The sequence below is a fragment of the Triticum urartu genome, chromosome 6A (assembly GCF_056163025.1).
Source record: "Triticum urartu cultivar PI428250 chromosome 6A, HENAU_Tu73, whole genome shotgun sequence".
Taxonomy (NCBI): Eukaryota; Viridiplantae; Streptophyta; class Magnoliopsida; order Poales; family Poaceae; genus Triticum; species Triticum urartu.
The window spans coordinates 249,588,037-249,660,125 of NC_141878.1; the positions used below are offsets into that span (position 1 = coordinate 249,588,037).

Genomic DNA, 72,089 nt, shown 5'->3' on the forward strand with positions numbered 1-72,089 from the left:
GATGAGCAGAAATAGATTTCACTGTAGAAGAATCAACACCTGAAGTTCTTTTCATAGTGTTGAGTGAAATTCGGAGTGGACAGGGACCAGATAGTTTTGCAAGAGACATTGAAGCTTTATCAGGCACTAGGGACTGATGGGGATGTTCATCAGTAGACGGTTGAGGTGCAGACGGAGGAACCGATTCATTTTGTTCGACACGAGCTGGAGATGCTTTATGCTCAGATTGAGGAATTTCACCTTCTTTTCATACATTTAGTTGAGAAGGATTTGCTTCATGAACAGGGGGGCCACATGCACTGGTTCAGTTCGCCTTGGCGTAGTAGGAGCATCTGTGACTTGATCATTCACTAGCAAGGGAACGGCTTGCTCCGGAGAGTTTTCCTTCTATGGATTAACTTTAGGAGATTTTTCTTTCGTTGGAGGAGGAGGAGCATTCTTCTTTGCAATTTTCTTCTTCCTTTGCTTCGGTTGAGCAGATTAATCAATATGCCCTTTGACAAGATCATTGTAGCCAGTTGCTTGGTCATGATGATCGAGGCCGATCTTGCGAATAATTTGGTCTAGGTCAGAATGAAATATCAATCTCTTCTTCCAAAGGATAGTCAAGGCTTGATTGACATCGACGTATGATTCTTTAGGTTGCTTGATGACAAACTTGGATTTTGCAGCTTTCATACGGTTGTCAAGATCATTAAGCTAGGTAGTGAGGTTATTGATCTCAACAGAGTATTCTCTCATTTCTTGAACTAGAGCAGAAGCTTGAGTAATGACTTCAGTAGGGATCGGTAAAGATGCTACTTCTCCATCGAATAAGTTTTCCACAAATTTGTCAAGCTGCTCCATAATGAACACTTGATTGAAATAATGAGGGGAACTAGAGTGGTCATCAGTCTGTGCAAATTTAGCTCGGTTGGAGGCATAGAAGCCAATGGCTGAGTCAAGGTAGGAGCAAGTTTAGCAGCCTTTTCTTTCAGAACATCAGCTCGGGGAGCACTTTGTTCTGTGGAAGGAGCTTTGATTCACTTCACTTTGTCTTTGGAATTTTCTCTCCTGGCTGAGCTATGCTTACTGGGGCATCAACAACCAAGTCTTGCGTGTCAATTGCCTCAGGATGAGGGGTTGTATCCACATGATCCACCATAGTGACAGTGGTAAGGGGTGTTTTTCTCTTCAAAGTGATCTTCTTCGGAGGTGCTATTGGGACTGCACGAGCTCGAAGATCAGGCAGTACGGTGGAAGTAGTGATGTTCACTTGTTCGGAGAGAGTTGCGTCAACTTCTTCCCTTGTGAGTGGAGGATCATATTGATCGGAGGATTCGCTTTCACCATTTCTATCAAATGGAGTAGTCGATCTCTTCTTTGGCGCGCTCTTTTTCTTCAAAGTAGCAGAGCTGGGATCATGTTTGCGCTTCAAACGCCATTCTAATTTTCCTTCAGCCTTTTTCTTTTCGACGTTAGATTTGATAAGACGACTATTTTCTTCTTCTCGAGCTCTATCCTTTTCTGCCTTTTTAGCTCTCTTCTCAGCATTCTTCTTGCATTCATCCAACTCATCAGGATAGGATGCTAGAGTCTTGAGAGATGACTCATCAGCACGTAGGAGTCCAATTTCACGACAATCACCCCAAGGAGGATGGAAGGCAACGTTCTTTGCAAATCAAGGATGAATCATTTTATAGTTGAACCACTTGCATACCCAGTGACGTCGAATCTTCTTCAGACGCCTTCTTTTTTATGTAGTTGTTTCTCCTAGAATAGTGTTGTAGTTCGCACAAGAAATATACTAAGATGAATTTGTGAAGGGTTGCCTGCCACCCTTCTTTTTCTTCGGAGCATCTTCTTCTTTCTCATTTTCATTTGGTTCGGATCTCTTTCTTTTGCTGGTTGACGGGCCTACCGTTGGGCCCTTGGCATTTGGAGCTTTTGATTCATCAGATGTACCCATGAATATCTCTTCTTCACCGGCCATACTTAACGGTCTAGCATAATCCTTAACTGGCTGCATATACCAGTGAATAAGAATACATTCGAGGGAAAATGGGGACAGGGTTATAAATGCTCACAATGAATATTTTCCAAACAAAAAGCATTTTGAAGAAGAATTAGATACAGACTTTGAGAAATGTTTCGAATGAAGGAAACGTATAGAACGAGCTAGTAGGTCTGAAGAATATACTAGTCAGCGTGCTAGGCATTCCATTTGAACAAAACATAACACAAACCCTAAATCTGAACTGGTTCGGATGCGAGGGACAACTACAAACCACAACCGCACTGGTAAAGTTAAAAACCTAGATCTAAGATATGCGCTAAAATTGGAGGAAAATAACCGTGGACGGAACTCGAATCATGAAGGACGGAGGCCCGCATTTGAACTACACGTACACTAGCTCGGTGGCGTGCAGCACCTACGGCAGCACGGGGAAGAAGATGGCCCACGGCAGCGAAGAAAGACCCCGGTGACCTCTTTCCGGCAGTTAAGCGGTGAAGGGGTTGTCGGCGTCAAGCTCAAGGAGGAGCGCTTTAGTGAGGGTTTCAGAGGAGATGGTGGCAAGGATAAAAGGTAGTGAGCGTGGAAGAGGGGGGTTGGTGTGGTTTTTATATGCGAATGGAAATAACCGCACACTGTGAATCTGATTGAACGACCTTAATACAGAGACCATTGCGATCCAACGGACAAGATTGGATGGTAGTTGATGGATAGCACATGGCAACCATCATAAAAATCATGGTCCAAGAAATCCCAAATTTTGTACAGCTTTTGCCAAAACAGATTAATGTTTTGATTGAATCTTAATCGTGGTCAAGGACACGAGATAATGTTTCGCTCCAGATAAAATTGAGCATTCGTAACGGAACAACATAGACTGGAAGAGAAAGAATAGAGGGAAAACATGGTCCGAGGCATTTCACATAGTCAGAGAAACACAAACACCCGAACAAATGGCTATGAGAGAAATGCATTCGGACTAACACAAAAACTTTCGATCGAAAATAAATTGAATGAAAGAGAATTGTTGTGGCATGACCCACTATATAAGAACTGTATGACCCCGAGCGTCGCACAATTATCGTGGCACCCGGTTAGTCTAGTTCTTCGTTAATGTATTCATTCTTAGAAAGAAAATTTCACTTTGTAGAAAATTTTAAAACTCTTTGAGTGTTATGCACCCATACCTTCTAAGATGTGGAGTGTTAGCATGGGTGCTGAGTCCAGCTTACTGCATGTTTGTGAAGTCCAGGATATTTATCTCACACCACAATGCATGGGATTTTTTCTCATCGAGAGGCTTGGTGAAAATATCAGCAAGATTGTATTCGTTCTTAACATGATTGATGGTAATATCCTCTCGAGCAACATGATTGCGAATGAAATGATGTCTGATGGTAATATGCTCCATGCGAGAATGTTGCATAGGATTATGTGCAATTTTGATAGCACTCTCATTGTCACAATATAGAGGGATATGCTTGATCTTGACGCCATAATCTTTCAAAGTCTGCTTCATCCAAAATAACTGAGTGCAACAAGCACCAACAATAATATATTCAGCCTTAGCCATATAAAGAGATACACAAGTCTGCTTCCTTGATGACCAACACACCAATGATCTACTGAGGAAATGACATGTCCTCGAAGTAGATTTCCTGTCAACCAAGCCACCAACCCAATCTGAGTATTAATTTCCAACGAGATCAAACTATGCTCCCTTAGGATACCATAAACCTAAGGTGGGGGTGTGAGCCAAATATCTCAGAATGCACTTGACCACTTAGTCATGTGATTATTTTGGTACAACTTTGATAGAGGCAAAGGTGTCCCGCCTTTCAATGAGATGGTGATTATCGTTTCAGAGGAGTAGACTTTGACGATCCGACTATGAACGTGTGAGGACGTTGCACCTTAGCAATCGCTAAACCAACTCCGGGAGGTTATTGACCACACCGGAGCACGGTCAACCTGACAACAAAGGTCTGTTTCCTGCAAGTAAACAAAGAACAAGCAAGAAACTAAGATTGCAATCTGGATATTGCGAATATAACATCAAAGCTTTATTGATCAAGGTGGGGTTCTGTGACGACGTGGTCTGGTCGTTGAACACAAACGAAGTACAAGAAGTTGCAACTATGGAAAACTTTTAATCTAAACAAAACTCAAAGTCTAAACGGTGTCCTAAGGGATGTATATATGGAGGAAAAGGGGGGAATTTCGTGGCCCTTGGAGGATGGGTCCGAAACCAACCCTATCTCTTGTTTCCACACACATACGGACTCAAAAAACAACCTATACTCAAGTATTTCGAAATTACATGGTCCTGGCCCAATAATAAGGCAACGCAGCACCTATAATAGCCTCTGGGCGAAATTTAGGAAGTGGCATCTCGTATATTTGGCCAATCCTTCAAGCACTCATTATGGTGGCTTCAAAGTCCTGAAATCATCACTTGAAACTTCATTCTTGTTCCCCTTGCGCATGCCATCATCTCCAAGCTTGAACTTGCTCCAAGGTTCATATTTCTTGTCCAAGCTAGGCCCTTCATTTGTAAGCAAAACAAATGTATCCAATTTAGGTAGCAACGTATTCTCTTGAACATTAGAATCTTTACCAAGAAACGAAAGTATCTGAGAATTCAATTGGCGTGCGCGAGCTCTAGTAACCGGTCCGGTATGTATAGCAGCAGGGGCTGTGGGTGTAACAATGGTATTGATGTCCTCATGATCCTCCCCTTTTTGAAATGAAGTGTTCCTTGATGGAAGCTCATCTTCCTCACCCTAATAAGGCTTCAAATCTGCAATGTTAAAAGTGGGACTAACCGCAAAATCTGCAGGCAACTCAAGTTTATATGCATTATCATTTATTTTCTCTAACACCTTAAAAGGACCATCAACACGTGGCATTAGCTTTTATTTGCGCAAATTAGGTAACCTATCCTTACGCAAATGTAACGAAACAAGCTCTCCAGGTTCCAACACAATAGGTCTTCTACCTTTATCGCTAGCAAGTTTATGTTTAGCATACATACGCTCAGTGTTTTCCTTAGTTAACTCATGCATTTTTAAGATCAATTCAGCATGTTTTTTAGCATCAAAATTAACCGTCTCCGAAGATGGAAGAGGCAACAAATCAATAGGTGCCCGAGGTAGGAAACCATACACAATTTCAAAAGGGCACATCCTAGTAGTAGAATGCAACGAACAATTATAAGCAAATTCAATATGAGGCAATCATTCTTCCCACATTTTCTTATTATTCTTCAAAACAACCCTATTCATAGTAGACAATGTCCTATTGACTACTTCAGTTTGTCCATCAGTTTGGGCATGACAAGTAGTACTAAAAAGCAGTTTAGTCCTAATCCAATTCCACTAGCATCACATTCAATCTCAAAGGTCTTATTAAAATTAGGAAGTTGGAGTAAAGGAGCATGTGTCAACTTATCTTTCAATATTGTGAAGGCTTCTTCCTGTGTGGTACCCCAAACAAATGGCGCATCCTTCTTTGTAAGCTCGTTGAGAGGTGTAGCAATGGTGCTGAAATCTGTCACTAAACGCCTATAGAATCCACCGAGGCCAAGAAAACTCCTCACTTATGTAACCATTTTGGGCTGCGGCCAACTCTCAATAGCTTCAATCTTGGATTTATCAACTTCAATTCCCTGTGGAGTAACAACATATCCAAGAAAAGATACTCGGTCGGTGCAAAAGGTGCACTTCCCAAGGTTACCAAACAAACGTGCATCACGTAGAGCATAAAAACAGCACATAAATGTTCCAAATGTTGCTCCAAAGATCTTCTATAAATCAGTATATCATGAAAATGGACTACCACAAATCATCCAATGAAAGCACGTAAAACTTTGCTCATTAGTCTCATAAAAGTACTAGGTGCATTAGTTAACCCAAAAGGCATGACTAACCACTCATATAATCCAAACTTAGTTTTAAATGTTGTTTTCCAGTCACCTCCCAATTTCATACGAATTTGATGGTATCCACCACGCAAATCAGCTTTGGAGAATATTGTAGAGCCACTCATTTCATCAGGCATATCATCTAGCCTAGGAATAGGACGATGATAATGAATAGTAATATTATTAATGCTTCTACAATCAACACACATATGCGATGTACCATTCTTTTTTGGCACTAGTATAATAGGAACAACACAAGGTCTAAGAGATTCGCATATATAACCTTCGTTGAGCAGCTCCTGTACTTGACTCATAATATCCTTTGTCTCCTCTGGATTGGTATAGTATGGTGGACGGTTGGGTAGTGATAATCCCGGTGGCACGTGTGATGCTCAATCCCTCAAATAGGTGGTAATCCCGATGGCACGTCTTGTGGAAAGACGCCAGCAAACTCCTGCAATATGTTAGTGACAACAGGAGTCAAAGAGGCACGTCCTCGAATGAAAATAATGCCTCTTTGCACACAAAAGCATAACAAACAGATTTGCTGCAATCTTTATCATCAATATCATATTTAATTGGTGCCAAGTAAGCATCCACTTTTCAATTTAATTTCAGAAGCAACACTAGATGGTTTATTATTAGGTTTCATTTGTTCCTCAGACTGCTCACAGTGGGGAGTAACATAGAGTAGTAACTTGCCGATGTTACTACTCTATGTTACTACCTCCATAGTGGGTAGTAACATATGAGTGGTATCATGAAAGAGATCATTTATTAGGCTATAGACTCATTATGCCTTGAAATGTCTGATGTTACAGTAACTACCTAAGTTACCACAAACCCCTCTCTCCTCATTAATTAGCTGCCACATAAGCAATATTGTATTGAAATGTGTGATGTTACTAGTTAAGTTACTCCCATTGTGACTAGTCTCAAATTCTTTTGCCACTATCTGATTTTCACTCTTATTTTGCTCCTGTTTTGCTTTACTAGCTTGATTAATACGATCTTTCAAAATGGAATCAGGAGACATAGGAAGAAAAGTAGTACGTTTATCCTTATGAACAAGAGTATACTGATTGTTTCTACCTCAGTGTATAGAATTTTTATCAAATTGCGATGGTCTACTAAGGAATAAGGAACATGCTTGCATGGGTAACACATCACAATCACCGTAATCAGCATATTTAGAGATACTAAAATGCACACAAACAGTACATGTTACCTTCACCTTGTCGCTATTGTTGAACCATTGGATGTAGTAAGGATGGGGATGTGGGTCTTGTGGTGAGAGATAGCTTCTCCACCATCTCCATGCTAGCCTAGTTGTTGCAACTCCCTCCATCAATGATGACGTGGACAGAACATTCGTTCACAACTCCCTTTGTATGGAACAAATTATGCCTCTGATTTTTCTCATCTTGTGTTACCAGCACACTCCAAACTCGTTGAGCAACTAAACTCTCATACTGTCATCATCCTCAGCAGCCATGTATTGCTTCTCATGTTCAGAATCATCTTCGCCATGTTCTTCACTTGCAATAAGAGCCAAACTCGCTAGCAGACTCATACCCACCATCCTCAGTAACAATCATCACACGCGGAGATGGACATTTGCTCGCATAGTGACCTCCACACCTGCTACAATGGCATATAACCTCATGTGTTTGCCCTGTTGATGCCATGGATGAAGAAGAGCTCTGTGCGGGACCGGAAGGTGTACTCCTGGCAGATGGTGGTGGTGATGCCTATTTTCTTGTATCTCGGTTGGAATTGCTGACTGAAGTCAGTGGTTCTAGAGTAGGACGTGTGCGAGTAGAGGATGTACATGGTTTCCATGAGGAAGATCAACCGACAGAAAAATTAGTTCGTGCCAATGCCTGTCGATCCTACACTGCACGTTCAGCTTTGGAAGCAAGATGGAATAAACGAGGGATATTATTATACTCCTTATACTCTAGAATGGTCTGAATCTCTTTATTTAATCCACCCATAAAATGTGCAAGCATAGCTTCATTATCCTCAACAATACCACATCTAATCACGCCAGTTTGTAATTCCTGATAATACTCCTCTACAAAAAAATTTCCTTGTCTCAAACGTTGCAGTTTTTGAAGTAATTCACGTTGATAATATGGTGGAACCCAGCGAGTATGCATAGCAGTTTTCAAATCAGCCCATGTAGTAGGGATATTATCATGATATAATCTACAATGTTCAGACCACCAAATAGAAGCAAAACTAGTGAATTCACAAAGAGCAACAGTAACACATCTATCCTCAGGATATTGTAAGCATGAAAACGTTGTTTAGTTTCTAAATCCCAAGTAAGATATAGACCAGGAATGTTTCTACCCTCAAACGGTAGAATATTCAATTTTAGCTTAGGATTATGGTCATAATCTCTTACCCAAGGTGGTGCTGCAGCCCTACCTTTGCGATTATATACATGAGGTCGACCTGGTGCTGGTGGGTGCATGTAGTTTTGATTTTGATCAACCTCATCCTCCTAATAGTCCTCCACCTCTGCAGTAGTAGCAGGAGCTACAGAAGCATCAACAGCAGTATCAGTGGCACCAGAAGTTTGTCCAGGCTCAAGAGGAACGCGACCAACTCGGCGGAGGGCTGTTTCGCGACATGCAGGTGGTTGTTGTTGTAATGGTTTAGCAGATGCAGGTGGTGGTTGTGGAAGACGCCCAAGTACTTCATCGAACTTGGCATCCAACTTGGTGTCAATTTTCTTCTCAATGTCATCAATCCTCTCCAGTGCCTTTCCAAAGTTTGCCATCACGTCTTCAACCTGTTAACTCAACATTTGCTGAAATTTATCATGAAGCTCCTTCTTCGTCATGTTCTCCCAGTCAATCTCATCGGCTTGACGCTTGTGGTCCTACCATGGTTAGCGGCAATAGAAACACACAAGAATATGATCCTAAAGACTACTAGAAAGTGGCAGTGTGTCACAAATCCGTCAAGCAAATCCCAAATTCTTACCAGTTCTTACCCAGCAGCAGGTGGTGATCGGCAACCGTTGTAGTCAAAACTCTGACGCCCCAAGACCGGCGCTTCAGATGCCTTCCATGTATTCCGAGTTCCATCGGGTGTTTCGTTTTTTCTGTTTCATGCATCATTGCATATTTTGCTTTGCACCATGTCATCATGCCATTAATATTGCAACCGTTTCAAAACTCTTTATAAATAAATTGTATGGATCTTCGATCCATTTAAATAGAGGGAAATGCACATGGTGATTTTATCTTTATAACATATATCCTCCCAATATTATTAGGGAGCTATAAAATAATATTCCATTAGTTTGGAATTAACCGCAAACACCCTTGCAATCTAAACTCTCAAGTCTTCTCTGCTTCGAGTTTCTCCTCAAATATTGCCATACATTCTTTCATCATATTCCGGAGCTCCACCAAAAATCCGAACATTTTTGGACCTTGCTAAACCTCTCTTTCTTTTCAAATCAATTGAATTTAAATCAAATGAGTTTGAATTTAACCTTGCAATCTTAGCCATTCCTATTTCCTCGGAACAAGCACATTTTCGTGAGTCTGGGAAAATTATCCGCATGTGCAAATTCTTTCCCTAACCCCCTCTTTCTTTTTCTTCTCTTTATTTGTTTTCTGCTAAAGGAAATATGAAGAAGAGAGAATTAGAGAGAGAGGTAGTGCACCGCTAGGCCGGCCTGCTTCCCCGCAGCCATTTGGCCCAAGGCCTAGCCGGCCCCTGGCCATTTGCCTCCCCACTGGGCCGGCCTCTAAGGCCCAGCCTAGTCCCTCTCATCTAACCTAGCCTGAACCCTCTCCCTCTCGATCCCCAGCGCCGTCATCTCTCCCTCATCGCCTCCTCTCGATCCCCCCTTCTCCTCAGCGCCGCACCTAGTGCCCGATCCCAATCCCCTTCACCTCCTCCTCCCTCTCGCTCCTCTGCACGACCCCTTCCCCTGCTATCTTCCACCACTTCCACTGCCTTCAACCACAAGGAGGCCGCCGCCTCACCAGGAGATCGCTGCATCGCCGGGGACGCCGAGCGCCACTTACCCCGCCGGCGACCAAAGCCACCGGAGTTCCGCACACCTCGCCCTCGCGTCTCCGACCTCCTCATCGCCCTGCCATGGCGCCCGCATCTCCTGCTGTGCTGCGCCAACGGCGCCTCCGGCGACCCCTTCCTCAGCTGGTCGCCGCCGCCGACTAGCGCCAGCAGATGGCAGCAGCGCCGCCTCAGCGCACCTCGTTGTTGGAGAACCACAAGCACGACACCAACAGCGAGCCCACCTCCTATGTCCATCCCCGTTGCTTCTCCTCGTGCCTCGTTCTGACCTCGTCCGCGACGTCCGACCCCCTGCATCACCTCCTGGCCCCACCTAGTTCATATCCACCATGGCCACTTTGGCCTTGCTCGCTGTTTTGCTCAGTCGCATTAGCCAAAGTCGCCACCATGTTTTGTTCCTTGCGGGCAGAAGACCCATGCCCTTCGATCTTAGCATGCCTTCGCTGGGTTTTCTCCGCAAGGCCCCTTTGCAAATCACTGCCAAGGCCAAGACCATCTCCGGGCACGAAGCCTCAAGTCTGAGGACTATCGCATTCGTGGATCCCTTTCGCCAAGTACCACGACCGGTGAAGTCCAAGACAGAGACCTCCTCGAGCAGGAGCGTTTTTTGGGATCGTCAGGACCACCTCAAGTTCGACTACGTTTTGCCACCCCAACCGAGACTGACAAGTACCACTACGACCATCCCTCGCCAAGACCGACCCCGAAAGGCTCGGATTCGTCACGTGTGCAACGCAACATGTACAACTATGCGGACTCGACAAGTACCACTTCATGTCAACAAGACCACACGGATGCTGGAACGAGTACTGAACGAAACGCCAAGTACCACTACCGCCGCTGTAATTTTGACAAGAAATGTGTACCACTACCGTCGCCAGTACGTCTACCATCGTCATGTACCCCTACTTCCACTACCGTCGCGAGAACAACTACTTCCTCTACGAACTCGAACCGCTCTGAGAATGCTCCCTTGTAAGGTATAACCGCCGGAATGACGCCTGTGGACAAATGCTTGTGATTTGTTGTATGAGATGCTCCTGTTTGGCCATGTTCGCACCGTGTCCATTTTGTCACTCGTTTCCTTGCCACCGATACATGGGAAACCCGGTATCCGGGATCACTCCCCGTACCTCTTTCACATTCCGCACATCTCACATTTGTTTCTTGCACCGGCATCTCAACTAGTTGTCGGATCATCGGAACGTTGCCGTGGCACCGTTTCCGTTTTTGCCGCCATGACACCCCTTTCTTTCCGTCGTGGCGACCAAATGCCCCATATCATCATCATGTCCACTTTTTCATAAAATTTGCCTAAAACTTGTACATGTCATCCGCATCATGATAACAACATCAAGAATGTTTAAATTGTTGTTGCATTAAATTGCTAATGCACATGAGGATTTACCGGAATTGTTGTTTGATGTCTCCGGCCTCATTTAAAATGCCTAAATGTGTAGTTTACTTATGTTTCACCTCTTGACATGTTTAATAACATTTAATATTGTTGAGTACTTAAACGGGAGAGAACTAAATAATTATTGTGGTGTTTCGTCAATATGCAACTCGTTGCATATTGAGCTCCACTGAACTTGTAGTTTTGCTTGTGCATTTTGCCATGTCGTGCCTCATTAAACCGGACATGCATCATACTTGATTGTGCATCATGCCATGATTATGTGATGGTTGTTTACTATGTTGTTTGCTTCTTTCCGGTGTTGCTTCTCCGGGTTAGTTCCGATAACGTCGCGTTTGTCAGGATCCGTTCGACTTCGTCCGCTTGCCTTCTTCATGGACTCGTTCTTCCTCCTTGCAGTATCTCAGGAAAGATGACCATACCCTCGAAATCACTTCTATATTTGCTTGCTAGTCGATCGCTCTATTGCTATGCCGCGCTACCTACCACTTGCTATCTTTGCTAGTCCGGGAAGTGAACACGGTTCTTGTGTTAATGCTTGAACGTAAGTAGATTCAGGATCACTTCTTGATCACTTATAGTTCACGACCGTGGAATTGCTTCTCTTATCGCTCTTATATGCGTAAGTTAGCCACCATATATGCTTAGCGCTTGATGCAGCTCCACCTCACTATCCCTTTCCTACCCATAAGCTTAAATAGTCTTGATCTCGCGGGTGTGAGATTGCTGAGTTCTCGTGGCTCACAGATACTTCCAAACAGTTGCAGGTGCCGATGATTCCAGTGCAGATGACACCACCCAGCTCAGGTGGGAGCTCGTTGAAGATCTTGGTCGTTGTTTTATGTTTTTTCAAGTTGATCAGTATTGGAGCCCAGTTGGGACGATCAGGGATCTAGCATTTGGGGTTGTCTTCTTTTATTTTGGTTCCGTAGTCAGACCTTGATTGTATTCTGGATGATGTATGTTTAACTTGTATTTGTGTGAAGTGACGATTGTAAGCCAACTCTTTATCCCTTTCTTATTCAGTACATGGGATTGTGTGAAGATTACCCCTCTTGCGACAAACCTACCATACGGCTATGCCTCTAAGTCGTGCCCCGACACGTGGGAGATATAGCCGCATCGTGGGTGTTACAAAAACTCTCAAATCTTGGATAGAGCGATTACCAGGAGAATCAAACGCACGACATAGATGTATGTGGAGCTGTGAAGGCTTATAATATGGTAGCAAAAAGTGTCAGCAATAATCAATTTAGAGATGCAAAGTTGAATGAATGCTCAACAAGACAGTACTATGCTGGTCCTAGGCTAGACCGTACTAGAGAAGCGAGCCTAGAACACTAACAAAATCATGGCGCGGCACGTAAACAAGGGAAAAGCACACTCTAGAATTTTTTTCGCCCTTTCTTTTTGGCGCTTGTCGGTGTCAAAACTGGCGGATCTCGGGTAGTGGGTCCCGAACTGTGCGTCTAGGCCGGATGGTAACAAGAGGCAGGGAACACGATGTTTTACCCAGGTTCGGGCCCTCTTGATGGAGGTAAAACCCTACGTCCTGCTTGATTAATATTGATGATATGGGTAGTACAAGAGTAGATCTACCACGAGATCAAGGAGGCTAAACCCTAGAAGCTAGCCAATGGTATGATTGTTGTATATGGAGTTGATTTCCTACGGACTACAACCCTCCGGTTTATATAGACAACGGATAGGGTTAGGGTTACATAGAGTCGGTTACAATGGTAGGAGATCTTAAATATCCGCATCGCCAAGCTTGCCTTCCAGGCCAAGGAAAGTCCCATCCGGACACGGGACGAAGTCTTCAATCTTGTATCTTCATAGTCCAGGAGTCCGGCTGAAGGTATAGTCCGGCTACCCGAACACCCCCTAATCCAGGACTCCCTCAGTAGCCCCTGAACCAGGCTTCAATGACGACGAGTCCGGCACGTAGATTGTCTTCGGCATTGCATGGCGGGTTCCTCCTCCAAATTCTTCATAAAAGTTTTGTAAACACCAAGAGTAGTGTCCGGCTCTGCAAAATAAGCTTCCATGTATTGCCATAGAGAGAATAATATTAACACAAATCAAATCTGCTGACATATTCCGCAGTGCGTCATCACACTACAGCCAAGTCCTTCACTCGAATCGTTTTCACTTTTCCACCTCAGCGTGTTTTGCGAGGCGGTTTCCTTGGCACGTCTTGTCAAAGCAGAGATCGTGTACCCCCCTTTTACGGGATTCTCATCAATACGGACATGGGTAACCCAACCGTGCCACTTATCACGGCGCTTGGGAGGCAAGCGAGTTTTACTAGGCAGGTGGGGACGCACAACCGCATCCGCCCATATAAGGGGACAAGGATCCACCTTTTTACCTATGCCTTCTTCCTCCTTTGCCTATCCATCTCCTGCGCACCCAAGCTCCAGCGCCCAAGCCTGCACTTCCCACCTCAACCTTCCCCAGCAATGTCCGGAGCGGGAGGCAAGTGGATGGTCTCCTCCGTCACGGAGGGCAAAGTCAAGAAGCTAAGGAAGGCCGGATACCTGTCCAAGGACATCGCGCACCGGCTTCCCGAAGAGGGGCAGCTTCTCCCCACCCCAAGGCCCCATGAGAGGGTAGTATTTCTCCTCCACTTCCTCTGCGGACTGGGTTTTCCACTCCACCCATTTGTCCGGGGGCTCATGTTTTACTACGACCTGGATTTCCACGATCTGGCTCAAAACTTCATCCTCAACATCTCGGCGTTTATCGTCGTGTGCGAGGCTTTTCTCCGCGCCCGCCCTCATTTCGGCCTCTGGCTCAAGACCTTCAACGTCAAGCCCAAGGTGGTGCGCGGTAGCCAGGCGGAGTGCGGAGGCGCCATGGCGGGCAAGATGGCCAACGTCGTATGGTTCGAGGGTTCTTTCATGGAGACCCTAAAGGGATGGCAATCCGGGTGGTTTTATATCACCGAGCCGCATGATCCGAAATGGACCGCAGCCCCCGAGTTCCGATCCGGACCCCCCACGTGGCTTATGTCCTGGAAAGAGACGGGCCTGTCGTGGGGTGACGAAAAAGAGGTGACCGGATTGCAAACATGCATCCAGTCCCTGGTGAACAAGCTCGTCCGGCTTGTTAATGTAATCCAGGTTATGCTCGTCCGCCGGATCCTCCCGTGCCAACAACGGGATTTTAATCTGTGGGAGTTCTACCCGGCGCAGCATCAAACCCTCAGCAGGCTCTTCGACACGACGTACGAAGACGCCTGGAAGATGCTATTCAAGGGCGTCGAGGCTCCCGCATCCTCTTCCGAGGACCGCGGATACAGCTCGCAGCGTCACGCTAGAGAGGTATGCCATCTACACCTTTTACAGGATCTTAAGCTTTTTTGTCATAGTTTGACTCTATGTGGGATCTAAACTCCCTTACCTTTGACAGGCTTGGCGGGCGATATCCGGACCGATTAACTGTCCAGCTCCGCTGCCCGAAGACCCAGCCCTAGCTCTACTAGCGAAGCTGCTGGTTCCGGCGCCTTATGTGGTGCCGGAGAAGAAGGCCAAGAAGAAGAAGACCATGGGGACTCGAAAGAGTGCCCGCAACGTTGTGGTGTCGGGCTCGTCATATGACGAGTCCGAGACGCCCTCCTCCCGTGAAAACGAGGAGGAGGAAGAAGAAAACTCTCCCCCCCAGCGGAGGGAGGAGAGAAGAGGAAGGTCGCCCCAACGGGGGAGGACGAGGGGTCTAGGAAAAGGAAGACCCCTCCGCCGGACTACGCCCCTAATGCCGAAGAGGGCAAAGAGGAGTGGCCAAATAGGGCCAAGCGTCCGGCAAAATCGTAAGTTCGGATATCAGAATAACTCATGATGTTCCTTTGTTGCACAGCTTTCCCTAATGTCGAATGTAATTATGCAGTCCGCCCCGGGTCGAATTCGACGAATCGTCGGGCGGCTCCCTGGACTCATCGAACGTGAACTCAGTTCCGCCCGCTGTCTCCCCCCGCACTACAGACGACGGCGAAGTGGCGTCGCGACAAGCTCTGGGGCAGGAGGAGGTGGTCCCGGAGGAGCCGCAAGGCAACCTCCCGGACTCCAGGGGTGAAGGGGATAAGGCTCCCCAGGGCTCTTAGTCCGGCTTTGTGCCGGACACCGCGCCGGAATCTTCCATAGTTCCGGACCGCGGTAGGCGAACTCCTTCCAAGAGGAGCAAGCCTTCTGAGCCGGCGGCCTCCGTCCAACCGGAAGTGCCGGACAATCTGCTGGAGGTGCTTGATGATGCCTCCATCCACGAGGGCACCGTACTATTATGAGTACGGTGATCCAGAAGGTTCAGTCCGCCAAGAGCGGACTGACTGAAGCTTGCTCTAGCCTTCTAACAGGCTTCGAGGTAAGTAAAAATATGTAAAAATATTACCGCATAGACAGTAGCCCCTGATGCTCTGTTTGGCATTCGGAAAGAAAAGCCGAATAGAGGATCTATTAAATATCGCAGGAGTCTAACAAAAAAGAGTCAATATGCGTATGAAGGCTTCGCTGCTATCCACCGCCGCACTGACTGCGGAGGTGGGTGTCCTGAAGCAGGACCTCGAGCGGACAGAGCAAGAGCTCGGCCTTGCCAAGCAGCGGCTCGAGGAGGAAGAAGGTAAGAAATACCTTACAGAAAAAGTTCCTATAAAAAGGCTTGATTGCAAAAAGAGTAACAGGATTGTACTGCTTATTGTAGGGGCCACGACTGAGGTGGCGACACTTAAGCAGGCGTTGTCTGAGGCCGAAAAGAAAACGGCCGCGGAGCGCACCGAGCGAGACAGACTTGGGGCTCAGGTCGGTGAGGTGCAGCAAGAGCTTCAGGCTCTCATGAAAAAACATGAGAGTTTGGAGCTGGAGTCGAAGGCGCAAGCATCCGAGCTTGAAACGGCCCTAGAGGCTGCCAAGTCTGCCAAGGCCGAAGCCCAAAAGGCCCTCCAAGAGTTGGAGGAGATGAGGAAGATAGCAGCGGGTAAGGCATTCTTTATGCAAAGCAGAAATATAAAAGTGAACTACCTGTTACTTACCCGAATCCGGAGCTCTCCAGGGGCATTCGCAGATGTTCCCCGCAGCGTATCCGACGCCGCCGCATTCTACCGAGCTGAAGAGGGTAGCTCGACGCAGAAGGTGTTCTGGTCTCAGTATTCTGAGGCCGGACACCCTGTGCCCTTGAGCGACCAGCTGAAACAGCTGGTCGAGCTCCACAAGGCAGCCGAGCAGGCCATGAAGGGCTTCATAGTTCGGCTGTGGTACGGAGAGGCCCTGCCTGGGAGCTATTTCGGGCTCGTGCGGCGGCTGGTGGAGGCCTGTCCGAGGCTTGAGGTCATCAAGCGCTCCGTCTGCATCGAAGTTGCCCGTCGGGCCCTTGCCCGTGCAAAGGTGCACTGGGGTAAGCTGGACGGTGAGAAGCTTGTGAAGGACAGGCCGCCACCGGGGAAGGAGCATCGCAAGCCCGAGAACTACTACAAGGATGTTCTTGCAGGTGCCCGGCTTGTGGCGGATGAATGTACCAAGGATGTGATATTTGAATGAACTCACTCGTGTTTACCCTGTGCGCTGAAAACTTGTTCATATGCGCTAAGCAATGCTTATTGAATTTAAAATATTACTTTCTGTGCGGCCGTTTATCAAAAATTGAGAGATGGCCAGTCGTCGGCTTCTGCCCCCGTGCCACTAGTGCTGGGGTGTTCGGGATAAACCTGAGCGCTCTTTTTCCCATAGTTGGGTCCTTCGAGGGAGGCGCTCAGCACAACGAACCAGGCAATCGGACTATAATGCTTGAACACTCTCACTTAGCCATAGAACTCTATAATTTTAAATTTCGGCGAAGCCCCTAGTTCGGAAGACCGAGTTCGGGGCGCTATCCACACCTTGGCAGGACAAAGCCAGCTCCTGCTCGAAGCGGCATAAGCCTTTAGGGACTCGAAAAACCTCTCAAACAGCGACCGGTCTCTCGCCACATCATGACAGTCAGTTTTAGCTTTCTCCACTAAGGTGCTTAACCCAGCTGAACCGGGGCACAATCGCAGTGGTTCTCCTAGTGCTACCTTAGCCGATAGAGCGGAATGTAAGGCACCAAAACATAGGAGCCGGGCAAACCCAACTATTGACCCAAATCATGATTCGGAGCCGATGCATATAGTGCTATAAGTTCAGGGTGCCACACTTGTGAAAGTGTACGGACTTCCCACACCATTATGAGGGGTACTGAAGCCCCTGGCGTGTTTGTCGTACCATGGTGTACGGGTGCAATCATGTCATTTAATAAACATAAATGTGAAAAGAAGATAATGCAAAAAATAGACAAGAAGCTAAGCATTGTTTATAGAGAGGCTATTTATCAAAGCCGAACGATACAAATAGTGCGGTAAGCAAAAGATATTGGACTATTCAGTATTTCCTGACCAGGGGCAGGCCGCGGAATTGTATTTAAAATAGGTATACCGCTCGTAATAGAGACCACCTGGTAGTTCCATAATGCGGCATGGCTTGTCTGCCTCCCTGGATCTTGCATCGTTTGTGCAGCAGTCGAATTGCCGAGCAGGTCGTCCGAAGTATGGAGTCCTGAAAGTAAGAAAAAATTAAAAAAAGAATCCGGCAGCCCCTAGTACGTTTTAAGCCGTATTTTGGGCGTGCCATTATTGTGCCCCTTCCCCTGTGCCCATGGTATTTCAAGGGCGTAGTTATGTACGCGAGGTACTGGTTTCGCTATGTCATGAAAGCTGGGGTTGGGGCCGCATTGCTATGCTTGCTCAGAGTGTGCCAGGCGGTCCTGCTGTGGGTTACTCCGGGCGCACTTGGCAGTGTCTGGCTTTTTAATGGCCGGACTGGAGAATTGCCTGAGAAGGCTACTTTGTACGTCCGCTGCGAGAGTCGCCGTATTCTCCTCCGTACGGAGGGAGCGTTCGGTGTTACCGTTGACCGTAATTACTCCTCGAGGGCCTGGCATCTTGAGCTTGAGATATGCATAGTGCGGCACCGCATTGAACTTTGTGAATGCGGTTCGTCCGAGTAGGGCGTGATAGCCACTGCGAAACGGGACTATATCGAAGATTAACTCTTCACTTCGGAAATTGTCCGGGGATCCGAAGACCACGTCAAGTGTTACAGAGCCTGTACAGTTGGCTTCTACACCTGGTATAATGCCTTTAAAGGTCATTCTTGTGGGCTTAATCCTTGAGGGATCTATGCCCATTTTCCGCACTGTATCCTGATAAAGCAGGTTCAGGCTACTGCCGCCGTCCATGAGGACTCTTGTGAGATGAAATCCGTCGATGATTGGGTCGAGAACCAATGCGGCGAAGCCGCCATGACGGATGCTAGTGGGATGGCCCCTTCGATCGAAAGTGATCGGGCAGGAGGACCATGGGTTGAACTTTGGGGCGACTGGCTCCATCGCGTATACGTCCTGTAGCGCACGCTTCCGCTCCCGCTTGGGAATGTGGGTTGCGTATATCATGTTCACCATCCGCATTTGTGGGGGAAAGCCCTTCTGTCCATTGTTGTTCTGCGGCTTGGGCTCCTTGTCATCGCTGTGCCGCCCCTTGTATCTGTTTTCGGCCCTTAACTTGCCTGCCTGCTTGAACACCCAACAATCCCTGTTAGTGTGATTGGCTTGCTTTTCAGGGGTGCCATGTATCTGGCACAAGCGATCGAGTATTCGGTCCAAACTGGACGGGCCCTGAGTATTCTTTTTGAATGGCTTTTTCCGCTGACCGGATTTATAGCCTTTGAATCCGGCATTGACTGCCGTGTCTTCATTGCTGTCGCTGTTAACGCGGCGTTTTTGCTTATTCCGACGTGTCCTGCCACTTTTGTCCTTGGTATCCGAATTACCAGGGTTCTTTGATAAGTTGTTACTGCGAGCTAGCCAGCTGTCTTCTCCCGCGCAAAAGCGGGTCATGAGTGTCGTGAGGGCTGCCATGGATTTCGGCTTTTCCTGTCCCAGGTGTTGGGCAAGCCACTCGTCGCAGATGTTATGCTTGAAGGCTGCTAGGGCCTCTGCGTCCGGACAGTCGACTATCTGGTTTTTCTTTGTTAGGAACCGTGTCCAGAATTGTTTGGCCGATTCCTCTGGCTGCTGAATTATGTGGCTTAAGTCGTCGGCATCCGGCGGTCGCACGTAAGTGCCCTGGAAGTTGTCGAGGAATGCGGCTTCCAGGTCCTCCCAAGAACCGATTGAGTCTGCTGGCAAGCTGTTAAGCCAATGCCGGGCCAGCCTTTTAAGTTTGAGCGGGAGGTATTTGATGGCGTGTAGATCATCGCCGCGTGCCATGTGGATGTGAAGGAGATAATCCTCGATCCATACCGCCGGATCTGTTGTGCCATCGTATGATTCGATGTTTACGGGTTTGAAACCCTCTGGGATTTTATGATCCATTACTTCATTCATGAAGCATAGCGGGTGTGCGGCGCCTCTGTACTGGGCTATATCACGACGCAGCTTGGAAGAGCTATGTCTGTTGTGTTCGGCCCGTCCGGATTTGTTGTATCCGGCGTGAAGATCATTGTCCCATGCCGTAGGGCGCCTACACGATCCGTAGATCGATCTTGTTTGTCTTGCCTTATCCTCCAGTATGTCTCGCAGGTCGGGCGCATTTTCCCGTGCCTTAATTGACCGGCGTCGGGGCATGGCTTGGGTGGAGGGCTGAGAGGCCTCTCTGTCGCGGCCGCGAGGTGGCCGGTCTGCCATGTCATGCCCTGGTGATGTAGGTGCTTCCTCCTCTGATCGGGGTAGTGGCCTGCGCTTCGGGTAACTCTTTGAGGGGCGTTCGAGTTCATACTCTTCGGCCGCAAGGACTTCAGTCCATCTGTCAGCTAGCAAATCTTGGGCAGCTCTAAGCTGTTGCTGCTTTTTCTTGAGGCTGTTTGCCGTGGCTAAAAGCCTGCGTTTAAAACGCTCTTGTTCGGCGGGGTCTGATGGTATGACGAATTCGTCGTCATCGAGGGTTGCCTCGTTTTCGGAGGGAGGCGTATAGTTATCATCCTCGACCTCTCGGTCTGCCGCTCTCTCATGAGGGTTGGCTTCTCCATCTTCCTGTGCCGAATCTTGCTGAGGTGGGTGTTCTTCGGCGCTATCCGGGGTAGTATTATCTCCCGTGCCGGAATCACCGTTTTTGCTTTGGCGGGATTTAGAGCGGCGCCGCTGACGCCGATGCTTTGGCTGTTTCTTGGGGGCGTCATCCCCCACTGTTCCATCGCCATCTCCTTCTTTTGGAGTATCCACCATATATATGTCATATGACGAGGTGGCCTTCCAGCGCCCTACAGGTGCTGGTTCCTGTTCGTTTCCTACATCGTCGTCCATGCCATCGATGTCTTCGGAGCTGACGTCAAGCATGTCGGTTAGATCGTCGACAGTGGCTACAAAGTGGGTGGAGGGTGGGCTTTGAATTTCCTCATCGTCCGTATCCCACCCTCGCTGACCGTAGTCCGGCCAGGGCTCTCCTGATAAAGAGAGAGACTTAAGAGAATTCAGGATGTCGCCAAAAGGCGAATGCTGAAAGATGTCTGCGACGGTGAACTCCATTATCGGCGCCCAATCGGATTCGATTGGCAGGGGCGCGGGGGGTTCGGAGTTCTGGGAGGAGTCCGGATCCTCGGAGTCATGGGTCGTGCAGAGTGCGGGGCTAGCGTTCGGCTCGATCGCTTTCGGGATCGCAGCCCCCGAGGTGACGTCCAACCGCTCATCCTCGATTGGCGCAATAGGCTCCGAGTTAGGGGTCGGAATCGATGCGTGTGCGGCCTCCAGGACACTGTCCGGGGCCAGAGCTAGATCATGCCCCTCGAGATAGTGCGGCGCGCTTGGCCGTGGCTCGAGCCCGTCGAAGATCAAGTCTCCGCGGATGTCAGCCGTGTAGTTTAAGCTTCCAAACCTGACTTGATGGCCAGGGGCGTAGCTTTCGATCTGCTCCAGGTGGCCGAACGAATTGGCCCGCAGAGCGAAGCCGCCGAAGACGAAGATCTGTCCGGGGAGCAAAGTCTCACCCTAGACCGCATCGTTGTTGACGATCAAAGGAGCCATCGGGCCTAAAGGTGACGACACAGAGGAACTCTCAATGAAAGCACCAATGTCGGTGTCAAAACCGGCGGATCTCGGGTAGTGGGTCCCGAACTGTGCGTCTAGGCCGGATGGTAACAAGAGGGAGGGAACACGATGTTTTACCCAGGTTTGGGCCCTGTTGATGGAGGTAAAACCCTACGTCCTGCTTGATTAATATTGATGATATGGGTAGTACAAGAGTAGATCTACCACGAGATCAAGGAGGGTAAACCCTAGAAGCTAGCCTATGGTATGATTGTTGTATATGCAGTTGATTGCCTACGGACTACAACCCTCCGGTTTATATAGACACCGGATAGGGTTAGGGTTACATAGAGTCGGTTACAATGGTAGGAGATCTTGAATATCCGCATCGCCAAGCTTGCCTTCCACGCCAAGGAAAGTCCCATCCGGACACGGGACGAAGTCTTCAATCTTGTATCTTCATAGTCCAGGAGTCCGGCTGAAGGTATAGTCCGGCTACCCGAACACCCCCTAATCCAGGACTCCCTCAATGCTCCTTTTTTTGCACTCTGTTTTTTTGAAAAATCACTATAATGGCGAGTGTCCCAAAACTCCTCGCAAGTAAAAATAACAGGATAGGCACAGAATTTTTTTTGACTATTTTTTCGGAAATCAAGGCAGCGACAATGAAAAAGTGCGACAGAAAATCACTATGATGGCGGGTGCCTCAAAACGCTCACTGGGACCTAAAAATAGGATAGGAAAACATATTTTCGAACACTGAAATTTTGGCCTAAAAACTGCCCGGCGGTCTCCAGACTTTTTTTTCAAATCCTACTCAGGCCAGGAAACATGAATAAGAAAATAGATGGATCTCGGAAACTAACCTGATATGAAAAGAACTCGGATTGGGTATGGTATAGGACAGTGATATATGTGGACTTGGATTGGTGGCGTGGTATATATGAAGTCGGATTGGTGGCGTATATATGGTGGTATATGTGGAGTCGGATTGATGGTGAATATGTGGTATATGTGGAACTCAGATTGGTGGCGAATATGTGGTATATGTGGAACTTGGATTGGTGGCAGAGATATGGTGGTATATGGCAGCGGTGACGGATCTGGTGGGGTGGTGATATATGGCACCGATGACGAAGGTGCAGCGGCGGTGTGAAGACCTGTGACCAGAACTCGAAACCCTAAAGGACTAGACGCTAAGAGCAGCAACTCGACACGACGATGCAACTGAAAATTCAACAAAGCAAAATTCTAAAAATGTTATGCAAAGGCTCAGATTGGTTCGAATATGAGGAACTAACCCTATATTTTTTTGGCTTTTTCATGGACTATAGGTATGAAGAATAGACTCAATCTAAACTAGGAAAAAATTGTAAAATCTCATCGAGCAAGCTGGAAATCTGTTATCACTTGATAGAGGCAAATGTGTCCCATCTTTCGATGAGATGGTGATTATCATTTTGGAGGAGTAGACTTTGACGACCCGACTACGAATGTGTGAGGACGTCGTGCCTTAGCAATCTCTAAACCAACTCCGAGAGGTTATTGACCATGCCGACGCAAGATTAACCTGACCACAAAGGTCTATTTCCTTCAGGCAAATGAAGAACAAGCAAGAAACTAAGTTTGCAATCTAGATATTGCGAATATAATATGAAAGCTTTATTGATCAAGGTGGGGTTCCATGACGTCTTGGTCTAGTCGTTGAAAACAAACAAAGTACGCGAAGTTGCAACTATGGCGAACTTTTAATCTAAACAAAACCCAAAGTCTAAACAGTGCCTTAAGGGCTATATATGTTGAGGAAGAGGGGGGAATTTAGTGGACCTTGGAGGATGGGTCCAAAACCAAACCTATCTCTTGTTTCGCCACACATACGGACTCTAAAAACAACCTATACTCAAGTATTTCGAAATTGCATGGGCCTAGCCCAATAATAAGGCGACGCGGGACCTATAATAGCCTCTGGACGAAATTTAGGAAGTGGCATCTTGTATATTTTGTCCAAGCCTTCATGTACTCATTATGGTGGTTTCAAAGTCCTGAAATCATCACTTGAAACTTCATTCTTGTTCCCCTTGTGCATGCCATCATCTCCATGCTTGAACTTGTTCCAAGGTTCATCTTTCTTGTCCAAGCTAGGCCCATCATTTGTAAGCAAAACAAATGTATCCAATTTAGGCAGCATCATATTCTCATGAATATTAGAATCTTCAACAAGATATGGAAGTACCTGGTAATTCAATTGCTGTGAGCGAGCTCTAGTAACTGGTCCAGTATGTATAGAAGTAGGGGCTGTGGGTGTAACAATGGTATTTATGTCCTCATCAAACTTGATAGCGGGCACACATGCAAACAGTCAACTTGATAGCCGGACTGCACCGTTGAGGGGGTATCGAGCACTTGGAAGCTCCCTTCCCTCGATGAAGAGCTTCAGTGGTTGAGCGCCCTAGTGGAGAGGGCACCAAGACTGAGGGTGAGATGTATAAGCGCACCTCCGCTATGGAGCTGGCGTATATTCTTAAGAGGGTTGAGGAGGAAAAGGTGGCCAGCAGTGCAGAGATGGAGAAGGCCGCAAAGGCCGAGAAAGGCAAAGCGAAGGCTAGAGACGGGAGCTCTTCCTAGGGTGGTAGCAAGGCGCAAGCCACGGAAGATCCTGCCGGGGGAGAGCTTGCCAGGGATAAATTTGTCGGGCTGGACGCCCTAGCCATGGCAACGACAGATCTTCAGGAGGGAGAGGAGGAGGAGAGGGAGGAGGACGCGGCAGCGGCCCCTGAAGATGAGTGGCTTGTTACAGGACCGCAAGCTCCTGCACCGGACCCGAAACAGCGCACCCGTCGTCGCACCGCGGCATGAGGGGTGACGGCCTCCAACCTAGCGCCACCCACCAAGAGGGTAAAGAAGACCTCCACCAAGTCTACCAAGGCTGAGGTGGCGTGTCGTCAATCCCCTCACCTTGCTCAGGCCAAGGCTCTTCCACCAAACGGTCGGTGGCCGCGGAGGCGGAGTCCAGCCCCTGCTCCGGCTCGAGCTCTTCGTAAGGCTCGTCTTCCTTGGAGCTCCTGGCATCACGGCAGGCACCGAAGCTGCCGAAGAGTTCCACCCTTCTGCCTCTGAAGAGAGGACGGGAGTCTCCTCCTCCCACGGAGTTCAACTTGAACTCCATGCTCATCGCGGAAGAGTAAGGAGGGTTTCTGTTTGTGGCAGGCATCTCCTTATGCAGATTTGAAAGCTTTGGCTGACTAACCTCTCGTTTTTGTCGCTGCCGGCAAGGAAGTGGAGGAGGACACGGAGACCCCCATTCGTCATTCCCGGAAGAGGCTCCGGTGCCTCAGGTCGCTGGAGGGTGCAGAGGGCCCTGCTTCGGTAGGGAAGGATGCAGAAGAGCTTGTGCCGATCCCCCAGCCCAGCCCCCGGCCTGGGAGCGAAGACTTGGCCCTGCCTGCCGGAGATGATGGAGGCAGCCCCACCCTCCCCACCCCCGCATGGAGGAGGTGGTGAGTCGACACAGGGCGAGCCCTTCCCAGATGGACATGCCTCCTCTGCATCTCAAGCCGAAGTGGTCGTCATGGAATCCTCCGCGGTAGAGACGGTTCAGAAGGATGTCGAGCCTACCAAGCAGAGGATGAGGCTCGTGACCCAGCAACAGCTGCTGCCGGGGAAATGGAGGCCCCTGCCCGGCAGACTTCCCCAGGTACCTGGCTGAACCCTTCTTTTCTTTTATACTCTAGTTGCCTCCACCTGTTTCTTCATTCGCTTGAGATTTCTATTTCTTCACTGCTTCCTGGCCCTCCTGCATGCAGGCCCCTAAACTGAAGAACGAGATTTGTTGGAGGTGGTGGCTGGCATAGGGAGGTCTTCCGCGGATGAGGCCATGAAGCTCGCAGCTGCTAGGGGTGGGATCCCGCTACTGGGGAAACACAAAGTTCCTTGGCAGTGGTGGAGCACTCTCTAGAGAGCGCCCCGGTAGAGGAAATGGTTATCGAGGCAAAGATTCCTCTTCAAACCAGGGGTCCACTCCCTTCTTCAGGGGACATCGCTGAGGCCCCGCCATCTTCCTTAAACACGCTGGCTATAGTGCTGTCGCTGTCGGTGTTCTGGGAACGGGGGTCCCCAGACTTGCCTGCCTGTGGCCCACAGCGTGGCACCACCAGCGGGGCCGTATGACCAATCTTCACTAGCAAACACTCAAGACCCTTGCGAGGTGGACGACACAAGACCTCCGCGGGGTGGCCTCACTAGGCTTGCTCACGAGGGGCAGAGAGATCAAGGTGAGGGGCACCTCATGAGGTTCCTGTGATGCAAGCCATGACGACCAAGGCCAGGTGGGCGCCAGCGTGCGTAGTGTCCTCGTTTCCCCTTTGGTGCTAAAGGGGCAGGCGTAGGCCAGGAGTCCCGAGGCATTAGGCAAAGGTTTCCATATCGGTGCTACAAGACCAAGACCAGCAGGACGGCAGGACGGAGGTCACCGTGGAGCCCAGGACGGCGTCACCACCAAAGGCTTTGGCAGGCGAAGTCCACCTTTCTTAAAAATAACTTTTACTAGTTGTCTCCCTTCAAATTTGGCCGTTGTTGGATCCCTTCCCGCCTACATTTGGGAAGAGGACCATGACCTCTATAAATAGTACTAGCAACCACAGTAGGAGGAAACTGATCTTGGATCGGATCCATTCCATCCTCAACCACAAAAGCTCATCGAGCCCAAGAACACCTCGCCTCAGGAGGCTGTTCTTCCCTTGTACTTGTTCATCCTTGGCCCAAGAGGCAATCCACCGCACCACACTAGAGTAGGGTATTACACCACATCAGTGGCCCGAACTAGCATAAAACATGTGTCCTTTGTTCTTCGAGTTCGATGTGCTGAGCCTTGGGACGTGGGGAGTGGGTGAGCTAGGGAAGGGAGAGATATTCGTGCACACCCCAGTGTTTGAACCTTGAGGGTTTTGCTGGAACCCAAATCTGACATTTGGCGTGCCAGGTAGGGGTGCGCTGAAGCTTTCCTTTCATCGATCCACGCTCCACCACCTCCCCGCCTTGTTACCATGGCCGGCGTTGCTCCTTCGGCTCGAATGACGGATGCCCACGACGGCGCCAGGGGGCTCAGAGCCTTTGCCCCCGTCTTGCGACGGGTACAATGGCTGCCCAAGTTCAAGCCGGAGATGCCACAGCGTTATGACGGCACGGCGGACCCGTCGGCCTTCCTGCTGACATATGAAGAGGCCATCCTAAAGGCTGGGGGCGATGGCAAGGTCATGGCCAACTTGGTTCCCATGGCCTTCGCTGGTGCACCACGCACCTGGCTGCTCACCCTCCCAGGATCCTTAGTTGCATCTTGGGAGGAGCTGCACGAGCTCCTCGCCGTGCACTTCGCAGCACCGGCGACCCTCGCCGTCGCAGTCCTCCTCGGCTGCTTGCAAGCGCCGCCCTCGGACCGCCACACCAAGAAGTTCTTTCGCCAGATCGGCGCCGCTTCCGTGCAGCAAGGAGCCCCCTCGGGTTGGGCGGCTCCCAAAGCCAACCTCACCTTCGACTTAGCGGATCAACCCGTCACCACCGTCGGCTCGGGCGTGCTCCCAATGCTTTGCATGCCCACCATCTGCAACGTAGCTGTCGCCAAGACCCTCATTGACGGTGGCGCCGTCCTCAACGTGCTCTCCATGGAGGCTTTTAGCCTTCTTCATGTACCACTCCAATGGCTCTTCCCCAGCAAGCCCTTCTCAGGGGTCGGTGGCGGCTCCGCCAGCCCCTTGGGGCAGATCCACCTTCCCGTGACCTTTGGCATGCGTGACAACTACCGTGCCGATCTGATTGATTTCGACATCGCCCGCATTGGCCTCCCATACAACGCCATCCTCGGGTAACCAGCTCTGGCTCAGTTTATGGTGGCGACTCATCCGGCCTACAACCTCATGAAGATGCCCCGGAGCAAGGACGTCCTCATCATAGTTGGAGATACCAAGGAGGCTCTGGCGGCACTCAAGCTTGCCCTCAAAACCGCCGTTGCGGCACGACCGACCAATGAGGCCACCCCTGGAGCTAAGGAGGTCGTGCCGGCAAAGAAGAAGTAGTTGTTCACTCAAGATCGAGCCGAAACTAAGCAGGTGCCGGTCGAGGAAGATGGGTCCTCGGGAGCCACCTTCACCATATGCGCCAACCTCGACCCGGACCAAGAGGAGGCATTGGTGAGGTTCCTGTGCGCGAACAAGGATGTGTTTTCGCCTGGGAACCCAAGCAGCTAGTCGGGGTCCCGAGGGGGGTGATCGAGCATCATTTGAGGGTGTGCCCCAATGTGTGCCCTATGAAGCAGAAGGCGCGGCGACAGTCCACGGAGAAGCAGTCCTTCATTGTCCAGGAACCGGCGAGCTGGAGGCAGCAGTTGTCATTCGCGAGGTTCGGCACCCTGAGTGGCTGGCGAACCCCATCGTAGTACCAAAGAAAGGCGGGAAGGAGCGCATGTGTGTCGACATCACCAACCTCAACAAGGCATGTCCTCAAGACCCATTCCCGCTTCCGTGCATCGACCAGATTGTCGATTCCACCGCCGAGAGCGACCTACTGTGCTTCCTGGACGTGTTCTTAGGCTATCACCAGATCAAGATGGCAGTGGAGGGTGTGGAGAAGACGGCCTTCCTGACCCCGTGTGGGGTGTACTACTACACTTGCATGCCGTTCAGGCTGCGCAATGCAGGCGCGACCTTCCAACGGCTGATGCACATTTCCCTGGGTCAGCAGCTCGGGAGGAACGCTGAAGCCTACGTCGACGACATCATGGTAAAATATCGGGAGGCGAGAACCTTGATTCAGGACCTGGAGGAGACCTTCGTGAACCTGCGCCAGGTGGACCTGTGGCTCAACCCAGAGAAGTGCGTGTTCGGCGTCCCCTCCAGCAAGCTGCTGGGCTTCCTCGTGTCCCACAGAGGGATCGAGGCTAACCTGGAGAAGGTCAAGGCGATAGAAGACATGAGCCCACCACAAACTCTCAAGGAGATGCAGAAGCTTGCGGGCTGCGTAACCTTGCTGGGGCGCTTCATCTCCAAGCTGGGAGAACGCGCCTTGCCTTTCTTCAAGCTGACGAAGAAGAAGGGCCCATTCGAGTGGACCCCGGAGGCCGACCAAGCATTTCAAGACCTCAAGAGATACCTGACCAGCCCTCCGGTGATGGTGGCGGCTCGCCCTCTCGAGCCCATGGTGCTTTACCTTGCCGCCACTCCCTACTCCGCTAGTGCAGCTCTAGTGGCGGTTCGGGAAGAGCGCCAGGCCAAGAGGCCACCGCTCCGTGCCGCGCCTCTACCCGGGGCGACACGGGACATCGAGGGCACCGCAAGGGTTGCAACAGTGCCAGCAAATGATCAGGCCCAGCAAGACGGCGTTCTCGGGCCTGCAGAGGCCCCAGTGGGCGACCAGGCTCTTGGGGTCCGGCCACCTCATGAGATGCCCCAACCTCCAGTAGACGCAGGCTCCGTCGATGCTCCTGCCCTCGTTGAGCACCCAGCGTACTTCGTCAGCACAGTACTACGGGATTTAAGGGCATGGTACCCCATGCCTCAGAAGCTCTTGCTCGCGCTCTTGGTGGCCTCGTGTAAACTACGTCACTACTTCCAAGGTCACCCAATCAAGGTCGTCTCGGCCTACCTGCTGGAGAGGGTACTTAGGAGCCCCAACGCTGCTAGAAGAGTCGCTGAATGGAACATCAAGCCGCAAGCATTCCAGCTGGAGTTCAACACAACCAGGGTCATAAAGGGAGCCGCGCTCGCCGACTTCGTGGCGGAATGGACCGACACCCCGGAGCTTGAAGCAAGCGAGGACCGATCCCTCTCGCCAGGAAGTGAAGCACTAGATGGCTGGGTCCTGTATTTTGATGGTGCGTTCGCACGCCAGGGCACGGGAGCTAGAGCGGTGCTCATCTGGCCCACTCAGGACAAGCTCTACTACGCCGTGCAACTCTTCTTCCAACAAGGCGAGAAGGTCTCCAACAACATTGCGGAGTACGAAGGCCTCATCGCTGGCCTTAAGGCTGCGGTGGCCCTGGGAGTGAAGCGCGTCACCATCAGGGGCGACTCGCAGCCTCTCGTCAACTTCTCCAACAAGGTATACGAGCCGAGGGACGAGCACATGGAGGCATACCTCGCGAAGGTACGCAAAATGAAAAAATAGTTCTTGGGCCTAGAGTTGCAGCACGTGCCCCATGGCACCAACAAGGAGGCCGACGACATCACCAAAAGGGCATCCAAGTGAAAACCCCAAGAGCCTGGCGTCTTCGAGGAGCGGCTCTTCAAGCCTTCGGCCGCACCTCTACTTTCAGGGCCAGCACCGCCTCGGGAGGAGCTCCCCCAACCACCTACATTGGGAGCCCCGGCTTGTGTCCCGACCTCGGGAGCACACCTAGTCTTGGCGCTGGAGCCTCAGGAGGGGTGCTGGACCAAGGTGTTCAAGGAATACTTGACGCAAGGGATGCTGCCGGAGAAAGAGGAAGACACGGAGCGTGTGGCCCGACAGACTGCATCCAGGATGGTGAGCTATACAAGAAGCAGCCAAATGATGTTTCTTTGCGATGCATCTCTAGGGAACAAGGGAACGAATTGCTAGCTGACATACACGGCGGAGACTGTGGGCACCACTCGTCGTCATGGGCCCTCGTCGGCAAGGCGTTCCGCAACAGTTTCTACTGGCCTATGGCACTCAATGACGCGACTGAGCTGGTGAAGTGTTGCGAGGCATGCCAATTCCATGCCAAGCAGATCCATCGGCCATCTCAGGGCCTCTAGACCATCCCTCTCTCGTGGCCATTCATAGTCTGGGGGCTGGATATCCTAGGCCCGTTCCCTCGACCGCCTGGGGGCTACCGCTACCTCTACGTCGCCATTGACAAGTTCACCAAATGGGCGGAGGTACAGCTGTCCGCACCATCCCGGCCGGATTGGCGGTCAAGTTCATCAGGGGTCTCGTGACCCGGTTCAGGGTCCCTAACTGGATCATCACCGACAATGGCTCGTAGTTCACTAGCAATCTCTTCAAGACATATTGTGCTAACCTTGGAACGCAGATCTGCTACGCTTCGGTGGCACACCCCGGGAGCAATGGTCAAGCTGAACGCGCCAATGTGGAAGTCCTGAGAGGCCTCAAGACCAGGACCTTCAAGAAGAAGCTCGATGCATGTGGCAGGGGCTAGCACGACGAGCTCCTGTCTTTGCTGTGGTCCATCCGCACCACCGCCACCAAGCCAACAGGAGAGACCCCGTTCTTCCTCGTCTATGGAGCAGAAGCGGTTCTCCTCACGAGGTCAAGCATCGCTCCGCGCGGGTCCTGGCGTTTGATGAGAAGCAGCAGGATGCCATGCGGGGGATGGACCTTGTGCTGGGGGAGGAATGCCGCCGCAAAGCCATGCTTCAAGTGGCAAGATACCAGCAGGCACTGCGGCGGTATCACTGCCGCAGCATCCGCTCCAGGACGCTCGAGGTGGGCGACCGCGTCCTAAGGCGGGTGCTCTCCAGGGAAGGGTTGCATAAGATCTCGCCCATGTGGGAGGGTCCGTTTAGGGTCGCCCACATCTCCAGGCCTGGCGCCATGCGCCTAGAGATGCAGGACTAGGTCCCCATCCAGAGCGCCTGGAACATCCAGCAACTCCGGAAGTTCTACCCATGAAGCAAGGCCCAGCGCCTGTGAAGCAAGGCCCCTTGCCTGTGAAGGTCTTCGCTCGTGACACTCTCACATAGTAATGAGTGGGTCTATACACGACCCGGAGTCTCAGGAGTGCCACCCTCGGGCCTCGGGGGCTCCCTCTCATGTCCTAGTGGCAGCACTTAGCTCCACGTTGGTGATAAGACTAGATTAGGTGTGATACGCGGCTTTTCATTTGCTTTCCGTAGTTGGCTTACCCCTCTCTAATGGAAATTCGCATTCTGGTGTTTCTTGTCGTCTTGGTTCAATTGCCTTTTTCCTCTGTTTCTTCCCTCGGTTCTCTATTTTGGCCCATACTCTCCCTCGCATGCCTCGCTAGGGTGATGTATAGGTGCATTCGTGAGCGTTTTTCCTGGTCTTCACGAGGTACCCTCGCTCGAGCTCGCAAGCTGGCGTACCTCCCTCTATTGATTTTGTGCCCCTCGGGTACCGCGACGTGGAGCGCTGGGTCATGGCCGACCACACCTAGGGCACTGGGCTTGGAAGAACAAGAGTTCCTTAACAAGTTTTCGTAGTTCCTCGATGCCTCCCAAGCCTATGGCAAGGAGGTCTCATCAGGTGCTGGGAGATGCACGCCTCACGAGGCACAAACTACTTCAGACACGTCGAGCTAAGTTATCTCTACACGCCTACATAAAACACTGCTACTGCGACACGACAGAGGAACAATAAACATAACATAGCGACTTGGAAATCACGGTTCATTGCACGCCCTTGTAGGGACCCATACTTGTTTCTTTTTCGAATGTAGGAAGAAAGGAAAGAACAAAAAAAAGCGGCGCGCGCTCCCGCAACGGTTCATGAGGGTAGGCCCTTGGTGCCCTCCTAGCTCAGCCGGACCCCTCCTTGCGCTTCACTGGGGCGCGGCGACGAGACGACCCGCTGCCACCTTTGAAGCGGGCACAGCGGCTGGTCATAGCCACCGCTGCTGGAGCTGTCACTAGAGGAAGAGCCACCGTAGCTAGACAAGCCACGGCCGGCGCCGTGGGCAAGTCCAGCTTCACCCTCGTCACGACCATCACCAAGGCTGAGCAACTTGCCGCCGTCATTCTCCTCGGGGCAGCATCCGACACGGGGACCATCTTCCCTGAATGCCCGCCCATAGAGGGTCACGTTGCCATCATACTTCAAGTGGAGGGTACACCGCCTTCCCAGGCCGCGCGCACAGGCAAGCGTCTGCCTGCTGCGGGCCAGGGTTGCGTTGCCCGCGATAGAGACCTCCACCGCGACCCCTGAAGCCTTGCTGTAGCAGCCGTCCGCCTGCAGCCAGAGACCGCCTGGACCCGTGGACGGTAGTTTGCCGACGAAAAAGCACGGGAGCCGAAGCCAGGTGCCGGCCGGGTTCTCCGACCACACAATGAACTCCGGCAGCACCTCCGCCGAGTGGAAGCACGGCCTTTGCGCCTTACTTCATTGACGGGGCTGCCACAACCTAGGCGGCTCCCACCACGTGAGGAGGCGCCGCCGCGGCCGCAAGGGGCCACGGCAGGGGTCGCGACGAGCTTACGCGGGCGACCGCGCCCCCTCTTGGGCGCCGGTGAGCCAGGCACCTCCTGGCGGGCCTTTCCCTTCTCTACGGCTGAGAACCTCTTCACCAGCGCCATGGGTGTCGCTGCTAGTAATGAAGCAAGGAAGAAGAAGCGAGCGGAATAGGAAGAGATGGGCGATGGGGGCTCTGCCCCCTCCTTATTTATAGCAGGAGAAGGCCAGTTGCGACCCCCACGATCACAGGTAAAGATGGTTTTCTCTGCATGCATCAGGTTCTCGTCAAGTTAGGGTAGTTACCGAGGCAGCCTGGGGAAGCGGAGACAGCCAGGTCCCATCAATCGCCATGCATCAACCGAGGCCGCAGCCTGTTGGGTACCGTAGCGCTCCGCACTTGCCCCTTGGCTTCGCCCCGACGCCAAATTCGAGCGCGCTTTGGGCCCGGGGGCTACTATCGGCCATCTGGGAACGGGGGTCCCTATACTTGCCTGCCTGCGGCCCACGGCGTGGCACCACCAGTGGCCCCGTACGGCCCATCTTCACCAGCAAACACTCAAGACCCTCGCGAGGGGGCAAGCCTCGCGAGGCAGATGACACAAGACCTCCTCGGGGGCGGCCTCACTAGGCTGGCTCGCGAGGGGTGGAGAGATCAAGGCGAGTGGCACCTCGCGAGGTTCCTGTGATACAAGCCATGACGAGCAAGGCTAGGCGGGTACCAGGCGGGCGCTAGCGCGCATAGTGTCCTCGTTTCCTCTTTGGTGCTAAAGGGGCAGGCACAGGCGAGGAGTGCAGAGGGATCAGGCAATGGTTTCCATATTGGAGCTACAAGACCAAGACCAGCAGGACGGTAGGACAGAGCTCACCGTGGAACCCAGGACGGTGTCACCACTAGAGCCTTTGGCGGGCGAAGACCACCTTTTGTCACGATAATTTGTACTAGTTGTCTCCCTTCAAATTTAGCCATTGTTGGATCCCTTCCCGCCTACATTTGGGAAGAGAACCAGGGCCTCTATAAATAGGACTAGCCACCACAGTAGGATGAAAGTAATCTTGGGTCAGATCCATTCCATCCTCAACCACACAAGCTCATCGAGCCCAAGAACACCTCTTCTCAGGAGGCTGTTCTTCCCTTGTACTTGTTCATCCTCAGCCCAAGAGGCAATCCACCACACCATACTGGAGTAGGGTATTACACCACATCGGTGCCCCGAACTAGTATAAACACTGTGTCCTTTGTTCTTCGAGTTTGATGTGCTGAGCCTTGGGATCGTGGGTAGTAGGTGAGCTAGGGAAGCGAGAGATCTTCGCGCGCACCACAGTGTTCGAACCTTGAGGGTTTTTCCGGAACCCGAGATCCAATAGTCGCCGCCTGATATCGAGCTCCGGGCCCGTTCCTAACACACGCAGAGCTCTACGAAGAGCTTCAGTGCCTTCTGGCACCGCTACACCTGGGAGGCGGGGAGGCCGACAACTCAGCTCCCATCACCATGGATTTGTCCTTCATAGAGTCCATGGCGGCGGACGTGAAGGAAATGCAGGCCCGACACCGTCACAAGTGGCAGGAGCTTAAGGAACAATGCGAATCCACCGACAAGGTATATCAGAAGCTGAAAGACAAGTGCTTGGAGCTACGCGTATGGCACGACAAATAGTTCAAGTCGCTCATGAGGTAGCAAGAGACCCTCCAGATGTTGAGGGAGGATGTCATGGCTCGGGGGACACACTTGGCGGACCACAAGGCATCTTTGGATGCTAGGGAGCGCGAGATCTCCCTTCGATAGGAGAATCTTGAAACTACCCTTCATGCCAAGGATGAAAGTCGGGAGGCTCTATGCGGCAATGCACCAAGGAATTGGAAGATAAGCATGGAGCTACCCTGGACACCCTCGCCACCGACCATGCCACCCAGCTGAAGAAGCTTGTTGAAGATTTGGACTCCACGTCTTTGCCAAGGCCAAGCTTCATCGGCAGGTGGCCGAACTGAACAAGGGCCTTGCCGAGAGCGCCAAGAAGGTAGAGGCACTCAAAGAGGAAGCATAGCAGGCAGAGCTTCACCCCGTTGTGCAGTTGCAGCTCTCGTCCAAGACCCAAAGCCTTGAGACCGCCAACGGCAACATCTCTGACATGGAGGCGAGGATCGGTTCGCTGGAGCGGTCGGCGAAATCCCTTGAGTCCCAGCAGCAGCTGTTGTCCAAACATTTGGAAACCCCCAAGCATCTCCAGAAAGATGCAGAGGACAGGCTGAAGAATCGGGTCGAGACAACCAACCTCTGGATCAAGAGCCTGATTGACATCGCAGAACGTCTTGGCGCCCAAGTTGCGGTGATGGGCATGGATGGCCTAGTCTACTCAGCCAGCGAGCAAGAGGTCCTGAGTGTCAAGATGAGGCTTTTCTTCAATGATTTAATCGAAAAGCTGAAGGTGCATGAAGAGAGGAGGGCCGAGCATTTCCCGACCGAGTCGCGGAGGCTCGCTCGCAACGCCCTCTTCATGGTCTTGAGCAACATCGCCTGCCGCCACCTAGAACTCGATCTTGATGATGGCTTCAAGAAGCCGCCAGCGTGTGCTGACGTCGCCGCCACTGAGGAGAAAGCTGTCCCCCGTGCCGACAGGGTTCTTTGTGTTTAAGCTGTTCCTTGATGACCGACAGGTATAGGGGATCTATCGTAGTCCTTTCAATAAGTAAGAGTGTCGAACACGACGAGGAGCAGAAGGAAATGATAAGCGGTTTTCAACAAGGTATTCTCTGCAAGCACTAAAATTATCGGTAACAGATAGTTTTGTGATAAGGTAATTGGTAACGAGTAGCATGTAATAAAAGTAAATAAGGTGCAGCAAGATGGCCCAATACTTTTTTTAGCAAAGGTCAAGCAAACTCTTATATGATGTAAAGCGCTCCTGAGGACACATGGAAATTATCGTCAAGCTAGTTTTCATCACATTCATTTGATTCGCGTTCGTTACTTTGATAATTTGGTATGTGGGTGGACCGGTGCTTGGGTACTGTCCTTACTTGGACAAGCATCCCACTTATGATTAACCTCTATAGCAAGCATCCGAAAAAACTACAACAAAAGTATTAAGCTAAACCTAACCATAGCATGAAACATATGGATCCAAGTCAGCCCCTTACGAATCAACGCATAAACTAGGGTTTAAACTTCTGTCACTCTAACAACCCATCATCTACTTATTACTTCCCAATGCCTTCCTATAGGCCCAAATGATGGTGAAGTTTCATGTAGTCAACATTTACATAACACCACTAGAGGAGAGACAACATACATCTCATCAAAATATCGAACGAATACCAAATTCACATGACTACTAATAGCAAGACTTCTCCCATGTCCTCAGGAACAAATGTAACTACTCACAAAGCATATTCATATTCATAATCAGAGGGGTATTAATGTGCATATAGGATATGGACATATGATATTCCACCAAGTAGACCAACTAGCATCAACTACAAGGAGTAATCAACACTACTAGCAACCTACAGGTACCAATCCCAGACTTAGAGACAAGAATTGGATACAAGAGATGAACTAGGGTTTGAGAGGAAATGGTGCTGGTGAAGATGTTGATGGAGATTGACCCCTCCCGATGAGAGGATCATTGGTGATGACGATGGTGATGATTTCCCCCTCTCGGAGGGAAGTTTCCCTAGCAGAACAGCTCCACCGGAGCCCTATATTGGTTCCGCCAAGGTTCCACCTCGTGGCGGTGGATTCTCGTCCCGAAAGCTTGCTTATGATTTTTTCCTCAACGAAAGACTCCATATAGCAGAAGATGGGCATGAGAGGGCCACCAGGGGGCCCACGAGGCAAGGGGCTGCGCCCAGGGGGTAGGGCGCGCCCCCACCCTCGTGGCTAGTGAGTGGCCCCCCTCTGGTACTTCTTGCACTCAGTATTTTTTTTATATTCTAAAAATAACTTCCGTGAAGTTTCAGGACTTTTGGAGCTGTGCAGAATAGGTCTCTAATATTTGCTCCTTTTCCAGCCCAGAATCCCAGCTGTCGGCATTCTCCCTCTTTATGTAAACGTTGTAAAATAAGAGAGAATAGGCATAAGTATTGTGACATAATGTGTAATAGCAGCCCATAATGCAATAAATATCGATATAAAAGCATCATGCAAAATGGACGTATCAACTCCCCCAAGGTTAGACCTCACTGAGGGAGTCCTAGATTAGGGGGTCCTTGGACAGCCGGACTGTTGGACTATGAAGATACAAGATTGAAGACTTCGTCCCGTGTCTGGATGGGACTCTCCTTTGCGTGGAAGGCGAGCTTGACGATTCGGATATGTATATCTCCTCCCTTGTAACCGAATCTGTGTAACCCTAGCCCTTACGGTGTCTATATAAACCGGAGGGTTTTAGTCCGTAGGACAACAACAATCATACCATAGGCTAGCTTCTAGGGTTTAGCCTCTCCAATCTCGTGGTAGATCAACTCTTGTAATACTCATATCATCAAGATCAATCAAGCAAGAAGTAGGGTATTACCTCCATCGAGAGGGCCCGAACCTGGGTAAACATCGTGTCCCCCACCTCCTGTTACCATCCGTCTTAGACGCACAGTTCAGGACCCCCTACCCGAGATCCGTCGGTTTTGACACCGACATTGGTGCTTTCATTGAGAGTTCCACTGTGGCGTCATGGTAAGGCCTGATGGCTCGCCTTGTTGTCAGGGACAATGTTACCTCTGGGGGAGCCCTGGCTGTAGGCAAACTCTCCGATTAGGCGGCTTCGTCGTGACCACCCCATCGGCCGTCGCGCCAACGATGACTTCTCGGGTCATCAAAAATAGCCTCCACGTCGTCTCGGGATTCAACGAGCAGATGGATCCAATGGAGCTCTCTTCTTTGAACGAGCTCTTGGATCGCATCGCCACCTTGGGAGTCACTACGGACTATGATCGGATCGGGCTTAAACCCGACCAAAGGGAGATTAACTCTCCGCCGGTTACCCATCAGATAGCGGTGGTGGAGGAGCGATGCAGCGATTCTTCCTCTATTTTGAGGACAAACTATGTCCGGATTCCCGAGCTCTCCGAGCAGGATACCCATCTACGGGAGGACATGGCCCAAGCTTCAAACCTGGAATTGAACAGCGGGCTAGTACCGTTGGGCAACATCCCAGAGCCTGAACTACCAAGCTCGAAAACTCCTTTGGGTCTCAGACCGGGCCAGGGTTTGGACTTAAATCTACCCACCCACCCTCACATAAGTGTTCTTTCCCATATTAGACAAGAGCCCTAAGAGACAGTACATCACTATTGGGCCAGATTCCTCCTTGCAATAAGCAAGGCGAAGGACTGTTGCGAGGAAGACGCAATTTCATTCTTTTGCAAAAATTGCACGGACAAGGGAATCCTCAACGCCATAAGTCACCGTGATATAACACACTTTGCTGACTTGGCGTCCATAGTATGGAAGTATTGTGCGATGGAAAACACTTGGAAATCCCAAACACAATTCTGGGATCCTCCGGCTCTAAATAAACCCTCTGTCCGAAGTAAAAAGGGTGTACTCTCGTAAGTCACCCAATCCAATTACAAAGAAGCCAAAACCCACTACAGGGCGCGGAATCGTATTGGAGGGATGGCTCAATGGGCCATTCAAAATTTATAGTACATCAGATACCATGCCAACACTCAACCTTAGAGCATGTTGGATACTCCGGCATGTGGCCAGGAGCGGCGAGGATCTCCTCATCAACAATACCGCAGAGCGCCCTCCCACGGAAAATAACAATACAGTACTGACAGTCTTTGAGACTTTTGCCTCAAACAATAGGCGCAAGCGAGCACTTCGCAGCCTCGCCGAAGTCTGTCACGTCACAACGATAAATCCATGATATAACACCGCCATAACATTCAATGCCAGTGACGAACCTCAATTCCGCACAGCCCAAGCTCCACCCTCTTTGGTCCTTAGCCAATTGTGGATGGCTTCCGGCTTACTAAAGTACTAATGGACGGTGGCAGCGGATTAAACCTCATCTATGAGGAGACTCTTAGAAAAATGGAAATAGAGAAGAGCCGCATTGAGCAAAGTAGCACGACCTTTAGAGGAATCATCCCTAGTCGGGAGGCACGATGTGCGGGAAAAATCACACTAGATGTGCTATTCTGCACGCCAGAGAATTTCAGGTCCGAAGAAATCACATTCCAAGTGGCCCCATTTAGTAGCGGATACCATGCCCTTCTAAGGCGAGAGTCATTCACGATCTTCCAAGCTATACCCCATTACGGCTACATGAAGCTCAAGATGCCCGGGCCCAATGGAATCATCACTCTCGCTAGTGATCCGGACATAGCACTCCGTGCCGAAAACAAAACCGCCGCACTGGCCCTCGAAGCTGTCGGGACCCCGATCCTAAGTCACATTGATCTAGTCGGTAACACCTCATATCACTTTGCGGCCTGACGCATGGTATTCCCACGAGTGTCGCCTTACCCTGGCCCGGGATCGTTTGCGCCTTTTGGCTGATGTATATGATTGTGTCGCTAGCATCCATATGACAGAGAACCCGGGCCGACATGGCTAGTCGTGAACCCAAAGAGGCACTAACCTATGGGGACAGGCATACATGATTCACATTGAGCATGTTGGTCAGCAGCGTGTGAATCCGGGCTGTTGCACTGGGCTAACAGGACTCCGGATGTCACCGCGTGACATTTCTCCGAAGGGACAGACACAGGAACGAAGTGAAACACATGCCGGCCAGTCAAGTGTCCTGAGCAGTAGTGCTGGGCTAGCAGGACTCCGGTGAACCGGGCTATAGCGGACTACTATGGCTCAAGGAAGCACTAGACTACATTTCCCCATATGAGAGGCTGCCAAGGATAAACAACTAGACTGTCGGATCCCACACATAGCAATACACGTCACACGTACGCATAACATGCAAGTATGTGCTATACAACATGGCATCACAACATAATGCAACTCATATAGATAAAGGCCCAGAAGAGCCACATAGCATTAAATACAAACAGGGGTCACATGACCCATCATTTAGAGCATACAAGCAATGGAAGCATTACATGTCTGAGTACAGACAACTACAAAAGAAAAAGGCTAAGAAGCCTGACTATCTACAAGTCCCTTCCAAGGGTACAAGATCGTAGATGAGGTAACAAGCTACTCGTCGAAGTCCAAGCGGTACTACTAGTGAGATAGATGTCTCACCTGGAAAACATAAATAAAGCAAACGTGAGTACAAAGGTACTCAGCAAAACTTACATCAGATCCTATCAGACATGCATTTGTATCAAGCTGGTAATGTGGGGTTTAGTTGCAGCAAGCCAACTTTGACTCAGTGGCTATCCTGTTCTACGACAACGAGAAACTTCTTTGAGGTGAGGCAGCGCACACGAGTCCAATAAACACCACATCAAATACACTACTATCGATTCATCCTCATCTCCTTACGAGAAGGCCATCCATAGCACTCACACTTGTCTTGAGCATTTTAGAGTATCCACTTTAAGTTGTCTATGTACCACGTAAGAATCCAAGAAGTCCATAACCGAGGACATGGCTATTCAAATAGATCGTGATAACCCTGCAGGGGTGTACTTCTTCAAGCACGCTCTCACCACTTATCACCATGTACACGTCATGGCCCCTCACCATGTACTCCTACATGGCCTCTCACCGCTACCTTTACCAAATCGTGTTCACACGCTTAACTCTCAGCACCAGAACATATCGTATCACTACAATTCATTCCTGATGAATCAGACCTGACACAACTCTAAGCAATAGGAGGCATGGCATGGCAAGAACACAACATGGCTCAATCAACTCCTACACATGCTAGTGGGTTTTAACTATTTACTTTGGCAATGACAGGTCATGCAGAGGAATGGGTTCAACTACCGCAGCATAAAGTAGCAGTTGAATCGTTGTTGTCCTAATGCAATAAATGAGAGCAGGAGCGAGAGAGTAGGATTGTATCGGAATGAACAAGGGGGTTTGCTTGCCTGTTAGATCAACAAGGAAGGCACTGCTCCTCAGACAGGTACCCTGGAAGGGTCTCCGGAGCAGGAACTATCGAGAAGGAACAGTGTCGATAATCAAACACAAGCATATGCAACAATATGATGCATGATCATGGCATGAGTATGTGATGTGCTTTGAGCTAATGCATTTAGCATTCTATTTGGAAGAGGACCATTTGAACCCAAGGTTCAAATGCAACTCTAAATTAAATCTTTATAAATGCCATTTATATGTTTTCACCTATACAGCAAGTATAAGTTGGTTAGACATGCATGAAACAGGTACAGACGAATAGATTGATTTTTTCTGATAATTTTTCATATATAAATTATTTCAATCTGAGATACGGTTGAATTTCTATGAATTTTTGACGTTTTGAATATATTCTGGAATTTCCTGATTTAATTTTAAACCAGAAAATGAATAACTACATCAGCATTGCGTCATGCCTGCGTCAGCAGGTCAACGGAGCTGACCAGGTCAAACCTGACATGTGGGGTCCACACGTCAGTGACCGGTAATTTAACACGGGGTTATTAAACTAATCTAATTAAAGGATTAGGGCGCCTGGGCCCACTGTCAGCGTCAGGTATTAGTAAAACGGTGATTAGCCTTAAGCTAATCACCTATCAGGCCGGGCCCGCACGTCAGGCCGGCTAGGGTTGTCGGCGGCGACCTCTAGACACGGTGGCGTCCATGCTCCAGGGCACGGGGGCGGCGGCTGGGAGCATCGGGGCATAGCCCGTGCTCTCCCACATCTAGTGGGGTAGGTAGGAGGAGGAGGGGTGGCCGGAGACGACCGCGGCGAGGTCATCCGCGGCGGTCGGAGCTACGGGAACGGCGGGTTCGGTGCTACAGGGCACTAGGGGGCTGCGGTTGGGTGCAAACGACGCGCGGGAGGGCACTGAGAATGGCGGTCAGCTCGGTTGCGAGCTGTGGCAGCTGTGGCCACGGCGGCGACATGAATGGCGGAGCCAAGCTCTTGGCCAAGGTGGCCGACAGGGCTAGGGGGCGCTCGAGCTACGGGGCTAGGGGGAGGGGGAAGGGGAGCTCACAGCGAACTCGAAGGCGTCGTCGGTGAGCTCGGGAAGGACCAGTCGGCGACGAATTTAGCGGCGGCGATCCGCGGCTGCGACGAAGGGGATGACGGCGGTGGCGACGCTGTAGTGCTCCTGCCATCGTCCAGCTCGACGAGGAGGCGTAGTCGAGGGCGGCGGTGCTCCTCGATAGCAGCAAGGGACGGGGCGGTGGTGATGGTCGCGGTGGCTCATGGCGACGTGCTGCGGTGGCATTTGGGCGCGGGAGAGAAGACAAGCAGAGGAGAGGAGAGAGCTCGGGAGAGTGTGAGGAGAGGCCAGGGGGCTCGGTGGAGCTCTCTGTTGTGGACAACACCGAGGGGAAGGGGGGCAGGCAGGCAGGAGCGTGGCGTGCATGCGCGCGCTCGTCGTGCCCTCCTTCGCCTCCTCCTGGCAAGGAGCAGGATGACTGGCTTGGCCAGTTGGGCCGGGCCAGGCCGCACAGTGCTGGGCCAGCACAGGAGCTGGCCGCAGGTAAGGTCCAGGTAGGTTTTTCCATTTTTGTTTTTCTTTTCTATTTTTCTGACATTTGTTTGGTTTAGTAAAAATACTAAACCATTTTATTTTCTTATGCCAATTTTTGCACGGGCTAGTGGTATTATTCCAGAGCTCCTCAACTACTGGCATAAATTTTGGACATATATTATATATATATATCATATATATATATATATCCAAGCAATTAATTATTGCATTAATTCCAAATGGCCAAAATAAATATTTATGAGTTCCTAAAAATATTGGTTTGATTTTTACCTCTGACCAATATTTTCAGAGAGCAACATGAACATTTTCTTGGACCTTTTTGGAGCAATTTTTATCTGGGTTATTTCCAGAAATGATTTCTAAGGGTTTCACAATCCCCATTTCAAATTTAAAAGGAATGTGAACATGATGCACAACTGACTAGCTGGTCTAGGTCATACCAGAACTAGGGATGTGACAACTCGCCCCCACTCAGAAGAATCTCGTCCAGAGATTCAGGAGTCGGCGGAAAGAAAGCGGGTTACTCAAGTCGAAGACTATCTTCATGCTCCCAAGTAGCTTCTCTCTCGGAATGATGAGACCACTGAACCTTGAGAAACTTGATGTTATGACATCGAGTGACACGCTCTGCTTGATCCAGAATGCGGACGGGGTACTCTCGATATGTGAGGTTATCTTGGAGATCAAGTGTTTCGTGGTCCACTCCGCGGATGGGATCCAAGAAGCAACGCCTGAGTTGAGGGACGTGGAAGACATCATGGACTCAAGAAAGATGTGGGGGTAGTTCCAACTGGTAGGCAACCTCTCCTCGTTTAGCGAGAATGAGAAAACGACCAATGTAATGAGGAGCCAACTTGCCCTTGATACCGAAACGATGGGTACCCTTCAAAGGGGTAACCCGAAGGTAAGCCTTGTCGCCAACTTCATAAGCCACTTCCTTATGACGACGGTCATACTGGCGCTTCTGACAAGATTGGGCTGTTTTCAAATTCTCACGAATGATGCGAACTTGCTCTTCTGCCTCCTGGATCATATCCGGTCCAAAGAATTGTCTTTCACTGGTTTCTGACAAGTTCAAAGGTGTTCGACATCTTCGTCCATACAGAATCTCAAAAGGAGCTTTCTTGAGACTGGATTGGTAGCTATTGTTATAAGCAAACTCGGCGAAAGGAAGACACTTCTCCCAATCCATACCGAATGAGATAATGCACGCTCTAAGCATGTCTTCGAGGATTTGGTTGACCCTTTCCACCTGACCACTTGATTGAGGGTGGAAAGCGGTACTGAAGGAAAGATGGGTGCCCTTGGCAGTTTGGAAACTCTCCCAGAAATGAGAAGTGAAAAGACTACCACGGTCTGAATTGATCTCTAGTGGAACACCATGAAGTGACACTATTCGAGGAATATATAAGTCAACGAACTGACTAGCAGTTATACTCTCTCGAACAGGTAGGAAGTGAGCCACTTTGGAAAGACGATCAATGACTACGAAGATAGCATTATTCCCTCTCTTGGTCCTGGGAAAGCATGTGATGAAGTCCATACCAACTTTATCCCATTTCCATTCAGGAATAGCTAAAGGATGAAGTGTGCCAGCAGGTCTTTGATGCTCTGCCTTAACGCGACGACAAACGTCGCAGTTAGCAATAAACTGAGCAATTTCTATCTTCATCCTAGTCCACCAGAACCTCTGGCGCAGGTCCTGATACATGTTAGTACTACCGGGATGAATCGTGAGAGGAGATTCATGCACCTCCTTAAGAATGAGTTGTCGCAGATGTTGATTCTTGGGAACCACCAAGCGATTCTCAAAGAAAACAACACCTCGAGCTTCCATAGAGAAAAATCCACCAACTCCCTTCCTAATGTTTCTCTTGATGCGGATAACACCCCTATCAAACTTCTGATCAGTAATGATCTGATCCTCAAGGGTAGGTTTCGCCACCAAGGTAGAAAGGAATCCGTGAGGGGCAATGTGAAGGTTAAGCTTACATAATTCCTCATGGAGAAGTGGTTGGCCCTGTTGCAACATGAGATTGTTGCAATAGGACTTACGACTTAGCGCATCAGCCATGACATTCCCCTTGCTTGGGGTGTAGGTAATTCCTAAGTCGTAATCTGAGATCAACTCCAACCAACGTCTTTGCCTAAGGTTCAAATCTGGTTGGGTGAAGATATACTTCAGACTCTGGTGGTCGGTGTATATCTCGCAACGTTTACCGAGAAGGTAATGTCGCCATATCTTAAGTGCATAGACTACGGCTGCAAGCTCTAGATCATGTGTAGGATAATTCTCCTCATGAGGATGCAACTGTCCAGATGCATAGGCAATCACATGACGATCTTGCATAAGAATGCAGCCTAGTCCCTGTCGTGAGGCATCACAATAGATAACAAAGTCCTTAGTGAAATCCGGTGGCACAAGTATGGGAGCAGAAGTCAAGCGTCTGTTCAGTTCCTGAAAGCTATACTCGCACTATGGGGACCACTCAAACTTTTTATCTTTCTCGAGAAGTTCCGTGGGAGGTTTGGCCACTTTGCAGAAGTTCTCAACGAAGCGGCGACAATAACTGGCTAGGCCAAGGAAACTCCTAACTTGCTTAACCATTTCAGGTGGAGTCCAATCAAGAACGGCTTGAACTCTTTCGGGATTGACAGCAATGCCCTTACCAGAGATTACGTGGCCGAGATAGGTCACTTCTGGCAACCAAAATTCGCACTTGGAGAACTTGGCATAAAGGCGGTGTTCTCTGAGTTTTTCTAACACAAGTCTAAGATGTTCGGCATGCTCTTCCTCGTTCTTCGAGTAAATAAGAATATCATCAAGGTAAACCATGACGAACTTATCTAAGTACTCCATGAAGATCGAGTTCATCAAGCGAGAGAATGTAGCTGGAGCATTGGTTAGACCAAAGGACATGACGGTGTACTCGTACTGACCATAACGAGTGACAAAAGCCGTTTTAGGAATGTCCCTGTTTCTGATCTTGATTTGGTGGTAGCCTAACCTCAAATCCATCTTGGAGAAGACTGAGGATCCACCGAGCTGATCATACAGATCGTTGATCCTGGGGAGCGGATACTTGTTCTTTATCGTGACCAAATTAACGGGGCGATAATCTACAACCATCCAGTCCGTACCATCCTTCTTCTTGACAAAGAGGATGGGTCAAGCCCAGGGAGAAGAACTAGGACGGATGAAACCCTTTTGCAAGGACTCATCAAGTTGTTTCTTAAGCTCGGCTAGCTCTAACGGTGCCATCTTGTAAGGTCTCCTAGAAATTGGGGCGGTTCCAGGGATAACATCTATGACAAACTCTACATCTCTGTCAGGTGGAATACCTGGCAGTTCCTATGGAAAGACATCCGGAAAGTCGCGGACTACCGGCATATCTTCAAGGTCAGGAAGAGGGCTGGCATTTAGAGAATATAGTTGACGCTTTGCAATTTTGGTGGAGACAGTGACTATCTTGCCAGAGGGGTGTGTGAGCTGAACAGACCTGGTGTAACAGTCAATCTTGGCATAATGAGCTTTCATCCAGTCCATACCCAAGATGATGTTAATATCTGAAGACTTAAGGGATATCAAGGAAGCTAGGAATACAAGTCTGTCAACATGTATTTCATTGCCATAACTTATCCTAGAAGTTTGCCACTTGGATCCAGGAGTTTGAATGAGTAGTGGGGAGGGCATATCACAAAATGACATGTCCTGCAAGCGGGCATAACATTCAGAAATGAAGGAGTGAGATGCTCAAGTATCGAATAGAACCGAAGCTAGATGACAGTTGACAAGGAGTGTGCCAAGAACGACATCTGGATCATCATGAGCGTCTTTAGCCGAGACGTGATGCACACGTCCAAGTTCAGTGGGAGCTGACTTGGCACTGATCATCTTGCGTGATGGCTTACTACCATGGCCAACAGACTTCTCGGGCTGGGGTGGAGCAACACGGGTCTGAGTGCAAATACGGGCAATGTGGCCTGGCTCTCCGCACTTGTAACAATTCTTGGAGGTAGGACAAGGACCCGCATTGACAAGTGGTCTACCAATAGGCATGGGTGTAGTATACAGTTGAACTGGGTGAGGTGCCACACAAGAAGGCCTCGGTGTATAACCGGGTGGAAGAGCGGAGTTCGGAACCCAAATCCGGCGCTTCTGAGAACTAGAACCGGAGGAAGAACCCAAATCACGGGTGTGCTTACGAGACTCCTCGTAAGTGAGTTGAGCTGTCTCTGCATTAATGGCCTTATTCACAAGAGCCTAGAATGTATTGCAATGGTGCAAGTGGAGATCACGACGCAACTTGGGGTTGAGACCCTTCCGGAACCTAGCATGCTTCTTGGCGTCTGTGGACACTTCTTCTGTAGCATAGCGTGCAAGGTTCTCAAATTCCCTATTGTAAGCATCAACAGCCATCTTACTCTGGGTGAAACTATAGAACTCTTCTCTCTTGCGGTCAATGAGAGCCTGAGGAATGTGATGCTTGCGAAAGGCCTCAGTGAAATCTCTCCAGGTGGTTATCTGGCCAGCTGGAAGCATGGCCTCATAGTTCTGCCACCAAAGACTAGCAGGACCTTCCAGGTGATATGTAGCATAGGTGACCTTGTCACTTTCAGCTACGTTCGCAGAACACAGCTTGTGAGTGATACTACGAAGCCAGTCATCTGCATCGAGTTGTTCGATGGAATGATGGAAGTTAGGTGGTTTCAGACCAATGAAATCATAAATGGTCGCTAACTCCTTGCACTAGGGTGCGGTGTTCTCCTCGATACGTGCTAACAAGCGGTCGGTCTCATGCTTGTTCATCTCAACTTCTAACATGAACTTTGCCAGCGAAGACTGATCGGGAGGATCCTCATCCCTACCGTCTCCGTGGTTCCGGCTACGAGCAACAGAATTTCGGTTAACAGACAACATCCTGAAGAACGAAACCAAGGAAACAAGGATGGACTCAGCATCATCATAAGGATGTAGAATATAGTACAAAGAAAATACCATCTCTTGAACTCCTAGGACAATTCCGGTAGCATAACGGCAGTACAATGCTCAAAATGAAACATTTTGCAAGGACGGGGTAGCACCAAACTCAACATCATCACTCAGGGTTCTGAGATATTACTAAGCAGACTACACCTAAAGTACTTAAAAACTGGAATATGACTCTGATCAACCAAACCTATGGGATTACGGAGTAGTAACACGTGATCCTGATAGACAGAAAAGGGAGCCTAGTTCCTTAACCCCGTAGGAAAGATAGGATGACTCAGATCAGAGGGCCAAGAGGTGAAAAGAGTAAAAAGAGCCTTACGTTCCCTTCCACAATCAATTCCCTTAAATAACAAAAGAGTTTCTAGACTCAACTTCGACTAGGTTGGCTTGGAAATCCTACAGGCAGTCAGGCTCTGATACCAAAGCTGTCGGGACCCCGATCCCAAGTCACATTGATCTAGCCGGTAACACCTCATATCACTTTGCGGCCTGACGCATGGTATTCCCACGAGTGTCGCCTTACCCTGGCCCGGGATCATTTGCGCCTTTTGGCTGATGTATATGATTGTGTCGCTAGCATCCATATGACAGAGAACCCGGGCCGACATGGCTAGTTGTGAACCCAAAGAGGCACTATCCTATGGGGACAGGCATACATGATTCACATTGAGCATGTCGGTCAGCAGCGTGTGAATCCGGGCTGTTGCACTGGGCTAACAGGACTCCGGATGTCACCGCGTGACATTTCTCCGAAGGGACAGACACAGGAACAAAGTGAAACACATGCCGGCTAGTCAAGTGTCCTGAGCAGTAGTGCTGGGCTAGCAGGACTCCGGTGAACCGGGCTGTAGCGGACTACTATGGCTCAAGGAAGCACTAGACTACATTTCCCCATATGAGAGGCTGCCAAGGATAAACAACTAGATTGTCGGATCCCACACATAGCAATACACGTCACACGTACGCATAACTTGCAAGTATGTGCTGTACAACATGGCATCACAACATAATGCAACTCATATAGATAAAGGCCCAGAACAGCCACATAGCATTAAATACAAACAGGGGTCACATGACCCATCATTCAGAGCATAAAAGCAATGGAAGCATTACATGTTTGAGTACAGACAACAACAAAAGAAAAAGGCTAAGAAGCTTGACTATCTACAAGACCCTTCCAAGGGTACAAGATCGTAGCTGAGGTAACAAGCTACTCGTCGAAGTCCAAGCGGTACTACTAGTGAGACAGATGTCTCACCTGCAAAACATAAATAAAGCAAACGTGAGTACAAAGGTACTCAGCAAGACTTACATTAGATCCTATCAGACATGCATTTGTATCAAGAAGGTAATGTGGGGTTTAGTTGCAGCAAGCCAGCTTTGACTCAGTGGCTATCCTGTTCTACAACAACGAGAAACATCTTTGAGGTGAGGCAGCGCACACGAGTCCACTAAACACCACATCAAATACACTACTATGGATTCATCCTCGTCTCCTTACGAGAAGGCCATCCATAGCACTCACACTTGTCTTGAGCATTTTAGAGTATCCACTTTAAGTTGTCTATGTACCACGTAAGCATCCAAGAAGTCCATAACCGAGGACACGGCTATTTGAATAGATCATGATAACCCTGCAGGGGTGTACTTCTTCACGCACGCTCTCACCACTTATCACCATGTACACATCATGTATCTCGGCAACCTTCAAGCGGAAGCCTGGCGAGGGTGTCGTCCACGACCTGACTAACCACACAAGACTCTAGTCCAGGTTTATCGCCTATTCGGGTTCCATCCGCAAGGAGATCCGGCCGAGCTGTCGCTCACGGCCCCAAACGATATGTGCAGGGTTCCCAAGCCCACCTCACCGGATGGATCTACGCTTGGTACACCGTGCCACTTGTGCCTAGTCTGTCCCAAGCCCACCTGGCCACGTGCCACTTGGTAGACTACTAGCACTACCTACAAACACCAGAAACTATTTGCGACTCCTGGACAGAGATCAAGTTGGCTAATAAGTCGAGAGGGGCACTTAAGCATTCCAATGTGTGGTAGTAGCTTGTCACTGGACAACATACACGGAACTCAGTGCTTAAGGACGGTTCCAGTGAGACAACCCACCATGTACTCCTACATGGCCTCTCACCGCTACCTTTACCAAATCGTGTTCACCCGCTTAACTCTCAGCACCAGAACATATCGTACCACTCCAATTCATTCCCGATGAATCAGACCTGACACAACTCTAAGCAATAGGAGGCATGGCATGGCAAGAACACAACATGGCTCAATCAACTCCTACACATGCTAGTGGGTTTTAACTATTTACTGTGGCAATGACAGGTCATGCAGAGGAATGGGTTCAACTACCGCAGCATAAAGTAGCAGTTGAATCATTGTTGTCCTAATGCAATAAATGAGAGCAGGAGTTAGAGAGCAGGATTGTATCGGAATGAACAAGGGGGTTTGCTTGCCTGGTAGATCAACAAGGAAGGCACTGCTCCTCGGATAGGTACTCTGGAAGGGTCTCCGGAGCAGGACCTATCGAGAAGGAACAGTGTCGTTAATCAAACACAAGCATATGCAACAATATGATGCATGATCATGGCATGAGTATGTGATGTGCTTTGAGCTAATGCATTTAGCATTCTATTTGGAAGAGGTCCATTTGAGCCCAAGGTTCAAATGCAACTCTAAATTAAATCTTTATAAATGCCATTTATATGTTTTCACCTATACAGCAAGTATAAGTTGGTTAGACATGCATGAAACAGGTACAGATGAATAGATTGAATTTTTCTGATAATTTTTCATATATAAATTATTTCAATCTGAGCTATGGTTGAATTTCTATGAATTTTTGAAGTTTTGAATATATTCTGGAATTTCCTGATTTAATTTTAAACCAGAAAATGAATAACTACGTCAGCATTGCGTCATGCCTGCGTCAGCAGGTCAACGGAGCTGACCAGGTCAAACCTGACGTGTGGGGTCCACACGTCAGTGACCGGTTAGTTAACAGGGGGTTATTAAACTAATCTAATTAAAGGATTAGGGCGCCCGGGCCCACTATCAGTGTCAGGGATTAGTTAAACGGTGATTAGCCTTAAGCTAATCACCTGTCAGGCCGGGCCCGCACGTCAGGACCGCTAGGGTCGTCGGCGGCGACCTCTGGACGCGGCGGCGTCCACGCTGCAAGGCACGGGGGCGGCGGCTGGGAGCACCGGGGCATAGCCTGTGCTCTCCCGCATCTAGTGGGGTAGGTAGGAGGAGGAGGGGTCGCTGGAGACGACCGCAGCGAGGTCATCCATGGCGGCCGGAGCTACGAGAACGGCTGGTTCGGCGCTACAGGGCACTAGGGGGCTGCGGTTGGGTGCAAACAACGCGCGGGAGGGCACTGAGAACGGCGGTGAGCTCAGTTGCGAGCTGTGGCCATGGTGACGACATGAATGGCGGAGCCGAGCTCTCGGCCAAGGTGGCCGACATGGCTAGGGGGCGCTCGAGCTACGGGGCTAGGGGGAGGGGGAAGGGGAGCTCACAGCGAACTCGAAGGCGTCGTCGGTGAGCTCGGGGAGGACCAGTCGGCGGCGATCCGCGGCTCCGATGAAGGGGATGACGGCGGTGGTGACACTGCAGTGCTCCTGGTGTCGTCCAGCTCGACGAGGAGGCGTAGTAGAGGGCGGCAGTGCTCCTGGACAGCAGCAAGGGACGGGGCGGTGGCGATGGTCGTAGTGGCTCACGGCGACGTGCTGCGGTGGCATTCGGGCGTGGGAGAGAAGACGAGCAGAGGAGAGGAGAGATCTCGGGAGAGAGTGAGGAGAGGCCAGGGGGCTCGGTGGAGCTCTCTAGGGTGGACAGCACCGAGGAGGAGGGGGGCAGGCAGGAGCGTGGCGTGCATGCGCGCGCTCGCCGTGCCCTCCTTCGCCTCCTCCCGGCAAGGAGGAGGATGACTGGCTTGGCCAGTTGGGCCGGGCCAGGCCGCACAGTGCTGGGCCAGCACAGGACCTGGCCGCAGGTAAGGTCCAGGTAGGTTTTTCCATTTTTGTTTTTCTTTTCTATTTTTCTGACATTTGTTTGGTTTAATAAAAATACTAAACCATTTTATTTTATTATGCCAATTTTTGCACGCGCTAGTGGTATTATTCCAGAGCTCCTCAACCACTAGCATAAATTTTGGACATATATTATATATATCATATATATATCCAAGCAATTAATTATTGCATTAATTCACAAAGGCCGAAATAAATATTTATGAGTTCCTAAAAATATTGGTTTGATTTTTACCTCTGACCAATATTTTCAGAGAGCAACGTGAACATTTTCTTGGACCTTTTTGGAGCAATTTTTATCTGGGTTATTTCCAGAAATGATTTCTGAGGGTTTCACAATCCCCATTTCAAATTTAAATGGAATGTGAACATGATGCACAACTGACTAGCTGCTCTAGGTCATACCAGAACTAGGGATGTGACAGAAGCATTGTCCTAAGCCCTCGCGGCCGAAGAACTAACTGCGCTGTGCTCTACTGTGGACAGGGACGACGTGATACTAGACAAAAGACCCTAGTCCACCTCTTTTAAACCAGCGGATGAAATAGTCAAATTCCAGGTCCACCCAACGGACCCTACAAAAACAGCATCCATCGGGGCACAGCTGAACCCCACAACAAACGCCACACTGCGGGAGTTCTGACGCGAGCATTGGGACATCTTCGCCTGGCATCCTTCAGATATGCCAGGCATCCCACGCAGGCTGGCCGAGCATAGCCTAAACATTCTAAAGGAATAGAAGCCGGTCAAGCAAACTCTTCGGCGTTTCTCCGAACCTAAGCGACAAGCCATGGGAGAAGAACTAGCCAAGTTACTCGATGCTAGATTCATCAGAGAAATAAAACATCCGGACTGACTAGCAAACTTGGTCATGGTACCAAAGAGGGACTAATCCTGGTGCCTATATGTCGATTTTAAGGACCTTAAGAAAGCTTGCCCCAAGGATCCCTTCCCCCTCCCCCGCATCGACGAAATTATCGATGCTACCGCGGGACACGACTCGTTGTGTTTCCTCAACGCATACTCCGGATACCATCAAATCAAGATGACGGAGCCCGATCAAGCCACAACGGCATTCATTACCCCATAGGGCCCCTTCTGTTTCAACACCATGCCTTTCGGGCTCAAAAATGCCGGTGCGACCTATGAACGCATGATTTAGACATGCCTGGAAGCACAAATCGGCAAAACAGTGGAGGCATACATAGAAGATGTGGTAATTAAAACTAGGCACGTCGAATCTTTGATAGACGACTTGAGGTTCAGGTTCGGTAATCTCCGAACATATGACATTAAGCTGAATCCGGAAAAATGCGTTTTCAGCGTACCCGCCGGAAAGCTCTTGGGCTTCATTGTTTCCAACAGAGGAATTGAAGCGAATCCGGCTAAAATCCAAGCTCTGTCACAGTTGGCTATCCCAACAAACCTCAAGCAAATCCAGAAATTAACTGGATGCGTGGCTGCCTTAAGCCGCTATATCTCCCAATTGGGAGAAAAGGCATTACCTCTTTATCACCTTCTTCGGCACACCAAACACTTCGAGTGGACGGACGCGGCTACGGCCGGATTGGAAGAAATAAAAGCTGCCTTGGCCAGCAACCCGAACTTGGCCGCGCCAAATATCGGCGAACCAATGTTGTTATATATAGCGGCAACATACTAGGTTGCAAGTGCAGTGCTCATCGTCGAACGAGAAGCAGTCGGACATAAGTTCCCGCTTCAAAAGCCAGTATACTACGTATCTACTGTCCTCACTCCATGCAAATCCCGGTACCCACATTATCAAAAGATAGCATACGCGGTCTTCATGGCATCCCATTATAAACAACCGCGATGCCACGGGCCGGATTGCTAAATGGGCTATTGAGCTCCTCCCGTTCGACATATCATACAAACCACGGAGAGCCATTAAGTCATAAGTACTGGCCGATTTCGTTGCCTAATGGACAGAAGCCGAGCTCCCTAAAGAATACAGCGTGTACTCCAATTGGATCATGCACTTCGACGGCTCTAAAATGCCGGCGGGTCTGGGAGCAGGCGTCGTCCTGACATCCCCAGTATGAGATACAATCTAATACGTACTCCAAATATTATACACAGACTCCAACAACGCAGCCGAATACGAGGCCCTGTTGCATGGTGTAACACCCCGGATGTAACTTTCCATGATCTCGGGACGAGATCTTTTCGTAGTGGTGGAGTGTTGTAACACCCCGAATGTAACTTTCCATATTTGTATCCAACTCTTGTCGTTTCCGGTGTTAAGTTATATTTATTTCTCGGGTTCGGGTCTTTGTCTCCGTGTGTTGTTTTTCTTTTTCATGCATCTCATATCTTGTCATCTCGTGCATTGCATTTGCATACATGTTCATCTCATGCATTCGAGCATTCTCCCCGTTGTCCGTTTTGCATTCCGGCGCTTCGTTCTCCTCCGGTGGCCATTTCTAGCTTTCTTTCGTGTGTGGGGATTAAACATTTCCGGATTGGACTGGGACTTGCCAAGCGGCCTTGGTTTACTACCGGTAGACCGCCTGTCAAGTTTCGTATCATTTGGACTTCGTTTGATACTCCAACGGTTAACCGAGGGACCGAAAAGGCATCGTGTGTGTTGCAGCCCAACACCCCCCAAATTTGGTCCAAAAACCCACCAAACTCTGCTCCATGTCCTAGAGTGTTCGATCACGATCGCGTGGGCGAAAACCGCACCTCTTTTGGACTCTCCTAGCTCCACTTATGCCTATTTATACCCCCTCCATTCGGATCCCTTCTTCTCCCCGTCTTCCTCCTAAAAAAAAGAGCAGATCCACCCCGCCGCCGACGGACGTGTCCGGGCGGAGCCGGACAACGTCCGCCGCCGACCCCCGCCAGTCGCTGCGCGCCACGTGTCCCTCGCCGCCGCCGCCGCCGTCCCGGCCCGGGAGGCCCAGGAGGGGCCCCCGCGAGCCCGCGCCCCCGCGCCTCTTCCTCCTCTCGGGCGCCGCCGCCTCCCCGACCTCCGGCGACCGGCGCCGTTGCCGCCACCGCACCGGCCGCCGCCGCGCCGGGCCCCGCCGCCCGTCCGCTCCACGCCGCGCGCCCGCGCCTCCGTGGCCGCGCCCTCGCCCGCGGCCGGCCCCGCCGGCCACCTCGCCGCCCCAGCGCCGCTCCGCCGCCGCCCCTCGACGCCGGCCACCGCCTCCCCCCACGCCGGCGGCCTCGGATCCGGCGCCGACGAACCTCGTCGCGCGCGCCCAGCTACAGTGCCCGATCCGGCTACAGTAAACCCTAGATCTAGGGTTGACTTTCCCTCTCCCCCTTATTTTTTTTGCTATCTTTGACTGCTCGTATCTCCGCAACCGTAACTCCGATTTGGGAATATAATATATCAAATTCTTCGCCTCGACATGTAAATCATTTAATTCTATTGCATCATTTGCATTTGAGTTCATCTTGATGCCCAAAATGCTGTTAGAAGGGGGCTTCGTGAGTTAAATTGCAGATCCGTTAGTTCATCATGCACTTTTGTCATTTTTGCCATGTTTAATCCGTGCATGATATGCCTGTGCCCCTTTGGGATGAATTGTTATGCATTTTGTCTTCTTTCCAGAGGTGCCACCCATTCATTTTTAGGATGCGTGTGTTGTCTTGTGCAAGCTTGCGAAGAGAGGTACCTGAGATTGCTGATTTCAGTGACTTAGTGATTTTCACCAAGTCTGGGATATTTTAGTTCATGATGCCATATGTTCAGCTTGTTTCCCAGTGATCCCTTCCTCTTTTGAGGATGATCAGTAAGGGAGTTTTGATATTTATGTTATGCTCTATGCATCCATGTCTTCGTTTGCATATGTGGAGTGTTCTAGGTTGACTCAATCGAGCTCAACTTTTGCTTCGTTGTTAATCTGGGCAGATCGTCAACTTGTTTGCGATTTTGCCGATGCTACCGTTAGTGTTACATGCATGCTATGCCATTGTTCTTGCCATGTCTGGCTTGTATTTTGTGCCTTCTTAATGTATGTATGCTTGCCTTGCTGTGACTTGCACGATGGTGAGTGTATCGAGCTCGTTTACATGCCTTCGTGAGTTAAATTTCTGCATGTCTCAGTTTTCACCAAGTCTGAAAACTGATTGTGTTCGAGCTATGTTCGTGAGCTCGGTAGAGTATTTTGTGAACCCTTTTGGCCCCAGGTCACTTTTGGTGTTTTGTTAAGCATGTTGAGTAGCTCCATGCCATGTTCTTACTTGTCATGTTCAGGTTTCGTATCATGTTGTTTTGCTGCTCCGAAGAATGCTTCGTGATCTGAAATTTCAGGCTAGTGTTAATTTCACTATGGAATCTGTTTTGCATATTCATTTTTGCCATGCTTGTTTGAACCTCTTAATGGATCAATTTGCCTATGGCTCAGTGCTAGTGTTTTGTTAACCATATTGTGTACATCACTGCCATGTATTTTGTTTTCATGTTTGGTGGCTGTAGCATGTTCATTTCGTTGCATTTAGATGCCTACTTGCTATAAATCGCAGACCGGTGTCATATCTTAAAACGCTTGCCATTTCCAAACCGTAACTCCGATTCCAATGATCTTTATATAGTTTTCAAGCGATTTCATCCCCTCTATCTAGTGGCACCCTTGGAATTCCATGTTGAGTCCAGGTTCATGCATTTCCTGTCATATCTTGCATTTTGCATCACGCATCGCATCCCGCATAGCATATCATCATTTCATCATATTGCTTGGTCTTGCACGTGGTTGATTGTATCCTTGTTGCTTGTTTGTCTTGTTGGGTAGAGCCGGGAGACGAGTTCGCTACCGAGGAGCCCGTTGAGTTTGCTTGTGAGGATCCAGTCAACTTTGACAACTGTGCAGGCAAGATGATCATACCCTCGAAATCACTACTATCTTTGCTATGCTAGTTTGCTCGCTCTTACTTTGCCAATGCTACGATGCCTACCTTTTGCTTGTCAGCCTCCCAATTGCCATGTCAAACCTCTAACCCACCATTGTCCTAGCAAACCGTTGATTGGCTATGTTACCGCTTTGCTCAGCCCCTCTTATAGCGTTGTTAGTTGTAGGTGAAGATTGGAGCCGTTCCTTCTTGGAACATATATTTACTTGTTGGGATATCATTATATTGCTATGTTATCTTAATGCATCTATATACTTGGTATAGGGTGGAAGGCTCGGCCTCTCGCCTAGTGTTTTGTTCCACTCTTGCCGCCCTAGTTTCCGTCATATCGGTGTTATGTTCCCGGATTTTGCGTTCCTTACGCGGTTGGGTTATAATGGGAACACCTTGATATTTCGCCTCGATTAAAGCTTTTCCAGCAATGCCCAACCTTGCTTTTACCATTTGCCACCTACCCTTTTCTTTCCCTTGGGTTCTGCAGACCCAAGGGTCATCGTATTTTAGCCCCCCACGGGCCAGTGCTCCCTCTGAGTGTTGGTCCGAACTGAGCTGCCTGCGGGGCCACCTCGGGGAAACTTGAGGGTTGGTTTTACTCGTAGCTAGTCTCATCTGAGTGTGCCCTGAGAAAGAGATATATGCAGCTCCTATCGAGATTTGTCGGCACATTCGGGCGCTGTTGCTGGTCTTGTTTTAACCTGTCGAATTGTCTTGTTGTACCGGGTTACCGAGTCTGATCGGTGTGTCTCGGGTGGAGGTCTATTCCTTCGTTGACCGTGAGAGCTTGTCATGGGCTAAGTTGGGACTCCCCTGCAGGGATTGAACTTTCGAAAGCCGTGCCCGCGGTTATGGGCAGATGGGAATTTGTTAATGTCCGGTTGTAGATAACTTAAACCTTAATTAGTTAAAATGAATCAATCGCGTGTGTTGCCGTGATGGCCTCTTCTCGGCGGAGTCCGGGAAGTGGACACGGAGTTGGAGTTATGCTTCCGCAGGTTGTTCCTCTAGTTTCTCGCTCGCGCCTTGCCTCCTCTTCTCGCTCTCTTTTGCGGATAAGTTAGCCACCACATATGCTAGTCGCTTGCTGCAGCTGCACATATACTTGCCTTATCCTTCCTATAAGCTTAAATAGTTTTGATCGCGAGGGTGCGAGATTGCTGAGTCCCTGTGGCTCATAGATACTATAATTCCAGATGCAGGTCCAGTTGATTTCGCTCCAGGTGACGAGTACGAGCTCAAGTGGGAGTTCGACGAGGACTCTCAGCGTTACTACGTGTCTTTTCCAGATGATCAGTAGTGGTGCCTAGTTGGGGTTTGATTCAGGGCCTTGTCGCATGTTGGGTTCTTTTCTATTTTGGCGCCGTAGACGGGCCATGAGTGTTTGTTTGATGGATGCTATTTATGTACTCTGATGTGACGTGGCGAGTGTAAGCCAACTATGTTATCTCCCCCTTTTATTATGTATTACATGGGTTGTTGTAATGATTGCCTGACTTGCGACATTGCTTTCAATGCGGTTATGCCTCTAAGTCGTGCCTCGACACGTGGGAGCTATAGCCGCATCGAGGGCGTTACAAGTTGGTAATCAGAGCCTTCCCCGACCTTAGGAGCCCCCATTGCTTGATCGTTTTTAGCAGCCGAGTTGTGTCTAGAAAGATGTTTTGAGTCATTTAGGAATTATATATCGGAGAGCTTAGGAATTCTTTTTACTTCCCAGTCTCCTCATCGCTCTGGTAAGGCATCCTGACGTAGAGTTTTGACTCTTCTCTTCTCAAATTTCACTAAAAAAATTTTTAGGATCACGCGAGTATCTTGGTTTTGTTCTGATGGTTTTGTGACGAGAACATTGTTCTTGGTGCCTCCTGTCTTTAGGGGTTGTGGCAGTGTCCCGGGGAGTTGAGCTCCGAGGTGTTGTCGTCACAATTTTATCGTTGCAATTCTGGTATACTTGAGATTTGTGCGCAACATCGAAAATCTCCTTTATGCAGTTCGTTGGTGAGATAACCTCGACGGCACCCAGTACTGGGGCGGGAGTTCGGGAGTATCACCATAACTTGTATAACGGCTGCTTTTCGAAGGTTGAGGTAGATGGTTTCCGAAGGTTTCTTGGTTATGTGTTGAAGGATGGATACAGCTGGATGTAGGATTGCTAGCTTGAGTGAGATATTATGCTCCCCTGTATCCCCAACACCTGATTGCATAACCGGGAAAATTTCGGGAATTTCATAGGTGGGAATTCAAGTAGCCTTAGGATATCTTTCCGACAGATGTATGATATGAAATTGGGGTTCGACGTCTAGTGGTTCGCCTATTCACGGTCGATTTTACAGTGGTCTCGTTGTGTCTTAAAGAGTCCTTGGCTATGCTGACTCGGGGACGCTTCGTATGTCATGTGCACTGCCTTGTACATGATGGTGCTGTACGATCGAGCCCATGTAGGTCCCACCATGAAAACTTCGGACGAAATTTCTATCATGTATTTGTTTCGGCTTATTCCGCAAGCCAACCCTTGGTTTTATTTCGAGTTGTGGCATTCATTTTGCTTCGACGTCATATGTTGATTCCATCCCTCGTTGTTGTACCCCTTCTACCTGATTCTTCGTGGCTTCGCAATTTAGGAATATGTGACCACTTCAAGAGAAATGCATTCGTTCATTTTGTTCGGATGTGAAGACTGTATGTTGCAATTTTCATTCTGTTGGATTCAGCTTCAATATTTGTCTATTTGTCTGCTAACGGTGGTCAACCTCTTCAGGATGGCTCCCGCTAAGAGCACCAGTCAGAACCAGAATCAAGATCTGCCACCGCCTCCACCTCCTCCAGAGGCATGGCAAGCTGTGATGGCCGCAACCAATGCAAACACTCAGCTGATCATGCAAATTATCCAAGAGCGCAATCAAGGCAGTCAAGGGAATCAAGGAAGCAATCAGAGTCACTTTGCAACACTCAACCAGTTCCTTGCTAATGGGCCAAAGACTTTCAGCAATTGTGTTGAGGCAACCGATGCTGACGATTGGCTTGTGGATCTGTGTAAGCATTTCGAGTGCAGCAACGTCAGGCCTGAGGACTTTGTGAAGTTCGCTTCCTTCCAACTCAAAGATCAAGCTGCAGAATGGTTCCAGCAGTACAAGGATTCCAGAGGTGGACGTGTTATCACTTGGGATGATTTCCGTCAAGATTTCCGAGCTCATCACATTCCGCAGAGCGTGGTTGAAAGCAAGCGTGAGGAATTCCGCAATCTAAAGCAAGGCTCTTTGTCTGTATATGACTACAACAAATTGTTCCAAAAGCTTGCCCGCTTTGCCAAGCAGGACGTGCCTGATGAGAAGAGCATGATATATCAGTTCAGGGGTGGTCTCAGAGAAGATATTCAGCTCGCTCTTGTTCTCTTTGAGCCCTTGAGATACGATGAGTTCTACAACATGGCACTGAAGCAAGAGGCTGCTCAGTTGAGGTGTGATGCTTCCAGGAAGCGAGTCAGAGATGTTACTCCGTCTTCCTCTACTCAAGTGGCCAAGCAGCAGAAGTTTTGGCTTCCTCCTCCGTTCCGTCAGCCGTATCAGCAGAAGAGCAAAGGTGGCAGTGGTTCTTCCCACCCACCCAACCCAGGCTTTCAGAACAAGTCTTCGTCTCAAGCTCCAAGACCGAGCGCTCCGTATCACCGTCCGCTTTCAGAGGTCACGTGCAACAAGTGCCAACAGAAGGGTCACTATGCCAACAAGTGTTTCAACCAGAGGCGTCTTCCTCCTCCTCCTCCCGTGAGATCGACAAGTACAGCTGTGGTCAAGCATAATCCCAAGCACGCCAAGGTCAATTTGATGAATGCAGCTCAGGCAGAGGACTCGTCAGATGTGATCATGGGTAACCTTCCTGTTAATGATATTCCCGCAAAAGTTCTTTTTGACTCTGGTGCATCGCATTCCTTCATGTCATTTCCATTTGCATCGGAGAACAATTTTAGCACTAAGGCATTACCTAGAGCTATGCAAGTCGTCTCTCCAGCTAAGCGACTGAGTTCTAGTATGGAGGTGCCGGATATTTCTATCTTGATGGGTGATTTCAAGTTTCTTGCTTCTCCAATGGTTCTTGGTAACTCTGATATTGATCTTATTCTCGGAATGGATTGGCTTTCTAAGCACAAGGCTCAGCTTGATTGTGCAGCCAGGCAGATTCAATTGACTCATTCGTCTGAGGAAGTAATTGTCTTTGCCGCTCGGGATAATACCATCCGTCTATTTTCTCTCAATGAGAAGGGTGAATTGGATGCTATCTCGCAAATTCCAGTCGTTTGCGAATATCAAGACGTTTTTCCAAAAGAACTCCCAGGGATGCCTCCAAACCGGCCGGTTGAACTTGAGCCCGGTACGGAACCTGTGTGCAAACGTCCCTACAAGCTCGGCCCCGAAGAGTTGAAGGAGTTGAAGAAACAACTCGATGAGCAAGAAAGATTGGGTCTTATCCGGCCTAGTACTTCTCCGTGGGGTTGTGGTGTTCTTTTTGTGAAGAAGAAGGATGGATCGAGCCGACTTTGTGTTGATTACCGTCCAGTGAATAAGAAGACCATTAAGAACAAATACCCACTTCCCAACATCAATGAGCTGTTCGAACAACTCAAGGGTGCCCAAGTATTCTCCAAGCTTGATCTCCATATGGGTTATCATCAGATTCGTATTCGTGAGCAAGATATTCCCAAGACGGCGTTCAGAACAAGTTTTGGTTCATATGAATACACCGTCATGTCTTTTGGCCTCGCCAACGCTCCTCCGACGTTCTCTCGCATGATGAATTTCATCTTCAACGCCTACACCAATGACTTCGTTTTGGTCTATCTCGATGACATTCTGGTTTTCTCGAAGAACAAGGAAGATCATGCCAAGCACTTGCGTTTGGTTCTTGACAAGCTCAGGGAACATCAGTTCTACGCCAAGTTCTCCAAGTGTGAATTTTGGCTCGATGAGGTTCTTTATCTTGGTCATATCAGCTCTACCAAGGGCATTTCTGTGAATCCCGAGAAGGTATCCGCAATTGTGAATTGTGAACCTCCTCAGAATGTGAAGCAACTCCGCAGTTTTCTCGGACTCGCAAGCTATTGCCGAAGATTCGTTGAAAACTTTTCCAAGATCACGAAGCCTCGCTCAAATCTTCTTCAGAAGCACGTCAAGTATGTTTGGTCTCCGGAGTGTGATATTGCTTTCAACACTTTGAAAGAGAAGTTGATCACTGCTCCAGTTCTGACTCCACCTGATGAATCCAAGCCGTACGAGGTCTTTTGTGATGCCTCTCTCCAAGGTCTTGGCGCAGTATTGATGCAAGAGAAGAAAGTTGTTGCTTATACATCTCGCCAGTTGAAGCCTAATGAGAAGAACTACCCCACTCATGAACTCGAGTTGGCGGCAGTTGTGCATGCTCTTTTGACTTGGAGACATCTTCTATTGGGAAGGAAAGTGGACATTTTCACTGATCACAAGAGTCTCAAGTACATCTTCACCCAGCCTAATTTCAACCTAAGGCAAACTCGATGGGTCGAAATGATTCAAGAGTACAATCCGAGTATTGAGTATACTCCAGGCAAGGCTAATGTGATTGCTGACGCTTTGAGCAGAAAGGCCTACTGCAACCGTCTGATTCTCAAGCCTTATCAACCCGAGCTTTGTGAAGCTTTCCGCAAACTTAATCTGCAAGTTGTTCCTCAAGGTTTCCTCGCCAACCTTCAAGTTTCTCCTACCTTGGAAGACCAGATTCGCCAAGCCCAGCTTCTTGATGCTATGGTGAAAAAGGTGAAGATTGGTATTGCAAAGAGTCAGTCCAAGTACAAGTGTTACCGACTTGATGACAAGGACACTCTCTTCTTCGAGGATCGAATTGTTGTGCCCAAAGGTGAACTTCGTAAAGTGATCATGAACGAGGCTCACAACTCTCTCCTCTCCATCCACCCTAGTAGTACGAAGATGTATCAGGATCTCAAGCAAGCTTATTGGTGGACTCGAATGAAGCGCGAGATCGCTCAATTCGTGAATGAATGTGATGTCTGCAGAAGAGTGAAGGCAGAACACCAAAGGCCAGCTGGTCTCCTCCAACCTCTTGCCATTCCAGAATGGAAGTTTGACCACATTGAAATGGACTTCGTGACTGGGTTTCCAAAGTCCAAGCGTGGCAATGATGCTATATTTGTTGTCATCAACAAGCTCACCAAAGTGGCTCATTTTCTGCCTATCAAAGAGTCGATCACTGCAGCTCAATTGGCGGAACTCTATACCTCTCGCATTGTCTCTCTGCACGGTATTCCCCAAGTGATATCTTCAGACCGTGGCAGCATCTTTACCTCCAAGTTTTGGGATTCTTTTCAGAAGGCCATGGGCACCAGCATCCGCTTCAGCACTGCTTTCCATCCTCAAACGAGCGGTCAAGTCGAGCGTGTCAACCAGATTCTCGAAGACATGCTCAGGGCTTGCGTAATTTCTTTCGGCATGAAGTGGGAGGACTGTCTTCCTTATGCTGAATTCTCATACAACAACAGTTTTCAAGCAAGTTCGGGCAAGGACCCCTTTGAAATTCTATATGGCAGGAAGTGCCGTACCCCTCTCAACTGGTCTGAAACCGGTGAACGTCAGCTGCTGGGTAATGACCTGATCACAGAGGCAGAAGAAATGTGCAAGGTCATTCGTGATAACCTCAAAGCAGCCCAATCCCGCCAGAAGAGCTACTATGACAGTAAGCACCGTGATTTGGCTTTCGAGATCGGGGATCACGTTTACCTCCGCGTCTCTCCTATGAAAGGTACTTGTCGCTTCGGTATCAAAGGGAAGCTTGCCCCCAGATACGTCGGACCTTTCAAGATTGTCAGCAAGAGAGGCGACCTCGCCTATCAACTCGAGCTTCCTTCAAACTTTGCAAATGTTCATGATGTGTTCCATGTCTCTCAGCTTCGAAAGTGCTTCAAGACTCCTGACCGCACCGTCAACTTCAAGGACATTGAGCTCCAAGAAGATCTCTCCTATCGTGAGCACCCAGTTGCTATTCTTGAAGAGACTGAACGCAAGACTCGCAACAAGTCAATCAAATTTCTCAAAGTCAAGTGGTCTCACCATTCCGACCGTGAAGCTACCTGGGAACGCGAGGATCACCTCCGTTCTGAGTACCCGGAGTTCTTTTAGTCCTAGATCTCGGGACGAGATCTTTTCGTAGTGGTGGAGTGTTGTAACACCCCGAATGTAACTTTCCATATTTGTATCCAACTCTTGCCGTTTCCGGTGTTAAGTTATATTTATTTCTCGGGTTCGGGTCTTTGTCTCCGTGTGTTGTTTTTTTTTCATGCATCTCATATCTTGTCATCTCGTGCATTGCATTTGCATACATGTTCATCTCATGCATTCGAGCATTTTCCCCGTTGTCCGTTTTGCATTCCGGTGCTTCGTTCTCCTCCGGTGGCCATTTCTAGCTTTCTTTCGTGTGTGGGGATTAAACATTTCCGGATTGGACCGGGACTTGCCAAGCGGCCTTGGTTTACTACCGGTAGACCGCCTGTCAAGTTTCGTATCATTTGGACTTCGTTTGATACTCGAACGGTTAACCGAGGGACCGAAAAGGCATCGTGTGTGTTGCAGCCCAACACCCCCCAAATTTGGCCCAAAAACCCACCAAACTCTGCTCCATGTCCTAGAGCGTTCGATCACGATCGCGTGGGCGAAAACCGCACCTCTTTTGGACTCTCCTAGCTCCACTTATGCCTATTTATACCCCCTCCATTCGGATCCCTTCTTCTCCCCGTCTTCCTCCTAAAAAAAAGAGCAGATCCACACCGCCGCCGACGGACGTGTCCGGGCGGAGCCGGACAACGTCCGCCGCCGACCCCCGCCAGTCGCTGCGCGCCACGTGTCCCTCGCCGCCGCCGCCGCCGTCCCGGCCCGGGAGGCCCAGGAGGGGCCCCCGCGAGCCCGCGCCCCCGCGCCTCTTCCTCCTCTCGGGCGCCGCCGCCTCCCCGACCTCCGGCGACCGGCGCCGTCGCCGCCACCGCACCGGCCGCCGCCGCGCCGGGCCCCGCCGCCCGTCCGCTCCACGCCGCGCGCCCGCGGCGAGCCCCGCCGGCCACCTCGCCGCCCCAGCGCCGCTCCGCCGCCGCCCCTCGACGCCGGCCACCGCCTCCCCCCACGCCGGCGGCGTCGGATCCGGCGCCGACGAACCTCGTCGCGCGCGCCCAGCTACAGTGCCCGATCCGGCTACAGTAAACCCTAGATCTAGGGTTGACTTTCCCTCTCCCCCTTATTTTTTTTGCTACCTTTGACTGCTCGTATCTCCGCAACCGTAGCTCCGATTTGGGCATATAATATATCAAAATCTTCGCCTCGACATGTACATCATTTCATCCCATTGCATCATTTGCATTTGAGTTCATCTTCATGCCCAAAATGCTGTTAGAAGGAGGCTTCGTGAGTTAAATTGCAGATCCGTTAGTTCATCATGCACTTTTGTCATTTTTGCCATGTTTAATCCGTGCATGATATGCCTGTGCCCCTTTGGGATGAATTGTTATGCATTTTGTCTTATTTCCAGAGGTGCCACCCATGCATTTTTAGGATGTGTGTGTTGTCTTGTGCAAGCTTGCGAAGAGAGGTACCTGAGATTGCTGATTTCAGTGACTTAGTGATTTTCACTAAGTCTGGGATATTTTAGTTCATGATGCCATATGTTCAGCTTGTTTCCCAGTGATCCGTACCTCTTTTGAGGATGATCAGTAAGGGAGTTTTGATATTTATGTTATTCTATATCCATCCATGTCTTTGGTTGCATATGTGGAGTGCTCTAGGTTGACTCAATCAAGCTCAACTTTTGCTTCGTTGTTAATCTGGGCAGATCGTCAACTTGTTTGCGATTTTGCCGATGCTACCGTTAGTGTTCCATGCATGCTATGCCATTGTTCTTGCCATGTCTAGCTTGTATTTTGTGCCTTCTTAATGGATGTATGCTTGCCTTGCTGTGACTTGCACCATGGTGAGTGCATCGAGCTCGTTTACATGCCCTCGTGAGTTAAATTTCTGCATGTCTCAGTTTTCACTAAGTCTGAAAACTGATTGTGTTCGAGCTATGTTCGTGAGCTCGGTAGAGTATTTTGTCAACCCTTTTGGCCACAGGTCACTTTTGGTGTTTTGTTAATCTTGTTGAGTAGCTCCATGCCATGTTCTTACTTGTCATGTTCAGATTTTGCATCATGTTGTTTTGCTGCTCTGAAGAGTGCTTCGTGATCTGAAATTTCAGGCTAGTGTTAATTTCACTAAGTATGGAATCTGTTTTGCATATTCATTTTTGCCATGCTTGTTTGAACCTCTTAATGGATCAATTTGCCTATGGATCAGTGCTAGTGTTTTGTTAACCATATTGTCTACACCACTGCCATGTATTTTGTTTTCATGTTTGGTGGCTGTAGCATGTTCATTTCGTTGCATTTAGATGCCTACTTGCTGTAAATCGCAGACCGGTGTCATATCTTAAAACGCTTGCCATTTCCAAACCGTAACTCCGATTCCAATGATCTTTATATTGTTTTCAAGCGATTTCATCCCCTCTATCCAGTGGCACCCTTGGAATTCCATGTTGAGGCCAGGTTCATGCATTTCCCGTCATATCTTGCATTTTGCATCCCGCATCGCATCCCGCATAGCATATCATCATTTCATCGTATTGCTTGGTCTTGCACGTGGTTGATTGTATCCTTGTTGCTTTTTTGTCTTTTTGGGTAGAGCCGGGAGACGAGTTCGCTACCGAGGAGCCCGTTGAGTTTGCTTGTGAGGATCCAGTCAACTTTGACAACTGTGTAGGCAAGATGATCATACCCTCGAAATCACTACTATCTTTGCTATGCTAGTTTGCTCGCTCTTGCTTTGCCAATGCTACGATGCCTACCTTTTGCTTGTCAGCCTCCCAATTGCCATGTCAAACCTCTAACCCACCATTGTCCTAGCAAACCGTTGATTGGCTATGTTACCGCTTTGCTCAGCCCCTCTTATAGCGTTATTAGTTGCAGGTGAAGATTGGAGCCGTTCCTTCTTGGAACATTTATTTACTTGTTGGGATATCATTATATTGCTATGTTATCTTAATGCATCTATATACTTGGTATAGGGTGGAAGGCTCGGCCTCTCGCCTAGTGTTTTGTTCCACTCTTGCCGCCCTAGTTTCCGTCATATCGGTGTTATGTTCCCGGATTTTGCGTTCCTTACGCGGTTGGGTTATAATGGGGACCCCTTGATATTTCGCCTCAATTAAAGCTTTTCCAGCAATGCCCAACCTTGGTTTTACCATTTGCCACCTACCCTTTTTTCCCTTGGGTTCTGCAGACCCAAGGGTCATCGTATTTTAGCCCCCCACGGGCCAGTGCTCCCTCTGAGTGTTGGTCCGAAATGAGCTGCCTGCGGGGCCACCTCGGGGAAACTTGAGGGTTGGTTTTACTCGTAGCTAGTCTCATCTGAGTGTGCCCTGAGAAAGAGATATGTGCAGCTCCTATCGGGATTTGTCGGCACATTCGGGCGGTGTTGCTGGTCTTGTTTTAACCTGTCGAATTGTCTTGTTGTACCGGGTTACCGAGTCTGATCGGTGTGTCTCGGGTGGAGGTCTATTCCTTCGTTGACCGTGAGATCTTGTCATGGGCTAAGTTGGGACTCCCCTGCAGGGATTGAACTTTCGAAAGCCGTGCCCGCGGTTATGGGCAGATGGGAATTTGTTAATGTCCGGTTGTAGATAACTTAAACGTTAATTAATTAAAATGAATCAATCGCGTGTGTTGCCGTGATGGCCTCTTCTCGGCGGAGTCCGGGAAGTGGACACAGAGTTGGAGTTATGCTTGTGCAGGTTGTTCCTCTAGTTTCTCGCTCGCGCCTTGCCTCCTCTTCTCGCTCTCTTTTGCGGATAAGTTAGCCACCACATATGCTAGTCGCTTGCTGCAGCTCCACATATACTTGCCTTATCCTTCCTATAAGCTTAAATAGTTTTGATTGCGAGGGTGCGAGATTGCTGAGTCCCTGTGGCTCACAGATACTATAATTCCAGATGCAGGTCCAGGTGATTTCGCTCCAGGTGACGAGTACGAGCTCGAGTGGGAGTTCGACGAGGACTCTCAGCGTTACTACGTGTCTTTTCCGGATGATCAGTAGTGGTGCCTAGTTGGGGTTTGATTCAGGGCCTTGTCGCATGTTGGGTTCTTTTCTATTTTGGCGCCGTAGACGGGCCATGAGTGTTTGTTTGATGGATGCTATTTATGTACTCTGATGTGACGTGGCGAGTGTAAGCCAACTATGTTATCTCCCCCTTTTATTATGTATTACATGGGTTGTTGTAATGATTGCCTGACTTGCGACATTGCTTTCAATGCGGTTATGCCTCTAAGTCGTGCCTCGACACGTGGGAGCTATAGCCGCATCGAGGGCGTTACACATGGTCTCCGGATGGCAGTCTCCATAGGCATTCAACGCCTAGAATTGCATTGGGATTCGAACCTCGCAATATCTCAAATAAATGGAGATTTTGATGCCAAGGACCCAAAAAATGGCGACTTATCGCAATGCCGTACTCAAAATGTCAGCTCGATTCGAGGGGCTCAAATTCCACCATGTGGTTCGAGAAAACAATCAAGCGGCAGATATCCTCGCCCGAATCGGTGCTAAGCGCGACCCTGTCCCACCTAATATCTTCTTGGAAAGGCTGTTTAAGCCATCCGTGGCGTGGGAAGGGCAGACCGGCAACAATAGCCCGGATCCGGGCACAACAACAAACCCTGAACACTCTGACATAATCGGAGGCTCCGCCACCGAGATAACACCTTCGGCCCACGTGATTATGGCCGTTGATACGTCTCCAACGTATCTATAATTTTTGATTGCTCCATGCTATATTATCTACTGTTTTAGACATTACTGGGCTTTATTATCCACTTTTATATTATTTTTGGGACTAACCTATTAACTGAAGCCCAAGTAGAACTGTTGGGAAGACGTGGGGCAAGTCTTGTTGAACTTGCTGTAAAAAACAGAAACTTTAGCGCTCACGAGAGCTGCTGTCATTTTTATTTGGAAAGTGATATTTAGTTAATTATTTTTGAAGATGATTAATAGATAAATTCCTCACGTCCAGAAATTTATTTTAGATTTTTGGGGGTTACATATCTTGCACTAGCTACAGATTACTACAGACTGTTATGTTTTTGATAGATTCTGTTTTTTGTGTTGTGTTTGCTTATTTTAATGAATCTATGGCTAGTAAAATAGTTTATAAACCATAGAGAAGTTGGAATACAGTATGTATAACACCAATATAAATAAATAATGAGTTAATTACAGTACCTTGAAGTGGTCTTTTGTTTTCTTTCGCTAACAGAGCTCACGAGATTTTCTACTTTAAGTTTTGTGTTGTGAAGTTTTCAAGTTTTGGGTAAGATTTGATGGATTATGTAACAAGGAGTGGCAAGAGCTTAAGCTTGGGGATTCCCATGGCACCCCCAAGATAATCTAAGGACACCTAAAAGCCAAAGCTTGGGGATGCCCCGGAAGGCATCCCCTCTTTCGTCTACTTCTATCGGTAACTTTACTTGGAGCTATATTTTTATTCGCCACATGATATGTGCTTTGCTTGGAGCATCTTGTATTATTTGAGTATTTATTTGTTAGTTTACCACAATCATCTTTGCTGTACACACCTTTTTAGAGAGCCATACATAATTTGTAATTTGTTAGAATACTCTATGTGCTTCGCTTATATCTTTTGAGTCATATAATTTTGCTCTACTGCTTCACTTATATATTTAGAGCACGGTGGTGGATTTGTTTTATAGAAACTATTGATCTCTCATGATTCACTTATATTATTTTGAGAGTCTTTATAGCATGGTAATTTGCTTAAAATCCTAATATGCTTGGTATACAAGATTAATAATAATACTTTCTTATGAGTGTGTTGAATACTATGATAATTTTGATGCTTGATAATTGTTTTGAGATATGAAGATGGTGATATTAAAGTTGTGCTAGTTGAGTAGTTGTGAATGTGAGAAATACTTGTGTTGAGGTTTGTGATTCCCGTAGCATGCACGTATGGTGAACCGTTATGTGATGAAGTCAGAGCATGATTTATTTTTTATTGTCTTCCTTATGAGTGGCGGTCGGGGACGAGCGATGGTCTTTTCCTACCAATCTATCCCCCTAGGAGCATGCGCGTAATACTTTGCTTTGATAACTTGTAGATTTTTGCAATAAGTATATGAGTTCTTTATGACTAATGTTGAGTCCATGGATCATACGCACTCTCACCCTTCCACCTTTGCTAGCCTCTCTAATACCAAGCACCTTTTCGCCGGTATCATACACCCACCATATACCTTCCTCAAAACAGCCACCATACCTACCTATTATGGCATTTCCATAGCCATTCCGAGATATATTGCCATGCAACTTTCCACCGTTCCGTTTATTATGACACACTCCATCATTGTCATATTGCTTAGCATGATCATGTAGTTGACATCGTATTTGTGGCAAAGCCACCATTCATAATTCTTTCATACATGTCACTCATGCATCATTGCATATCCCGGTACACCGCTGGAGGCATTCATATAGAGTCATATTTTGTTCTAAGAATTGACTTGTAATTCTTGAGTTGTAAGAAAAATAAAAGTGTGATGATCACCATTATTAGAGCATTGTCCCAGTGAGGAAAGGATGATGGAGACTATGATTCCCCCACAAGTCGGGATGAGACTCCGAATGAAAAAAAGAAAGAAAAAAGGCCATAAAAAAAGAGAAAAGGCCCAAATAAAAAATGAGAGAAAAAGAGAGAAGTGGCAATGCTACTATCCTTTTACAACACTTGTGCTTCAAACTAGCACCATGATCTTCATAGTAGAGAGTCTCTCATTTTATCACTTTCATATACTAGTGGGAATTTTTCATTATAGAACTTGGCTTGTATATTCCAATGATGGCTTTCCTCAAATTGCCCTAGGTCTTCATGAGCAAGCAAGTTGGATGCACACCCACTTAGTTTCTTTTTGAGCTTTCATATACTTATAGCTCTGGTGCATCTGTTGCATGGCAAACCCTACTCACTCACATTGATATCTATTGATGGGCATCTCCATAGCCTGTTGATACGCCTAGATGATGTGAGACTATCTTCTCCCTTTTTGTCTTCTCCACAACCACGACTCTATTCCACCTATAGTGTTATGTCCATGGCTCACGCTCATGTATTGCGTGAAAATTGAAAAAGTTTTGAGAAGCAAAAGTATGAAACAATTGCTTGGCTTGTCATCGGGGTTGTGCATGATTTAAATATTTTGTGTGGTGAAGATGGAGCATAGCTAGACTATATGATATTGTAGGGATAACTTTCTTTGGCCGTGTCATTTTAAAAGACATAATTGCTTAGTTACTATGCTTGAAGTATTATTATTTTTCTGTCAATATAAACTTTTGTCTTGAATCTTTTGGATCTAAATATCCATATCACAATTAAGAAGAATTACATTAAAATTATGCCAAGTAGCACTCCGCATCAAAAATTCTGTTTTTATCATTTACCTACTCGAGGACGAGCAGGAATTAAGCGTGGGGATGCTTGATACGTCTCCAACGTATCTATAATTTTTGATTGCTCCATGCTATATTATCTACTGTTTTAGACATTATTGGGCTTTATTATCCACTTTTATATTATTTTTGGGACTAACCTATTAACTGGAGGCCCAGCCCAGAATTGCTGTTTTTTGCCTGTTTTAGGGTTTCGAAGAAAAGGAATATCAAACGGAGTCCAAACGGAATGAAACCTTCGGGAACGTGATTTTCTCAACAGATAAGACCCGGGAGACTTGGACCCTACGCCAAAGCACGTAACAGTAGGACACAAGGTAGGGTGCGCGCCCTACCCTACTAGGCACGCCCCAACCTCGTGGGCCCCCTGTTGCTCCACCGACGTACTTCTTCCTCCTATATATATCCACGTACCCCCAAATGATCAGAACAGGAGCCAAAACCCTAACTCCAGCATCGTAACTTTCTGTATGCACGAGATACCATCTTGGGTCCTGTTCCGGAGCTCTGCCGAAGGGGGCATCGATCACGGAGGGCTTCTACATCAACACCATAGCCCCTCCGATGAAGTTTGAGTAGTTTATCTCAGACCTACGGGTCCATACTTAGTAGCTAGATGGCTTCTTCTCTCTTTTTGGATCTAAATACATTGTTCTCCCCCTCTCTTGTGGAGATCTATTCGATGTAATCTTCTTTTTGCGGTGTGTTTGTTGAGGCTGATGAATTGTGGGTTTATGATTGAGTCTATCTACGAATAATATTTGAATCTTCTCTGAATTCTTTTATGTATGATTGGTTATCTTTGCAAGTCTCTTAGAATTATCAGTTTGGTTTGGCCTACTAGATTGATCTTTCTTGCAATGGGAGAAGTGCTTAGCTTTGGGTTCAATCTTGCGGTGTCCTTTCCCGGTCACAGTAAGGGCAGCAAGGCACGTATTGTATTGTTGCCATCGAGGATAACAAGATGGGGTTTTCTTCATATTGCATGAGTCTATCCCTCTACATCAGGTCATCTTGCTTAAGGCATTACTCTGTTTTTAACTTAATACTCTAGATGCATGCTTGATAGCGGTCGATGAGTGGAGTAATAGTAGTAGATGCAGGCAGGAGTCGGTCTACTTGTCTCGGACGTGATGCCTATATACATGATCATGCCTAGATATTCTCATAATTATGCTCAATTCTGTCAATTGCTCAATAGTAATTTGTTCACCAACCGTAGAACACTTATGCTCTCGAGAGAAGCCACTAGTGGAACCTATGGCCCCTGGGTCTATCTTCATCATATTGTTCTCCTACTATTTTGCTATTTACTTTGCCTTTATTTTACTTTGCATCTTTATCATAAAAATACAAAAAATATTATCTTTATCATATCTATCAGATCTCACTCTCGTAAGTGGCCACATAGGGAATGACAACCCCTA

General features: G+C 48.9%; 1 protein-coding gene across 1 annotated transcript; it reads left to right on the forward strand.

Moving 5' to 3' along the window:
* The first annotated feature begins 28,083 nt into the window (after nt 1–28,083).
* On the forward strand, nt 28,084–29,655 carry LOC147964907 (uncharacterized). The gene is made up of 3 exons (XM_087530204.1): nt 28,084–28,328; nt 28,644–29,490; nt 29,596–29,655. Exons 1-3 carry the CDS (start codon nt 28,084–28,086, stop codon nt 29,653–29,655), a joined length of 1,152 nt encoding a protein of 383 aa, XP_087386330.1.
* Nucleotides 29,656–72,089: the final 42,434 nt, after the last annotated feature.

Bases quoted from the DNA above. Each gene is read 5' to 3' on its own strand.
- LOC147964907 (XM_087530204.1), top strand. From the start codon at position 28,084: ATGCCGTTCAGGCTGCGCAATGCAGGCGCGACCTTCCAACGGCTGATG. The intron at 28,329-28,643 runs GTCCCACAGAGG...CTACTCCGCTAG, and splicing joins AAGCTGCTGGGCTTCCTCGT to TGCAGCTCTAGTGGCGGTTC. The intron at 29,491-29,595 runs GTCAACTTCTCC...CTAGAGTTGCAG, and splicing joins GGGGCGACTCGCAGCCTCTC to CACGTGCCCCATGGCACCAA.